The following is a 58,817-nucleotide window of genomic DNA, read 5'->3' as shown; positions in this document are numbered from 1 at the left end:
AACTAACACAACATTGTAAATCAACTATACTTTAAAAAAACAACCAAAAACACCCATCAGAGTCAAATAACTTCAAACTATAAAAAGCAGGGCTTCCCTGGTGGCACAGTGGTTAAGAATCCGCCTGCCAATGCAGGGGACACTGGTTTGAGCCCTGGCCCTGGAAGATCCCACATGACGCGGAGCAACTGAGCCCGCGAGCCACAACTACTGAAACCCGTGCGCCTAGAGCCCGTGCTCCACAACAAGAGAAGCCACTGCAACGAGAAGCCCGCGCACCGCAACAGAGTAGCCCCCACTCACCCCAAGTAGAGAAAGCCCACACACAGCAACAAACACCCAACGCAGCCAAACATAAATTTTAAAAAAAAGCAGCCGGACAAAAAAGACACATTCCTTTGAAGGGGTTAACAGGGCCAGCTCACCTCTTGTCAGGAACAATGGAATAGCATCTCTAAAATGCTGAGGCAAGAAAGTCAAACCCAAACCACCTGCCAACGCAGAATCCCATTCCCACTGAAAATACCTTCTGCTAATGTAGGCGAAATAAAGATATTTTTAGGCCACTAAAAGCTGGGAGAATTTGTTGCCAGTAAACCCGCACCACAAGACGTATTAAAGGGAGCTCTTCAGACCGAAAGGAAAGGATCTCAGATGGAACCTCTGGTGGGTCAGCAGATGAAACAAAGAGCAGTGGGAAGCGTGACCACGTGGGTGTACATACAAAACTTTTTTTTTTTTTTTTTTTTGCGGTACGTGGGCCTCTCACTGTTGTGGCCTCTCCCGTTGCGGAGCACAGGCTCCAGACGCGCAGGCCCAGCGGCCATGGCTCACGGGCCCAGCCGCTCCGTGGCATGTGGGATCCTCCCGGACCGGGGCACGAACCCGCGTCCCCTGCATCGGCAGATGGACTCTCAACCACTGCGCCACCAGGGAAGTCCACAAAACTCTTCTTAAAAATGTATTTGAGGGGCTTCCCTGGTGGCACAGTGGTTAAGAATCCACCTGCCAATGCAAGGGACACGGGATCGAACCCCGGTTGGGGAAGACCCCACATGCCACGGAGCAACTAAGCCCGTGTGCCACAGCTACTGAGCCTGTGCTCTAGAGCCCGCGAGCAGCAACTACTGAGCCCACGCGCCACAACTACTGAAGCCCACGAGCCTAGAGCCCGTGCTCCACAACAAGAGGAGCCACATCAATGAGAAGCCCGCGCACGGCAACGAAGAGTAGCCCCTGCTCACGACAACTAGAGAAAGCCCGCGTGCAGCAACGAAGACCCAACGCAGCCAAAAATCAATAAATTAGGGGTTAAGAACCTGCCTGCCAACGCAGGGGACACGGGTTCGAGCCCTGGTCCGGGAAGATCCCACGTGCCACGGAGCAACTAAGCCCGTGCGCCACAACTACTGAGCCTGTGCTCTAGGGCTCACGAGCCACAACTAGAGAAAGCCCGCGCACAGCAACGAAGACCCAACGCAGCCAAAAATAAAATAAATTTATTAAAAAAATGTATTTGAAAGACTTGACCGTACATAATGGCAGGGAGTTGCGGGCTTATAACGTATGTCAGAAGTAAAATAAACGGCAAAAAATAGCACAAGTGGGGGTAAGTGGGAATAGGCCAATATCACACAGGTGCCCCTCTCTTCTGCGTTCCTTCCCTGTTGATAACGAAAACCGCCACATGAGCCGACCCCTCTGGTTCCGGCACCACCAGAGGGCTGGCCTGGCCTCCTCTCCGCCTGCTCTCCCAGCTGCGCCATTTCCACTTCCCCACAACACAGAGGTGGCCTCTACCCCTCCATCCCGGACCGGGCAGGCAGCACTGGCCTTCCCAGGCCTCGGTGCTGGAGGGACACCCTGGCAGCACGTGGGAGCCTCAGCTCAGGCTCGTTCCACCAGCTTCTGGAAAGGCTGAGGAGCCGAGTTCTCGGGCCTCAGTGCACGATTCTACCTCTCTGCCTGCAGGCCCCAGTCACGGCCCTCCCCGTGCACGTCCTCGTAAGGTCGTCCCGCATCCTTGCGAGGGTGTGCCTTGTGGGCAACTGTCTCTAATTCGTGGTGGAGATTCCAGGTTCTACCTGGAAAGTTCCCCTCAGCAGCAGCAGCTTTATTTTTTATTTTTTGGCTGTGCTGTGTGGCTGGCGGGATCTCGGTTCCCCAACCAGGGATTGAACTCTGGCCACAGCAGTGAAAGCACAGAGTCCTAACCACTAGACCACCAGGGAACTCCCAGCAACCGACACTCACTCGGCCACCATCTCCTGCGTCAGCAACTGCGTCAACTCTTCACCGTCTTGTTCTGCTTCTCAGGCCTTTTCTCAGATCTCCCCTGGAGCCTGGGGCACCTTACAGTTTATCCTTCGTTTCTAAAATCATCTGTTCTTTCATTTTCTTCCAGAATTGGATCAGCCATTTCCAAGTCTGGTTTTTGTCCACGTCTGTCCCTTGTTTTTGAATTTCTGATCCAAGATGGTTTCGTATCTTCTGACGCTGTTGGGACAGTCTGCCCTTCTCCGACCTCATGCTCTCTCCTGGGGACGCTGGGGTTCCTGGCTGGGGCAAGGGACATGTACAGGTTGTGCTGTGAACCTCTGCCTTTTGGCTTCTGCCCACCTCGCTGGCTGCCCCCTGCCGATGCTCCCACACGGCGCAGCAGAGAGAAAGGGCTGGGAGGGAGGCCAGGCTCCCACGGGGGACTTGGCGGTGTTCCTTTGTAAGTGTAGGCAGGATGTTGCATGCGGCAGGCATTCCTCCCAGTGCTTCTGTGTTGTTTGGGACAGACGGTGGGCTGCCATCGTTTTCAACTACCTGGATCCTTGTGAAACTGTTTCAAGAACTGCTGCTGTTGTGTTTTCTTAGCTGACGCTGCCCTAACAGAACAACACAGGCTGAAACCACACATGGCATTTCTCACTGTCCTGGAGTCCGAGATCGGTGTGGCCAGCTCCTGGTGAGGGCCCGCGTCCCAGCCTGCAGACAGCCGCCTTCCCGCTGCATCCTCACCCAGCACAGAGAGCTCTGGGCTCTCCTCCTCTCCTTACCAGGACGCCAGTCCCATCATGAAGGCCCCATGCCTCCTAACACTGTCCCCCACTGCGGGTCTGGCAGCACCATCTGAATGTTGGGGGATATAAACAATTAGTCCATAGCCACCAAAGTCATTTTTCCTCAGCCGCGTCCACAGTGACTGTGACGCTGTCACAGGGCTTCCCACTTTGTGCTGTCGGGTTCACTCAAGACCTAACCATTCACATACAGCTGGTACCTTTTTGCTCCTGGAAGGGAAGCCTTAGGGTTAGGGTTTCAGATGGACTTGTGCAGACAACGGCAAGGAGCCTGTCCTTCAGCTCCCGTGTTTGCTGTTCTCACTGTGATTTACTTCAATGGCTCTTTTTTCCACCAGCCCCAAGTAGACCAAACCTGGTTTTTTTTTTTGGCTGCGTTGGGTCTTTGTTGTGGTGCGTGGGCTTCTCAATGCAGTGGCTTCTCTTGTTGCAGGGCACGGGCTCCAGACGCACAGGCTCAGTAGTTGTGGCATGTGGGCTCAGTAGCTGTGGCTCGCAGGCTCTAGAGCGCAGGCTTGGTAGCTGCGGCTCCTGGGCTTAGTTGCTCCGCGGCATGTGGGACCTTCTGGGACCAGGGCTCGAACCTGTGTCCTCCTGCACTGGCAAGTGGATGCTTAACCACTGCGCCACCAGGGAAGTCCTAAACCTGGTTCTTACATCCACTTCAGTTCTGTTACCTTGTTTCCGACCGTTTATTTCTCCTGAGCAAGGGGGCTGCCACTCCCCGGCTCCTTCCCCAAGTTGTCCTGCCTCCTAGCCTGTCCCTTCCCAGGGATTTGGCTATGTGAGCTGCTGCTGGCCTCAGCCAAGCCCCTTGGAAAGACTGGACACCACGCTCAGAATTGGTTTCATTTTCCTTTATTTTTTAAAAAAAGCCCCTAAGTTCTATGGCTTCCAGGAAGCATCAGAGAAACGGAAGTGCCATTTCTGTACACTTTTTGTAAAGCAAGACCTAGACGCACACGCGGGGCGCCCCCAGCTGCTCTGCCCTCAGCACGCGGGCCCCAGGGGACCACGGGGGCCGCACCGACGGGCTGCCGGCTCCACACGCACCTGCGGGGCTCGGATGGGCTTTAAGGCGCTTGTCTCCACGGCTCGGCCGGCAGCGCAGAGCGACACAAGGAGCCCACGGGCCACGCGGTGGCCACCCCGAGAGTTCCAGGCCGGCGGCTCCACGAGCAGGTGTGCAGACCCCCCGCGGGCTGCGCCCACCGGCCCAGGCTTTGGTGCAGCATTTCAGTTGGGGGCCGCTCTCATCCCGCCTTCCCCTTTGGTCTGGGGAGGCCCAGGGCGGGCTCACCCCTGGCAGCAACGCCCCGCAGCGCCCCCTCGAGAAAACGGCCTTTGGATCGAGGGAGACAAGCTGCACTTTATGACACTAACGGGCGAGCGGCGGGCTGGACGGAGGCGGCCGCGCTACTTACTCAGCAGACGCGCGGGGGCACAAGGCAGGGCGGCCGCTGTGGTTTTCTCTCTTCCTTGTTTTAAATAGTTAATGCTCTCGGAGGGGAGGACTAGACACAGGTGTAGAAATCTCGGCCAAAGTCTTACGTGAAGGAAGTGACCCCACGCGGGGGCTGGCAGCTCTGCCGGGCCTGCAGTCTGCGTCCAGCGGTGGCCACGCGGCCGTGGAAAAGCGGGCCCCGAGGGGCTGCAGCGGGAGGCTTCAGAGGCCACCGCCCCGGGGTCACTTGTGTCGCTGCAGAGATTTTCTCTTCCTCCTCTTGAAGAAACAGCAGCACCTGGAAGGGGCGGGCACAGGCTGGGAGGCGGCGCAGGCTGGAGAAGAGGGGGATGGGGGAACGGGCGCGAGGGGGTGGGCCCAGGGAGTCCCAGCCCCCAGCAACCTCGGGGGCCTTACTTGGTGTCGTCGGCCACCTCCACCTCTGCGGGGGCCGTGATGGGGGCGTTGGAGTGGCCAGCGGTGGGGTCATCGGCATTCAGCTCCCCGTTGGTGGAGTTCAGTGCCTGCAGGGCAAGAGGGGCACGGGAGTCCTGTAGGCCCTGCTCTCCCCACCCCCACGCTGCTGGGGTCCTCGGCCGGCCCCTCACCTGGTTTTTGCTGTATAGCAGGGCTTTTTCCCGAACCTGAGGCTGCGAGGGCAGGTCGGTGTGGACCGTGCCGATGGGCGTGGGCTGCAAGGGGGCAGGATGCGGCTGAGGCCCGGCAGCCACCCCCCGCCCCACGTCACGTGCCAGCCACCCCCGCCCCCGAGCACAGGGGCTTCAGGGTCCTTGCCAGCTGCCCCCACGCGCCAGGGGCCCCCCTCCAGCACCAGCCTCCCCTCCGCCCACGTACCAGGGGCTTCCCGGCCCAGTCGTACTCGTAGTCGAACACGAAGCCGCTGCGGTCAAAGAGGTCGGTGAAGAGCTTGCGCAGGTAGTCGTAGTCCGGCTTCTCGAAGAAGTCCAGGCGTCGCACGTAGCGCAGGTACGTGGCCATCTCCTCTGCGGACAGCGACAGGGCTGGGGGGCGTGGAGGAGCAGGGCGGCGGCACTGGGCAGGGGGTCTGCGGGGAGTGCGGGGGACGGGGGGCAGACCCTCACCTGGGAAGCTCTCACAGAGCACCTCGATGGGCGTGGCCCGCTTAGTGTCCCCGATCTTCTGGTAGCGCTCCTTGAGCGTGTCGGCCTGCAGGAAGAGCGCGGTCGGCACCGAGGCGCTGCCCGCAGGAGACCCCCCAGCCCCGCCCCGGCCCCGGCGCGCCCACCTTGAGCCCCTGCCAGGGCAGGCTGCCGCGCAGGAAATACATGAACATGTGGCCCAGCGCCTCCAGGTCGTCACGGCGGCTCTGCTCTGCGGGGGGGACGGCAGGTCAGCGCAGCCCTCGTGCCCCCCCGCCCACCCCGCACGCCGCTCACCCTTGCCCAGGTGCGTGTTGATGCTCATGTAGCGCGCCGTGCCCGTCAGGCTCTTGTGCTCGCGGTACGGGATGTGCTTCTTGGTCTCGGGGTCGATGTACTCCTTGGCCAGGCCAAAGTCGATGATGTGGATGGCGTGCTGCCGCTTGGTGCCCGGTCGCCCCACCAGGAAGTTCTCGGGCTTCACGTCGCGGTAGATGAGGCTCTTGGTGTGCACGTACTCCATGCGCGTGATCTGCGGGCGGGCGGGCCTCAGCGGGCTCCCTCCGCCCTGCCCACCTTCCCTCTGCCGCCCCACAGCGTCCGGCCCCCTCTCCCTCCCGCGGCCCGCACCAGCTGGATGGCAATCATGAGCACTGTCTTGAGAGTGAACGTGCGGTCGCACAAGTCGAACAGGTCCTCCAGGCTGGGTCCGAGCAGCTCCAGCACCATGGCGTTGTACTTCCCGCACGGGCCGAAGTAGTAGACCTGAGGGACGCCCTCTGCGGGTGGAGGACACACAGACTCACGCGACGCCCGGGCGGGCTCCCCCTGCGCTCCCACACCCGGCCCCGGGGTACCTGCGGCGCTGAGCTGCTTGTAGAAGCGGTACTCCAGGTGCAGCTGCGGCGCCCGGGACTTGATGGGCTCCTGGGAGGGACGAGGGGACAGATGGATGTCACGCAGGGCGCAGTCCTGCCCTCCTCCCGGCCCGTGGGGACAGCCTCTGCTGGGGGCCGGCGAGGGGCCTGCCCAGGCTGGGGACTGGGGAAAGGGGGCAGGGCCCGGACTCACCAATTTGATAGCTACGTATTCATTTGTATAGAGATTCTTTCCTGTGGGAGGAGAGGCACGTCAGGTCAGCAGGACCCCCAGCACACAGGAGACCGCTCACGACCCACCCGTCCAAGGGGCACCTCCTGTTCTGCGGCAGCCCTCCTTGAGCGTGGCCCAATCCCTCCCGGACCTGGAAGGGAAAAGGATGGGCCCATCCCTCCCGGGCCCGCAAGGTACTCCCACCGGCCGTGGGAACCCGCATCTGCCCCCGCACCCTCATCTCCTGGGCCCCCTCCCTGCCGTCCTGCCCTCTCCTCCAGCACCGCCCCAGAGGCCAACCCTGCCTCCGCCCACTCGGGGCTGCTCCCAAGTCCTCTGCGGGATCCTTCCCGCCAGCACGCCAACACGCTCCAACTTCTCCCATCTAAAAAAGTGAAAACACAACAAAGAGTCCTGGTGACCCCAAGGCCTTTCTTCAGCTCCAGCCGCAGGGAACCTGGAGGAGACATCACACCCCTTCCACACACCATCCCCCCACCGTCCCCAGAGGCTCTGTGAGGCCCCCCCCCGCCACCTGACCTATGCTCACCGCTCCAGCCTCTAGGGACCCCGAAGGCACCCCCCATTCCACAATGCCAGGAACTCCGGCCTTGAGCTGTACACGTCCAGAGGACAAGCCCCGCCCCCTCGCTGTGGAGCAGGGGCCCCAGCCAGGAGCCCATCAGGAGGGAGCGTAACCTGCGTCCTCAGCTTAGACAGACATGCCTGGGGCAGGACATCTCACGCGGCCCATCGCTGGCCCACGTGGACCTCCAGGTGCCCACGGAGAACAAGCCATGGCGCTCAACCTCACGAAACTGCAAAAACACGAGCTGTTCACCTGCTACAGTTCCTACCAGTGGCTGAGCCCCTGGGTGGCCGTCTGCATGCACAGTGTGGGCCAGCCCCTGGGTGGCCGTCTGCATGCACGGTGAGCGCTGTGCACACGCTCCACCCTCTGCCCCTCCCGGTGCTGCCGTCCTGCCTTTCCAGCTCCTGAGCTCCGACTCAGCCCCACGGTGCGCTGCTCCTCCAGGTGACCTCACGCCCGAAGTGCCGTGCTGCTGCGTCTTATTTCTGAGAGGATCCAGTGTGGGAAGAGGCCTCAGCTTCCTCTCCATCCCACTGCAGTGGGACAATCTGGGAGACAGCTGCACCAGGCCGTTCTGCCCCACCCGTGGGTGGCCAAGACACCGGTGCGTATGACCCCACAAGCCCAAGTCAGGGGCCCGCATGCCTGTCAGTCGGTCCCCCGGGTCCCTGCCCATCCCGGCTGTCTCATCACTGTGGTGCTTGGCCTGGAGTCTTCAGCTCAGCCTCAGTTCCTCCAGGGCCTTGGTGTCCGTCCCCGTCTATAGAGTCAGCTGGTCCCCAGACAACTGCAGGGGTGGCCCCGAGTCTGCGGAGAACCGTGCCGTCCATGTCTCCAGAGTTAACTTCTCTCAGCGATGTTTTTACTGCTCAGCGTAGAGTGTGCGGCCTTTGAGACTCGGCGATGTTTTTACTGCTCAGCGTGGAGTGTGCGGCCTTTGTGAGATTTGTTCTGGAGGCACCTGATGGGTTTTGGTGCTCTTACACGATCGGGACTATTCTTAAATTTTTGTTTTCCAGTCGTTGCTCCAACAGAGAAATACAGTCGATCTGTGTTGGCACATGCAGCAGCCTTACCAAACTCATTCCTTTCTAATTGTTTACTGAAAGACTACTCCGGCCTCCGCACGTGGGCAATCAAGCCGTCCGAGACAGGTCACAGCTGTATTTCTTCCTCTCCCAGCTTTCTACCTCTCTGTTCTGTTCACTGCCACTGTGCGAAGGGGGTGCCCGCAGGGGCCCCTCCTGCAGATTCCACTCCTTCGGTTACTACGAGTAAAAGGCACCCAGCGGCAGAGAAAGAAAGCGCCCATCTAGTCCTCCTCATTTTCATTAAATAACAGGCATGCCTCTTGTGTTTCCCCGCCACTCTTTATGATGAAAGTTTCACACATTCAGAAAAGCAGGAAGAGCTGGGCGCAGGGAGCCCCACACCCTGGCTGCCTGGGTCACACAATCCGCGATTGCTCTGTTCTGTTTGCCATCACCTGTTCATCTCATTTTCAGATGCGTCTGGAAGTTGCAGACCTCAGCACCCTGCCCCCTAAACACTGCAGCCTGCAGATCAACTTCAATTTGTACTTAGTGCTTGTTTTTCCCTTGGGAGGAGGCATTTACCTGGGAAACGCACAGCATTTGATGAGCTTTGGCAAATGTGTGCTCCTGGGCCACCCCGATCCCGTGAGGACAGACAGCGTCACCGCCACCTCACCTCCTGAGAGGCCACCCCACATGCTCCCTGCTCCTTGGGGTTCCCTGCACACGCATGACGCGGCTCGCTCTGGCTTCCTGCCCGGGCGCGTCCGTCGCAGCACGGACACACCTGGCCCGTCTCCAGTGTCCGTTACTGAACGCTGCGCACGGGCCTTCCTGTCACTTCTTGGGCAGGTTTGCTGGCTTGTGCTGCGCACGGAGCAGAAGTCCTGTCCAGGGCCAACAAGGCGAGGTGCCCTCCACGCCCCCCAGCCGCTTGTCCGTCTGCTTCTGGGTGGTGTCTGTTCAGATCTCTGGCCCAGTTTTAATCGCAGCACCTGTTTTTTTATTGCTGACCAAGCTGTTGTCTTCTCCTGCGTCCCGGGTAACAGCGCTTTGTCCAATGGTGCTCAGCAAATAGCACCTCCCGGTCTGTGGCTCGCCTACTCGTGTTTTTTTTTTTTTTAATTTAATTTTACTTATTTTTGGCTGCTTTGGGTCTTCGTTGCAGTGCACAGGCTTCTCATTGCGGTGACTTCTCTTGTTGCAGAGCTCGGGTTCTAGACGCGCGGGCTTCAGTAGTTGTGGCACGCGGGCTCAGTAGTTGTGGTGCATGAGCTAGTTCCTCCTCGGCATGTGGGATCTTCCCAGACCAGGGATCGAACCCCTGTCCCCTGCATTGGCAGGAGGATTCTTAACCACTGCGCCACCAGGGAAGCCCCCCTACTCGTGCTCTAAACAACATTTCTGGAAATTTAAACTTTGATGATGCCTAACTGATCCTTTCTGGTAATTGGTCATCTTATTCTGTGTCTTGGTCAAGAAACCTCCTGTTTTGACTGTGCACGTGGGGAAGCCAAAGTCCTGGAGTCCAGATGAGTTGAAGGTGAGAGTGTGTGTGCGCGCACGTGCATGCAGGCATCTGAAGTCTGGATTTACAGCTTCCTGGGGACCTCGGGTGCTCCAGGCTCTGAGCCTCACCAACAGCCAGCTCAGCAGTAGGTGTGAAAAGTGGGAGAGTCTGCAAGGCCTGACAGAGAATGCCTCCGGGGGACCATGAGCAGAAGGGAGATGCCGGGGCTGCACAGGGCAGGAGGACGCTGGAGCCTCCACCACCCAGAGCACGGAGGCCACCCTGAACCCCCCGGACATTTGGCTGAGAACCCAGAAAGCCCACACACTGGGAGGGGGCGACCCCAGCCCTTGAGTAATGCCTGCTTGCCACCCACCCTATCAAAGCTGAGAAACAGTCCCTGGTGGGGTCATGATGAGTCGCCAGGATGAAGCATGATCCAGGCCTCACGTGTGGCACCCACATTGTCCAACAGACAATAAAACATCACTAGACATGTGAAAAAAGGAACAGCACTGCAAGAAGGAAAAACAGCGCCAAAGGCACCACAGACACAGCATTTAAAATAGCTACTGCAAAAGGGAACGCTCCTACACTGCTGGTGGGAATGTAAATTGGTGCAGCCACTGTGGAGAACAGTATGCAGGCTCCTCAGAAAACTAAAAAGAGAGCTACCATGTGATCCAGCAATCCCACTCCTGGGCATATATCCAGACAAATCTATAATCCAAAAAGATACATGCACCCCTGTGTTCATTAGCAGCATTATTTACAACAGTCAAGACATGGAAACAACCTAAATGTCCATCAACAGAGGAATGGAGAAAAAAGACGTGTACATACACACACACACACACACAGTGGAATACTACTCAGCCATAAAAAACAATGAAATAATACCATTTGTGGCAACATGGATTGACCTAGAGATTATCATATTAAGTGAAGCAAGTCAGAAAGACAAAGACAAACACCATATGATAGCACTTATATGTGGAGTCTATCTATGAAACAGAATCACAGACATACAGGACAGACTGGTGATTGCCAAGGAGGAGGGGTTGGGGGAGGGATGGAGTGGGAGGCTGGGGTTAGCAGATGTTAGGTAACACGTCAGCAGATACAAGGTCCTACTGTATTGCACAGAGAACTATATTCAGTATCCTATGATAAACCAATATGAAAAAGAATATTTAAAAAAGAATATATGTATAACTGAATCACTTTGCTGTACAGCAGAAATTAATACAACATGGTAAATCAACTATACCTCAATTTAAAAAAAGCTGGGACTTCCCTGGTGGTCCAGTGGTTAAGAATCTGCCTTCCAATGCAGGGGATGCAGGTTTGATCCCTGGTCAGGGAACTAAGATCCCACACGCCGCGAGGCAACTAATCCCACATGCCTCAACTAGAGAGCCCATGCACCACAACTACAGAGCCCATGTGCTCTGGAGCCTGCACGCCACAACTAGAGAGAAGCCCAGGTGCCACAACTAGAGAGAAGCCCGTGCACTGCAACAAAGATCCCACGTGCCGCAACTAAGACCCAATGCAGCCAAAAATAAATAAGTAAAATAAATAAATATATACTTTTAAAAAGCCATTGCAAGTATGTTCGAGGATTTTAAGGAAAAGATGGGCAAAATGAACAAGCAGATGGGAAATCTCAACAGAAAAATAAGGGAATCAAATGGAAGTGAAAATACCGTGTATCAAATGAAAAATTCAGTGGATGTATCAAATAATATATTGGACGCTGCAGAAGAAAAAAAAGGGTGAACTTACCATAAGGCAGTAAAAACTATCCAGGCTGAAGAAAGAAAAAAGACTGAAAAAAAACTTGAGAGGAACCTGAGGGACCTGTGGGACAGCATCAAACACTCCTAATGTGTGACTGGAGTATGAGAACGAGAGGAGACTAAACAAAGGCAGAAAGAACATTTGAGGTAATGATGGCAAAGTTTTTCCAAATTTAACAAAAGAGTGTTAATATACATACCCTAGAAGCGCAATGAACCCAAAGCAGGATAAACAGAAAAAAAAAACCACACCTAAATTAAGGCCGAATCAACATCTGAACCCAGAGATGAAAAAATCTTTGCAGCAGGCACAAGACAAGACACACTATATACAGGAGAACAGTGGTCAACAGTAGTCATCAGGGAAATGCAAATAAAGTCCACAGTGAGGCACCACTTCACACCCGCTAGCACGCTCCAAGTGGAAAAGCCTGACAACTCCAAGTGTTGATGAGGATGTGGGATACTGAGAACCTTCACACGCTGCCCGCGGGAGTTCAAAGGGGTACGACTGCTTTGGAAACCAGCCTGGCAGTTTCTCATAAGCACACGTGACCCAGCACTTTGATGAAAACACTCATACACGAGACTTGAAGAAAGGTGCTCAGGGCAATTTTATTCACAACACCCCAAATCTGGGCACAGCCAAAGGTCCCTGAGCAGGAGAACGCACGAACAAAATGGGGTGCAGTCATACAGATGGACAGAGTAACAAACAGCGACTAACTGCAGGCCCAGAAAACCACAGGCACTGAGCCGGAGGAGCCTGGCAGGAAAGAACACAGTTGCCCCTCAGCCTCCAGGGGAATGCTTCCAGGAGCCCCCGAGGATACCGAAATCTGCAGCTGCTCCAGCCCCTGACATAAAACCCCACAGCACAACCAGCACAGTCAGCCCCTGTACCGCGGGCTCCAGCCCCTGACAGAAAACCCCACAGCACAACCAGCACAGTCAGCCCCTGCACCGCGGGTTTCGCATACTGAGGTGTGGAGCAACAACCAAACCTCGATCCTTAAAGAGCGTTGTAAGCCAAAAGCCACTACCCCCGCAGTCCCCAACGCACGCTCCACCATCTGTTTACCCAGACCTGTGCTGTTTAGGCTGCGGCTCCCAATGCCAAGGCCAGAACCCAGGACAGCCATCTGGGTCCCCAAAGCCACAAGGGGCACCCCCAGGCTGTAGGACAGGACTGGGCCGGGGGACGTGAGTGTGCGTGTGCCAGCCAGTGTGCGTGTGGGCACACATACGTGCACACACTAATGGGGCAGCAGGGTTGGGGCGCAGAAGCCCCGTCGGGGAAGCTGAAGAGTCAGCCACCGTGCAGCACAGATCAGGCTGGGCACGCGGGGCCCCGCACCCGGGGGAGGCGCCTGTCTCTCCCACACCTCCGCCCTTCCCGTGAGCAGTTTGGGCCCCTGCTGCTGGCAGTCCACTGGCTCAGACCCAGAGCCCAGGGCAGTGAGGACCCGCTGCTGATCCCATCCCAGCGCCTCTGGCATGGCCAAGGTTCAGGCTCAGGACATGCCTCTCCCGGCCTCGCAGGCCGCTGGGCATGTCAGACACCAGCAACACCAGCTGACAGACAGACACGGACCACTGGACGGGGGCTGGGGGTCGCCCACCACTAAGCTCCAACCACTAAGTGCTGTGCAGGAGATGCCCCTGGACCCCCACCTCCGCGTCACCAGCCTCCTGAGCTCTGTGGGCCTGGGGCCCCTGGCACAACCGCCCCACAGCTGTCGGGATCCAGCCCTCTGCAGAGCCTCCTCCGGGGGCAGGGAACAGAAACACACACGCGCTTACCTGCGTTCCCAGCCCTCACGTCCACCCCCGCCCCCGCGTCCCCGGAAGTGAACGAGCGGGGCTCACCTAGCCGGAGCTCCCCGAAGTTGCCACAGCCTATCTTCTTCCCGACTCGGAAGTTGGGGCCCACCATCAGGACCCCCGAGCTGGTCCCCGAGCTCCGGACGCCGTGGCTGCTCCGGCCGGCGGCCTTGGACATTCTCCGGCCCTCCTCCGACTCCCCTTTCCCTCCTTTCTTGTCAAAATCCATAAGTTTGTGGTACCCTGGCCTCTCCACGGTGACTCTGCTGCCGTGCAAATCCCGGCTCCACGGAGACCTGTGGTCGCGGCGGCTCTTCAGGGCTAGCACCCCATGGCGCCCGGCGGGCTCCTGCTAGTGAGACGCGGGCGCTCGCGAGGGCCCGGCCGCAGCGCTCTTCTCGGTGGCCTTGGGGTCACGCATGGGGGGAGGACACATGCTGCTGACGGGTCCCGGGAGCTCAAATCTCGTGGCTCTCGGCTGCAGGAGAAACAGAGGCACGGGTTAGAAGGCCGCGATGCGCCCGCCCGCCACGCGCCCCGGGGCCCAGAGCACAGCCTGGCAGGGGACCCGGGACTGGGCGTTAAATGGTGGCGGGACCGTGTTCTGGAAAGATCTCTGATATGCAGGTGCGACCTGTGACCTTCTAGGGGCAGAGGGGAGGGAGGCTCGTGCAACCTGTGACCTTCTGGGGGCAGAGGGGAGGGAGGCTCGGGCCTCCGAGAATTCCACGTGCCGCCTGCCGGCCCACCCCAGGCTAGAGGACGGCTGTGCTGGGAGAGGAGACGCCTAGTTGAGCAACAGAGGCCCCAGCACTGCTCCTCCGAAGAGGACAGGTGCAGAGCAGAAAGTGCCCGAGGCTAGGAGACAGGCCCCTGCCACAGACCTGGGGGGCCTCCGAGCTGCCTCTCCCCCACCCCACCCCTGCCCAATATCCAGGTGACATCAACGTCCCTGGGCCTCGTTCCAGGAGCCCGTGACCCTGTGGACAGATGGGTGACCGGCTGCTGCTGCAGGAGAGTGAGAGGGCAGGAGGGGCTGCAAGGGCCCCGAGTGCGGGCAGATGGGCTGTGAGCCTGACAGGGCTGGCTGGACACGCGCCCCCAAGGCGAGTCCGGCCTGGCCTCTCCAGCAGAAAGCTGGGGCTGTGGAGGGAACGGTGGGCACCCCGATAGTCCTCCAGGTTACAGGGAGGGGCTGGCCACCCGAGCTGGGGGGTGGGGATACACTCCCAAGGTCTGTCTGTGGTGCCGGCTTCTCCCTCCTCCCCCCACCACGTGGACCAGTCACCCTGCAGCTCAGACAGACGGGGCTCTCCCCTGCCAGCTGGCCTAGCCTCTCAAGCCACCTCCTCCTCTCACGAGGGTCACAGGCCCTCGCCTCCTCTTGTCCCCTCTGGCCAATTCTCACGCCAAAGCCACAGGAATCGCTTTAGAAAGAAAACACTAACCTGCTCCTATGACACCTCCCCACGCCCTCTGCCTGCCCAAGCTCCCCTCGGGCCCAGACTGGCCACTGCGAGGCTCACACCTGTGCTCCCCTCCCCACCAAGCACTCAAGGGCTGACACCTGGTGGAGGCCACGCCCCCGAATGCCTGCAGGGGTGGGGGGAGGTGAGGCCAGGTGAGGGCCCTGATGCCAGGTAGGCGGCCCAGCTGTAGCTCATCCACAACCCATGAAGGCACCCGGGGGAGCCCCCGGCGGGCTGTGGCAGGACCAGCACTGAGGCCCGGTGCCCTGGGGGGGGCGATGAGGGGGTCGCCTCCCACCCCCGTGGGTGCCCGAGCCCCCAACTGGCCTCCCACATGGCCCCCAGCGCCCCCACCTACCACCGAGGGCCTGATGCTCGGAAGGGCCAGCCAGCAACCGTGTGTCACCGACGGCACAGGTGCCAAGAGTCGCAGGCCGAGGACAGGCCCAAATGAGGGGGCCTCTGGCCATGCGCCTAGAGGCAGGCCCACAGCCGGCAGGACGGGGTGGGGAGATGCTCACACACGCGTGCACACGCCAGTCCATGCTCGGCACCCACGCAGGTCATCGCTGCCCGGGGGGGCGTGCAGGGCCGGAGCAGCCAGAGCCTGGGAGCCCAGGAGATGCCCAGACAGGCAGGGGCCCAGGCTTCAGGACAAACCTCACCATTTAAGGCCGGCAGCTTCCCAACCACATGGACGGTGTGTGTGGACAATGCGACCCCAACAAGAACCGTGCGCCCAGCTCCGCCACTGCCTGGGGTTCCCACCAGCCGACACCCCGGCACCGCAGCCGCGCCACCTGAGCAAGGGGCCGGCCCGGGGCCGCGCGCCCCCGCCCGAGCAGCGCTGTCCGCGCCTGTGGACGACACACTGGTCGCTGACCAAGCGGTGCCCCTGCTCGGGCGGCCACCCGTCTGTCTCCACCTTCACCGGCTGCACTCGCAGGAGATGGATCTGAGCCAAGGGGACGCCACACGGGCACTGCAGGCCCAAAGGCAGGCAGGGAGGGGCGTGGCCCAGAATCCGGGCCCTTAACAGAGCAGGCCACTCCCCACACCCTCGGCGTCTCAGGGGTTCCGACGCCACGGGCCAGGCCGCTCCCCACCTGTAAGCGGTTAGTTCCCTGTGGGGGGTGGGCGGGCGGACAGCTGTTCACCATCAGGAATTTGGGAGTCAACTGGGAACAGCTGTTACAAACTTACAAGGAAATAACTACATTAAAAACAAAGGAAATAGTGGGACCTCCCCGCTGGTCCAGTAGCTAAGACTCCATGCTCCCCAATGCAGGGGCTCCAGGTTCGATCCCTGGTCAGGGAACTAGATCCCACATGTCGCGCGGCAAGGCCAAAATAAATAAAGTGGACAGTTCAACGGTTCTTACTGAACCACAGCTTATGCTTGCAGAGTTGTGCTACAATCACCTCAAATTCCAGCACATTCCATCACCTCAGCAAGAAGCCCCGTCCCCATCAGCAGTCACCTCCTCCCCCTCCCCAGCCCCTGACAACCACGAACCCACTCTCTGTGTCTGTGGATCTGCCTGTTCTGGACGTTTCCCATCAGTGGAATCGGACACCGTGGGTCCTTCTGTGTCTGGCTTCTCTCACTGAGCATCGTGTTCTCAGGGTCCGTCCACGAGTGTCAGGGCTTCTGTCCTTCTTGTGGCGGAGTGATGCTGCTACGTGTGGAGGGCACGCTCATCCACAGGAGGACACCCGGGCTGTGCCCACCTTTGGGCTGCGGTGAACTGTGCGGCCGGGGCGTTTGTGTACAACCCCCAGGAGGCGAGTGTTGTCTCCCGGCTCGGACCTAGGCTGCAACTGCTGGGTCAGGTGGAAGTTCTATTTTAATTGCCAGAAGAGCTGCCCCCCTCCTGCGCCCGCCCACGCCCTCCGCATCCCCCGGCATTGCTGCCGCCCAGCTTTAGGACAGCTGCCCGGGGCGTGGGGGTCCTGCTTCACCTCCGGGCACGCGTTGCCCCCAGAGCCCATGCCAGCGCCGGACACGCGCTCACCTCACGGGTGCCTGTGGAAAAGGCACCCAGCAGTGGGGGAGGTGCGCACAGGGACCAGGTGGAGCCAGGCTCAGAGCGGCCAGATGCCTGACCACACGGGAGACTGCACACGACTCACTTCTGGAGCCGCTGAGAGGCCAGATGGAGCAGAACCGGGCAGGAGGCAAACACTCCCTGAGATGGGAACCAGCCGGCATGGGATTCCTGCAGAAAACTGAGTCCACCACCCCTGGTGCCCAGCCCCCTGCGTCTGCTGTTTCAAGACCTGCACACACGCAGCGAACCCGTGCCCTGTACACCCTGGGCACCTTGTGCCCGGACCACACGCCTGGACACGCTACCCTCATTCATTCTGCTGAAGTCCTCCCAGATTCCATAGAGAGGGAACACCAAAATCTACAGGCCACCCCGCTGATGGGATACTTAAGGGTGGTTTCCAGCCGGATTTTCTTTCTTGTCAGAAAGAAATTAAAAACACATGCCTGGGGACTTCCCTCGCGGCGCAGCGGTTAAGAATCCTCCTGCCAATGCAGGGGGCACAGGTTCGAGCCCTGGTCTGGGAAGATCCCACATGCCGTGAAGCAAATAAGCCCGTGAAGCAAATAAGCCCGTGTGCCACGACTACTGAGCCTGTGTTCTAGAGCCTGCGAGACACAGCTACTGAGCCTGCGTGCCACAAGTACTGAAGCCCACGCACCTGGAGCCCTTGCTCCGCAACAAGAGAAGCCACCGCAGTGAGAAGGCTGCGCACCACAGTGAAGAGTAGCCCCCACTCGCCGCAACTAGAGAAAGCCCAATGCAGCCAAAAATAAATCAAAAAAACAACAAAAAAAAAAACCACCACATGCCTGTGCACACACACGCAGGCACACCAGAGGTGGATGTAAAACCCACGGGAATTTCAAAGATTAAAAGCTGAGCCCTGCGATCTCCCAACTCCTCGGCTCCACTCCCCGAGGATGCCCCGCGCACTCCCGCCAGGCACTCCCGCCTGCAAGCGGCAGAAGCAGCCAGGGTGCAGGGCAGGCAGACGCCAGCAGCAGGCCACCACGGGGCCGTGAGCTCAGGGGGACGCACACACAAGCGGGAGGGGACGAGCGCCGAGGTTCTTAAGGAACCTCTGAGGATGGTTTCCACGCAGACGAGGCCAGGAGGACTGGGCGCATCTGCGCCAGTGCGGGGCGGGCGCCTCGCCGTCCCGCGTCCCGCCGCCGCGACCCACGCACCCCCGCGGGCAGGGATTCATGTCTGGGTCCCGCTTTGTGCAAGCAGCTTTTATGGGGCGGGGGGCCCTGACACCGCCCAGCCCCACAGCACACACAAGGAACCCCTCCCAGGGCCCCACCCCTCTGTACTCCAAGCCCACCCGCCTGGGAGCCTGTGCCCCGCCACCGGCATCTGGCTCCCTAGCAGGCCTCCTTTCCGGGCCGCGACCCCCGCTTTCAGGCCAGGCGGGAAGTGCTCTCGGCCCCAGCCCAAGATCCACAGAGGCACGGCCTTCGCCTCCGCCTGGCCTCACGTCCCCAGGTGCAAACCCTTCCGAGCTCACAGAACCTCTGACGGCCCCAAAGCCACGAGACACGCCTCCTCGGGCTTGTTCAGAAGCGCCCCTACCCCCAGGTGCTCACTCCCAGGCCCTCACTCCCAGACCCTGCAGGACGCAAGCCTCAGGGTCCGGCGACACTCCCCTCGGCAGACCCTTCTACTCTGCCGCCTCCCAGGATGGCTTGTGTTAGGTGAGCGCTTACTCCGTGCCCAGGGCTCGGGCAGCAGTGGGTTCCCGGCCACAACCCCCAGCAGCAGGCCTGTTCTCCCGGTCACACTGTCCAGCAGGGGGCCCTCCAGCCAGCGCGGAGAGGCACGTTCGCAAGCACACCTGCGGCAGCCGGTGGGCCGAGAGTCCAGGAGGCGCCATGCAGAGACGGGCATGACCGGGCACAGCAGGGAAGGAGCCCTGTGTGAGCCGAGAGCCAGGGCACAGCCCGCGTCGACAGGGGCTGCGGTGCTAGGCGCACCGTGTTGGCCCCCACGCCCCGATGTCCACGGGGCTCCCGGCGGGGAGCCAAGGACAAAATCAGAGACTCTGGCGTGTGTACTCCCCACCCTGGCCCGCAGCCCACACGCGACGCCAGAGGCCCCACCGCAGCTCACCCAGCCGGGCCGACAGCAGCAGGGCAGGCCTACGGCCCCCCCATCCGCCTCCTGACAACAGGCAGGCGTGTGGCCACCACGGGGAGGCGGGGGAGGAGCCCTAGACCCTGAGCCTCCCAGGGACAGGACGCCAGCCCTGCTCACCCCGCAAACGAGAGCAGCCACCCGCAGCGCGCACGGAGGGGTCGCCCCACCATCCACAGGATGGTTATCCTGGGTCCCCTCCTGGGGCCTGAGGGGGGATGGCAAGAGCGAGTCCCCCACTGACCTGGGGGGAGCAGGGGTAACAGAGAGTGGACACAGGGCTAAAACCAGAGCCAAACGTTGCCAGGAGCCTGGGCGTCTGCAGGTGCCCCCCGGCACACCTGGGGGACCAGGAGGCAGGTGTGTGTGATGCCAGCCCCGGTGCAAGCGTCGAAGCTAAAACTCATCATGGGGGCGGTGTACCCAGTCCTTGACCCAACCCTAAAACAAAGCCAGTCTCGATCCAACCAACATGGCCCTCAGGTCCTCCCAGGGGCACCTGGACTCTCCCCCCATGCAGGGAAGGCCCTCCAGGGGTGTGGGCTCTGCTCAGGCCCCCATGGCCAACTTAAATTCCACAGGCCCCGCTGAGCCCCGACGACCCACTCTTGCCCCCCAGGCCAGTCCCCAGGCGGCCCCTGGCCTGCCTTCCAGCTCCGGTGAGTTACCTGCCGTGTTCTCTGGGGGGTCCTCCATCTCGTCAGGGCCTGGGCCAGGTCCCCTTCGTGGAGGCCCCGGGAACCCCCTTGTCTGAGCGCCTCTACCCAGTGATGTCACAGTCCCTGGCCGACATCACAGGCACAGCCCTGGCCCAGAGGCAGGGCCAGTCTGGGGCGGAGATGGGCAGCCTCTCTCCTGGGGGCGGCCCCTCGGAGGCTGCCTGGCTCCACCGCACACGGCAGGCCCTGGTGGGTGCCGCCTGGGAAGTGCCGGGACTCTGGTGGGATCGTGGCTGCGGCCCCCTTTGAGGCACCTCCGGACACGCGTGTCCCTCCATCAGGCTGAGCCCGTTTCCGTCCCATGGGGCCTTGGTGACACGTGTAGGGAGGGCCTCCTCCCCAGGGTCACCCAGAGCCGGGGTTGGCACCCCAGCAGCCGTGAGCACCCCGAGCGTCAGGTCTTGGTGCCTATGCACTGCTCCCCAAGAGGGACCCGGACCCTGGAGACGCGCCGGCCCTGGGGCCGCAGCCTAGAAGCTTGAGGTCACCGCAACGTGGAGTTACAGCACAGAGCTAGGAAGTGGCCCTAAAACAGTGACCAGCCCCCGGGACGAGGTCGACACCTAAATGAATTAGGCAGAAATGGGTCACAACACACTGACTGACAGACAAGGGAACGCGACCTGAGGAGACGGGAGAGGAAGGGGCACCCCACCCGGCGGAGGCTGCAGGTAACCGCCACCAGCAATGCTGGAGCACGCCGAGGCGCAGCCCGGCATCACCTTCTCAGCAGCCACGAGGAAAAGTCCGTGTGCGGCACAAGCCGGCTGCTGCCCAGACGCTGCGCCCCCTGGAGAAAGGGGTGGAAGGGGGCCAGACTTCACGCTCGGGGGCAGCCGCAGGCTCGGGGTCATGAAGAGCAAGTGTGGGCAGAGACACACAGGTGCACAGCCAAGCTACAGGCGAGCCCAGGAGGACTGGGGAACTGACAGCGCTTTCCTTCAAACCTCTCCACAGACTTGAAACGTTCTCACGACAGACCCCACAGCCTCAGCCCAGAAGTCACCGGGCGCTTCTGTGCAGGGGCGACTCGAGAACCTACCGGAGGAGTGCTCGGCAGTGACCCCTGGACACAGCACCTGGAACGAGCTGAGGTGCTACATCGTTCGCAATGCTGGGAACGGGTGGGCCCGGGCCACGGGCTCACTGGCCTGTTCTCGCTGCGTCTGGGCACGTTTAAAAACCTCCCGACAGAGAGCTAAAAGGAGAACAGGCGGGGGTCGGGGAGGGCGGGAAGGGACACAGAAGGAGTCCGATCACGGGGACGGCGGGCGTCCAAACCCCACATGATGCCAGGTGGAACACAAGACAACTGGAGGCGCAGAGACAGGGCCGGGCCGGCCGCACGGGCACAACTGGCCGTCCTGCCCCAGGACACGGGCCACGCATTCACAGAAGGCAAACACACAGAAGCGCGCTCGGTGGCACCAGGCACGTGCCAGGAGCTCAGCACCGCCGGGGCTGCCGCACACTGTCCTGGACGAGCAGGTCTGGAACCTTCCATCACCGCGGAGGCTGGCCTCTCCCTGCAGCCCCTCCGCCAAGGCCTTGTCCACACCTTCGCAGTGAGCTAGCCGCCCGTGGAGGGGGCAGCACCATCCCAGCCCACATGACAGGCCTTGCGTGACCCCTCGTCCTGGGTGCTCAGGTCAGTTGTGCCTGCACTGCAGCCCCATATCGGTCCCAGGAGGGGGCTGAGCTGTGTCCCCCAGAGACACGTCCCACCCCTGGAGTCTGGGACTGTGACCTTATCTGCAAACGAGGGTGGGCCTGAAGCTGTGACGGGTGCCCTGTGAGCAGAGGAGACAGAGACAGGGAGACGGCCATGCCCCCCACCCCAGGAGAGCGGGCGACACCAGCACAGCCCGGGGGCCTGGGGCAGAGAGGACGTGGGGTAGAGAGGACGTGGGGCAGCATGGACTCTGGCTGAGGATGACGTATGAACACGGGCCCATCAGCTGGGTTGCGGGAGGTGCTGAGGGGCTGGTCGTGGGCACACGGGGACCCTCTGAACTGATTCACAGCCTCTCTGTAAATCTAAAACTGTTCTAAAACAAAGTCTGTTTAGGGACGTCCCTGGTGGTCCAGTGGGTAAGAGTCCGCCTTCCGATGCAGGGGACGCGGGTTCGATTCCTACTGAGCCCACACACTCTGGAGCCCATGCGCCACAACTAAGAGAGAAGCCCGCGCCGCAATGAAAGATCCCACGTGCCACAACTAAGGCCCAACGCAGCCAAAATAAATAAATAAATAACTTAAAAAAAAAAAGTCTATTTAAAAAACAACCCCGTGGCTTCCCTGGTGGCGCAGTGGTTGGGAGTCCGCCTGCCGATGCAGGGGACACGGGTTCGTGCCCCGGTCCGGGAAGATCCCACATGCCATGGAGAGGCTGGGCCCGTGAGCCATGGCCGCTGAGCCTGCGCATCCGGAGCCTGTGCTCCGCAACGGGAGAGGCCACAACAGTGAGAGGCCCGCGTACCGCAAAAAAAAAAAAAAAAAAAAAAAACAACCTCCACCTCCTCTAGCAGCTCCCCCAGTACCCACCCAGCACCCACTCCAGTCCTCACTCCAATGTCACCCACCCAGCCCCTCAAAGAGCATCACGGCGCTCACCGCCATCGACGGCAGCCCATCCACCCAACGCACTCCCCAGGGACACAACAGGTCCGGGGGGAACATGGCGGCTACTCGCTGAAAGGGGTCCGAGAGCACGAGGGGCAGAGCAGGGAAGTAACGTGAAGGCCTCTGAGGGCCAGAGCGTGGGGCGGGGACACGTGCGCCGATGGAAACGATGGAAACCTGGGCTCCCAGGCCAGGTGCTGGGAGAGGCACGTCAGGGCCCTCAGAAGCGGCCCCCGCGCTTCCACAGCAAGGAAGCCAGACTGCAGCCCAGGGGCTCCTTTGTGCCTTCCCTGCCCCTGCCAGCAGGTGCAAACTTTCCTGAGCTCAGGAGCAGGGCGGGGGAAAGGGTGGGGAAGAGGGTTCTCAGCACGGAGCCTCACGCGGAGCCCCGGCTGGGCACGGAAGCGGGGTTGCTGGGGTGGAGGGGGACACGCAGACGCAGGGGCCGGAGAGACACACGAGGGAGGACATTAAGGGGCCCCCCAGAGCACCTGCAAACTCGCCAGAAAACCACACCCACCAGCCCACCCGTCCGGCCAGCCCCCCACCGGGTGAGGAGTCAGGGACAAAGACCCGGGCCCTCCCCTCAGGGCCGGGGGCATCACGAGGCAGCTGCCTCTGGGAAGGAGGCCCAGCGCCTGCCCAATGGGCCGGGCTCCTGCATCCAGGCTGGAGCCTGCACGGTCCTCCCTCCCCAACCCCCCACCTGGACCTGGTGCACCAGGAGCTTGCCTGAGGCCCACAGGGCTTCGTTTCCCATGGCGCAGCCTGAGACGGTCTCTCTACCCCACACGGAGGAAACCCGCAGCCAATCCCGACGGGTCCGTCCACAGCGTGTCGCTGGACCCGCTTACAAACACGCCCGTGTTGTTCAGCGGTCTGGAAGGACTTCACCAACGCGTGGCTGGTGCCCACCTCCTAGATTCTGAGCAAGTGCTTAAGACATTCCCACGCTTTGTCGTAACGGCCATTCTCCTCAATGTGCGTGTGGCTTTTGCTACTGAAAACACCAACGAGAGGACAGTGGTTTTGTGGTATCACAACTGGGGGGGCCACCTGGCCCTTTGGGGCCTGCCGGTCACTCCAGGCACTGGACACGCCTGCTCAGAGGAGAGCAGCCGAGGGCGCCAGGACCGAAGTCCACGGGCCAGCCCGTTGTCTGTGATGTCAAAGGGCAGGACCAGCCCCAGCGCCCACATGCTCCAAAGGGCTGGCATTCTGGAAAGTGCAGGGCAGTGGGAGAATGGTCTTCCAAAAACCGGCCAGGGTTCCCAGGCTCTGAGGAGACAGACACCACCACAAAGGACAGACCCCAACCCAGGACAGGAAAGATGCTGGGAGAGGCCAGGACACAGAACCTGGAGAGGAAGCTGGTGGGGACATGGACAAACAGGACCCTCACCCATGGCGGGTGGGGCAGAAGGTGGTGCAGCCGCCATGGAAAACAAGCAGCAGTTCCTCAAAAGTTAAACACGCAGTCCCCACTCGACCTACTCCGTGTCCACCTGAGGCAACTGAGAACACGTCCACGCACACCTGTGTCTGCACATCCACAGCAGCATGACTCATGACGGCCAAGAGGTACACACGACCCACATGTCCATCAATTGAGGAGTGAATAAATAATGTGGTCCCTCCACACACAGGAACATCACTCAGCCACGAAAAGGAGTGAAGCCCTGACACTCGCTACCACGTGGATGGACCGTGAGACCACGATGCTCAGTGAGAGAAGCCAGACACAGGACACACAGGGTGCGACTCCACTGATGGGAAACGTTCAGAACAGGCAGATCCACGGACACAGAGAGTGGTGAGTAGCTGTCATGGGCTGGGGGGGGACTGCTCATGGGGACATGGTTCTTTTGGGGGTGATGGAATGTTCTGGAAATGATTTTAGTGACGGCTGCACAATTTGTGAATACACTAAAACCACCAAGGTGTACTCTCCAGCGAACTGCATGGTCTGGGAGTCGTACCTCAGCTAAAACCGGGGGTGTGTGTGGCATCTCCACAGAGCTGTCTGGAGGGGCACAGGGCGTGAGGCTTGGCAGGCAGCCCAGAGAACAGGGCTTGTCCAGCGCAGATCAAAGTCCGACGCACGTGCAGCTGCCAGAGCCACGCCTCCCCCTCCCACCAGTTGAAGCAGCTTCTGTGACAGACACGCAATAAATCCTTCAGAGGACAAGGGGTTCGTGCCCACAGGAAGTAAGAGACGCAGACACCGGCGAGAAGGTGGGGAGAGGAGGAAGGGCTGACTCACGGCCTCGGTCCTTCCCAGCAGCCCGGGACAAGGCCCCAGGGGCGCAGAGGTGTCCCCACGATGGCCCAGGACGGGCTCACGCTCACCTGGGCACACTCAGGAGCTCCCTTCTCGCCCCAGAACTGCCCCGCTGGCCTCTGGCCCCGCTCAGCGAGCAAGCAGCACCCTGACTTTGGTCCCCCAGACTGGCCGCGAGCTGGAGCGCCTCCACTGCCCAGAGGCTGCATCAGAGTCACCAGATGCCCAGCCCACCCCCAGATGCGGAGGCCGGGGCAGGGCCTGCAGCCGCCTGGGAGCACCACCTCCTCATTGCAAAGGTCCCCCTCCACACCTCAAGGCCGGCCACCGGCCCCAACCCACTGAGGCCAACACAGCCCCGAGCCCCCGATGGAAGGCTGCCACCAGCCCGGGGTGGCCAGACACAGAGAAAAACACAGGGCGCCCAGCTGACACGGAAATTTAGATAAGCAGCTAATAACTTCTACTACAAGTATGTCCAATGCACTATTTGAGGCCTATTTATACTAAGCAATTTTCGGTGGTTTGTCTGAAACTAAAATTTCACTGGGCACCCCACACTGTTATCAGCTACACGTGGCCATGACTGACAGCAGCGCAGACAGCCTCTGCCAGGACTCACATTGCCAAAGGCACTGATGTTTCCTACTCAAGTCCGTGTATTTGTTAAAATCAAGCGTTTCCGATGAAAACTTAGCTTCCAAATGGTGATGAGCCACGAGTATGGATATATACCCAATAGGAAGGACATAAGCCGCCTCAACAGTAACTTCTCACACCAATTAACGTTTCAATGATCATACCTCAGAAAACAAAATTAAATGACGTAAATGGAGCGTCACCTGTTGCTTTCTACTTTTCAACCAGGTACCAGCACACTGTCCACCATCCACACGGCTTACATCCTGTCTGTCTTGCGGACCAGGGCTGGGGAGCCTGATAGACACCTGGGCCTCCAAAATACTCCGCACCGCCCGCAAGCTGGGTACTGTCATGACCATTTCAGACGGGGAAGCCTAGGCTGGGGTGTGAGAGGCGCCGGGCGCGCCCTGCAGCCTGCCTGGGTGAGGGGCACTACCCAGGGGCGCGTGGGGACTGGCCGGGCTGGAGCCCCAGCTTTGGAGGGAAGGCAGTGGAGCGTCCAGGGGAGACGGTCTCCTGATTGGCTCTGCCCCCTTCATCTGGCCACAGAGGAAGCTCCAACTCCCCAGGCAGCAGCCTGGAGGCCAGGGGCGAAACCAGGAGGGAGGATGAGGGTCACCCTTGGACGAGCAGCAGGGCGGCCCGAGGTGAGGGGGCAGACACTGCCCCATGGGGGGACCTTGGCCGGCCACCACGTCCAGTCCACATGAGCCGCATCCCTCCGGGCCTCCCCTCTGCCGGTCCCCTCCCCACCTGCTTCCACAGACTTCCAGCTCCTGGGGGCAAAGGTGGGCCTGTGGAGGCCCAGAGACGCACTCAGGGAGCACCTGAAATGGGCACCCACCGGGCCCTCACAGCAGGCTGTGGAGTGCAGGAAACACCCAGCTGGGGTGCTTGCCGGGCTGATCCTGCCGCCCTAACACCGCGCAGCGCCTGGGATGTTTGCGGCTGTCACGACGGGGCTGCCCTAGAGAATGACCCGGCCCCAACGCCCACAGTGCCGAGGGGAGAGACCTGGTTCTAGAAAGAGTCCCTCATGCAGGTTCCCGCTAGACCCATGGCTGCAGCTTCAGGAAACAAGCAGCTCATGACTGAGGGCCGGCAGTCCGAGGGAGGGCCCAGGCCAGGGCGGGAGCTCCCCAAACTGCCCCCGTGCAAGTGTGAGAGCAAAGGTGGAGGTGGGGCACTGGTGGGGCAAGAGGCGCACAGGGTGGCACGAGGGGTCCTGGGAGCTATCGGCACTGACCTGGGCCCTCCCGGCCCGCTCGGGTTAAGCTACGCGAGCGGCTGGCTTCAAGGCCAGCCCGTCCATGTGGGTGATCCCCGAGACGGTGCGGCCTGGCACACAGCACGGTCAAGTTTCTGTAAAGACACCAGTCTCCCAGCGTGGCCCCCTGAAATGACACCCAAGGCCTGTTCTAGAAGCAACGAGGAAGGGGGCCTGCACGTGTCCCCAGGCACCTCCCCCAACCTCAGCCCTCGCCACCCCACCGTCCCCCCACGAAAGCCCCCAGTCTTTCCGGAATTCTCTGCCTGGGATTCGTAATCTCAGCCTACTCCCCAGCCAGCTGCCCCGCGGCCCCAGCTGGGTCACCCACTGGGCGCCCAGCAGAGCTCTGCCACGTGCCTACCAGCCAAGCTCTGGAACCACAGCGAGCAGAGCCCCCCATGACGGGCACGGCCGCAAGGGGGCACCGCAAACACTCACCAAGGCCCCACAATGAGCGACGTTGCCCTGCAACCCTACGTCCTGCAGGGGGCTGGCGGGGGAGCGGCCTGGCCCCCAACACCAGGCAGGGCTGTCCCCTCATTCAAGAGGGCGGAAGTTCCACTTTTGGCTGCATTAGGCCTTCGTTGTGGTGCGCGGGCTTCTCGTGGCAGTAGCTTCTCTTTGTTGCCGAGCACGGGCTCTAGGCTCACGGGCTTCAGTAGTTGTGGCGCACGCACTTCAGTAGCTGTGGCACACGGGCTCAGTTGCTCCGCGGCTTGTGGGATCTTCCCGGACCAGGACTCGAACCCGTGTCCCCTGCATTGGCAGGTGGATTCTTAACCACTGTGCCACCAGGGAAGTCCCCAAGAACAACTTTTTAAGACTGAGGTGCATCACAGACCAACGTAAAGTTGTGATACATACCGTATATCTATTTCTACCTTTTTTTTTTTTTTTTCCCGGTACGCGGGCCTCTCACTGTTGTGGCCTCTCCCATTGCGGAGCACAGGCTCCGGACACGCAGGCTAAGCGACCATGGTTCACGGGCCTAGCCGCTCCGTGGCATGTGGGATCTTCCCAGGCCGGGGCATGAACCTGTGTCCCCTGCATCGGCAGGCGGACTCTCAACCACTGCACCACCAGAGAAGCCCCTATTTCTACCTTTAAATAGCGATCCTACCATGACCCAGGATGACCCGGGACCAGATCCAGCACCTGGGTGCCCCTGCCCGCCACTGGCAGGAGAGGCTCCGAGCAGCGGGAGGACGGTGGGCAGCTCTCTGTTCTCCAAAGGACGGGCTGCTGGCGGGGGCACCGGGGGAGAGCAGTCCCGCACCAGGGGTGCTCAGGCACTGCAACATCTGCACTTGCTGGGACCTCCTGCCGCCCCGCACGCACTCTGCACGGGCTCTGCAGGCTGGGTCTCCGCGGTGAGGGGAGGGGCTCGCCCTCTGGAATTTAAGCACCGCGGTCTGTTCCGAGCAACCTGGCTTCTGCCACTCACTGAAAGGGGCTTACAGGAAGGGCTGCGTGACAGCAGGGCGGGCGCACATCCGTGGACCGTGCCGGGTACCAGGGGACGCATGGGGTTCGGAGAAGGAAGTGCTGCTACCAGCCACTCTCCCGGAGAGTCCCACCGACCCTCTGCATGGAGCCCCGCGCTACAAAGGCGGGCGTGGGCTCAGCCTGGACCAGAAGCTCCTGTGGAAGACAGGGCAGGAGGGAGGGGCTGAGGCCAGGAGAGGAGATGGGTACTCGCAGCCCCTGTGGGCCAGAGGAGCCCAGGGAGCATAGGTCTTCCTACTGGAGGTCACTCAGGCCTCACCTCCTCATCTGTAGGATGGGCACTTGGGCCATCGCCCAGCACAGGCCCCCCAAAGCTCCCAAACGGGGATGGGCAGACACGGAGCTGCCCGAGGTAGGGCCTTCCGCACCTACCAGGTCTCGGGCCTGGCGGACCCTTCCTCCACGGCGGAAAGATTCCCGACCCAACGGCCAGAGCTCTCCCGAGCACACCCCGCTGCCTAGATCACAACAGCAAGGCCCCCATTGGGCGTGACAGCACCAGCTGGACCCCAGACACTGACCACGACCCCAAGCCGCACGCACCACCCATGCTGACCCACCCAACGCCCCTGGCCATGACACCCCGCTGCCAGCTCCCTCCCCAGGCTGCAGCCTGGTAAGGCCTCCCAGTAAGGCCTCTGGGGGGAGGGGGGGCAGGCAGCAACCCAAACCCACAACAACTGTGAGGAGAAAACCTGCTGCTCTGAGGTGGCCCAGGCAGCACTGGAACAAGGAGTTCCTGGTGCTCCAGGACGTCCAGGGGAGGTGCTACTTCCCCAGGTACAACCTTGCGGGGACTGGGCCCACAATGAGGGCTCGCTCAGACCCACCAGTAAACCCCCAAGGACACAGGTTGCCCCTGCAGCTGTCCGGAACGCCTCTGGGCTGGCTGGCTTCCCCAGAGCTGGGACGAACAGATAGAAAGCTTTCAGTGTAAAAAAAAAAACCAACAAACCTCACCTACTTCCTCTTGCAATCCAGAGGTAATTACTATGTAGCTGAAAGGAGGAGGTTAAGATGGAACCAGCAGCAGCAGTTCAGAGGAGTCTGTGTACACACAGCTCTGCTGTCACATCTCTGAGCCAGGGAATGAGACGCCTGTCCCCAACCCGCTTCAGAAAAATTTAGAGGAACTCGAAATCAGACCAGAAGACCCAACTGGCAACTGCACACGGAAAAACCAGAGCCGGGCTGGATGACCGCTGCAGACCCCAGGGTTTGGCCCACCCCTAGGGTGGGGGTCCAGCCAGCTCCTTCCCGACCTCCCTCCCTCCCTCCACGGGCAAACGCAGCACATACAACTGGCCCCCAGCCTGGGAGCTGCCCCCCACCAGCTGGACCCCCGGCCCACACCCACCACCCCCAAGTGGCCCTCCCATTCCACTCCTCAGAGATAGGGCCACAGACACCACCGCAGCCGGGGAACTGAACACCTGGGGCCGCGGAGACAGTGAGGCGGGCCTGTCCAAGCCTGTGTGCGCTCCTGGGGGCGCTACAGTCAACCCCCCAACCCACCTGGCCACGCGCCTGCGGAGCCACAACTTGGTGGAGACGCAGCAGATAAAAACGAACTCCTGGCGAGGACCACAAACTTCCCCCTTTCAAACCGGCGGCCCAGCTCAGCCGGTTCCCCTCAAGCACAGCCTCCACCTCCTTCCAATCAGAGCCATCCCCCAGCCCCCGGTCTTGCCTCCAGGTCAGAGCCTTTGTGCTCTCCCACGGATCTCTCACATCCCTGAACCACAGGAGCCCGTGGGGGCCCGGAAACGCCAACTGAGCCTGTCCGTGTCCCCTGGGGCAGGGACGGGGGACCCCCAGAAGCCCCTCAGGATGGATGTGTGAACAACCCTGGAGTCCCAGATGCTGGCCTGGCCAGGGTCCCCCTGTGGAAGGGGTTGGGGAGAGAATGCTAGGCTCCACCTATGTGCACAGAGCTCTCCAGGCCGTTTCCTGCAAACAATGCCATCCGGAGGCCAAGGGACTACCCCAGCTGCCCAAAGCCTGCCCAGGACGACGCCTCGGACGTCACAGCAGTGCTCTCAGCCCCCAGCCCGATACTGAACACACTTCCCCTGAGAAAACAGGGGAAGCACAGGGCAGGGAGGGGATGAGTGTGGCTGCTGGGCACGCAGACATCGCACTCCCCTCCCTGATCCGAAGTGTTTCCGGAAAACAAAGCCGGTGGCGAGGGCGGAAGGGGGAGGCGCAGCCAGGCGAGAGCCGGGAGTTCCTGAGCAGCCCACAACAGGTCCCCCAGACCAGACCCCTACTGTTGCTCCCCTTCCCTGCTCCCAGCTCCCCGCTAAAACCTGCAGGGCCACAGAGGGGCGAGTGTATGCGCCAGCGTGGGGAGGAGCGATGGGCCCAGTAGAGAGAGCTGGAGGGGTGGGAGGACGCGGGGAGCGGACCGTGGGCTTGAGCGCTGGGGGATGGTGAAGGGGGGAGGTGGGGTGGGGCTGAGGGACAGTGGGGGACACTGAGGTCTGGAGTGAGGGAACAGTAGGGTCTGGAGTGAGGAATCAGGAAGGACAATGAGGTCTGCAGTATGGGGATTAGTGGGGGTGAGAGGTGACAGGGCCTGAGTTCGGGGGTCGCTGGCGGCGGCAAGATCAGGGGTGCAGGGGAGAAGTGCTAAGCGGTTGGGGTCTAGAGTGTGGGGGTCAGTGAGCTGGAGGGGCAGTGGGGTCGCAGTGCAGGGGGCAGTGGGGTCGCAGTGCAGGGGGCAGTGGGGAAGCAGAGTCGGCAGTGCAGGGGTCCACAGGAAAGGGTCAGGACTGTGAGGTCCGCGGGGTGCGGGACACGGGATGCAGGGGTCTGCGGGGGTCCGAAGTGCGGATGTAGGGGCTGCGAGGTGCCGGAACTGGGAGGTCCTCGGGATATAAGGGCGGCGTGGTCCGGGAGTTCGCGGGGGTGGGGCCGCCGACAAGGGCGTCCGCGTCGTTACCTGACGGCCTCCGCCGTGGTCGTGGCCGTGGCCCCGCGGCCGGGCGGCCGGGCTGGGCGGCCCGGGCTCCCTCAGCAGCGCGGCGCGGGCCCCCGCTCCGGACCCCGTTCGCGCTCCGGCTCCGGCTCTGGCGCCCGCTCGGGCCCCCACTCCGGCGCCGCTGCAGCTGCCGGCCTCCGCATGTTGGGCGCGGGCTGTCCCAGCCGCGCGGGCGCCCGGCTCGCCCCGGTCTCGCAGCGTCGCTCGCGGCCCGCGTTTACGCCGCCAGCGTCGCGGGGGAGGGCCCGGCGCCCACTGCGCAGCGGCCGGCGGCCCTGGGGCGCGCGCGTGACGTCACCGCGCGGGGCGGGGCCCGGAGGCGCGCCCGCCGCTTTGCGGCAGCGGGTGGCGCCGCGCGACGACCGCCGCGCTTTGCGGCCGCTCTAGCGCGGCCGGGCTGCAGCCCCCGGGACCACTGGAGGCGCGCGGCCGCGAGGGCGCGCACGGGCGGGGTGAAGGAACCGGACCCCATCCACCCTCCTGGGAGGCGGGGCTCCCGCCGCCGGCCCTGGCCCACCCTGCCGTTGCCATGGCGACGCGTGGCCGGTCGCCCGGACACCGCCCCACCGCGCTCCTGTGACGTCAAGGTCTCGCCACTTGACGTCACGGCCGGGCGGTGCCGCGGGGCGTGGTCAGCGCGGGGCAGGCCGACTTCCGGAGCGGGCGGCGGGAGTCGGCTGGGTGGGACCGGCAGGGGCGAGGACTTTAGGTCGACGGGCGAGAGGCTTGGCGGCGCTTCTCCGCGTCCTAAGAAACAGTGACGTAAGCGAGGAGCCAAGGAGGGGGTCACCCAAGGCACTGGTCCAGCTGGGCCTTCCGGCCGAGCACGGGCCCTGGCACGCAGCTGGCGCTCAACAAGTGTCGTCTGCAGAGTGCTGGCTCACGCACTGTCAGTCCACCCCGGACCGAGAGGAAGCTTGGGGATGGGGCGACTGGCAAGGGCCCTGCAGTGAGTGTCTGCTCCCCCCGGGACAGGGCCTCCTCCGGCGGGGCATTTTTACCGTTGGAGGAGACTCACTCATTCTCGTCTTTATTAAGTGCCTGCCAGCGGCTCTGAAAATAGAATGGTGAGCTAGGCTCTTGGCATGGATTCCCAGCGAGTCCTAAGTGCTGAGCCGGGGGATGGACAGGACGGTGAATAAATGGACACGACGGTTTCAGATGGTGTTACAAGGTGACTTGGGGCAGAGTGACCAAGGGCCAGGCCCTAAGGGCTAAGAGCTAGATCTAGCAGACGGGAAGAAGATTTCCATGGTCTCAGCAGCCAAAAACGGGGGAGGAGAATTAAACTGGCGGGGGGCGGCGAAATGACAACGGTTTAGGGCTTGTCCTGCCCCAGTCCTCCTCCTTCAGCCCCACTTGCAATGTCACCGCCTCCGGGAAGCCCAAGCCACGTTCCCCTGTTGTCCTTTCTCACTGCATCCTCACCCTCTCCAACCTGAGCCTTAACTTTGTTTCAAATCAAAGGCTTCCACCAGCTGTGCAAAGAACATGGACTGAATCTGTTTTGCTCACTGCTGTGCCTGTAGGCACCTACTCTTGACGTTCAAAAAAAATCTGCCCACAGGTGCTCAACTCCCAGGGGAGCAGGAGGCATGGTGGCCTCTCCTCCAGATGTATTTGAGCCTTAAACCCGAGCTCCAGCCTTGTCCCTGTAAAAGGCAGGGGGGCTTGTGCAAAGGAAAGAATGCAGAAAGGCCACGGGACTGGGGTTGTGCCAGCCAAAGGCTCTGTGACTATGAGTAGGTCACTAACCCCCTCGGGTCCTCTGCATCTTCGTTTGCAAGTTGTAACTAACGATAGCCCCCTCGGGTACATCATGAGAATCCATGAATTAGTGAATAAAAGACCTGCCAGCATAGGACCTTCTGCCTCAAATGGACATATTTCTCTCTAATCACTTGGGATCTTTGAAAAAGCAAACAGCCTTTCATGCTCCCTCTTTTTTAACCCACTTCAAAGGTGCACCACATGTTCCTGCTTCCTTTTGGCTTTGATCATGGGGACACCATTTGGGGAAGCTGGGGTAGGAAACAGCCCATTTGGGGCTCTCGATAAAATAATAAGAACATTGCAAAGAGGATGAGCTAGTCTCCACATTGCCCCCTCCCCCCACCCCTACCCATCTACCAGGGAAAGTCGAACAACATCCCAGCCTCCCAATAAATCCCAAACAGCTGTAGATTTCGGGGAAGAGACAAGCAGGAAGCACCCCTTTCTGTTCCTTTACCCTTGTAAGAGGCAGGTGCATGGAGAGACCCCAGGACAGAATCAGGGCTGCGTCCTGGTGTCCAGCGCCAGCCCACAGACACAAGCGGGTGCCCCGGTTAGCTTTTGTTGAATTGAATGGAATTAGCCCTCCCTGCAGCCAGGCCTCTGCCCCAGTGGGGCAGGAACTTGGACACATACATTTCCATTTTCGAGCTGTGGAAACTGAGGATTACAGAGGCCAAGTGACGTGCCCAGTGTCTCCCAGCTTCAAACCTCCAATGCTGCTGCCTTCCACCAGTGGGTAGAGGGTGGGCCCAGCACCACCCCCCCTCAATCCCAGTGGCTGCAGGCGAGGCCTGGCGCCATAAGCTCACCAGTGATTGGGACAAATCAGATTTCTCTCTTTGGTCATTGTGAGCTATGGAGGGAAAACTGAGGCCAGAAGACACCAGGAAGAAACCAAGGCCTTGAGGATGCAGAAGCACTCCGGAGCAAACTGTTCACCCCAGGGGCCTCCCCATCCTCTGAGAACAGCCCCCAGCAACCAGGTCTGTACCATGTGACTTCTCAGCCATCTCTGATTGGCCCAGCATGAGCCAATCAGATCCTCCTCTAGGACTGCTCAGCGGATGGAGGCCAAGGTACATGACTTGTGTGAGATGTGACCCAGATGGTGACCTTCTGCCATTGTGTGGTTTCTCTGGCATCCACCACCCCCCATTGTTGAGACACAGTGTAGGGTGACCAAGCACCCCAATATACCCGGGTCTCCTGGGACCCGGACCTTTCATTGCTAAAATCCCAAAAATCCCACCAAACCAGGAAGCCTTAGTCACCCGAGCATCGGGCATATAATGTCCTACCTGTCCCCAAGGAGCCCCCATGAGGAGCTCCTTCGCCCCACTACCGGGGGCCAAGGCCTGGGCAAGGTAGAGAGTTGGATAGCATCCGCCCAAATTCACATCCACCTGGAACCTCAGAATGTGACCCTTCTTGGAAATAGGGTGTTTGCTGATGTAATTAGTTAAGATGAGGTCATGCTGAATTAGGGTGGCCCTAAATCCAATGCCTTGCGTCCTTATAAGAAGAGGGACACATAGAGAAAACAGCCACATGAAAACGGAGGCAGAGACTGGAGGGATATGTCCACAAACCAAGGATACCTGGAGCCCCCAGAAGCTGGAAGAGGCAGGAAGGACCCTCAGAGGATAAATAGCTGATTTGAGCCACCCAGTTTGTGGTACTTTGTTACGGCCACCCCAGGAAACGCATACAGACGTGCACCCAGATTTAGCCACTGTTAGGAATTGTGGTCCCCAAAAGGTATGTTGAAGTCCTGAGCCCTGGGACCTGGGATGCAATCTTATTTGGAAATTGGGTCTTTGCAGTCGTGATCAAGTTAAGATGAGATCGCACTGGATTAGGGCGGCCCTGATGCAATGGCTGGTGTCCTTGTAAGAAGAGGGACATTTGGACACAGACACACAGGGAGAGGCCACGTAACCACAGAGGCAAAGATTGGAGTGATGTGTCTACAAACCAAGGAATGACAAGGATTTCTGGACCCACTAGAAGCCGGGAAAGACATGGAAAAGATTCTCCCTGGTGGCTTCAGAAGAAACCAGCCCAGCTGACACCCTGATTTCAGACTTCCAGCCTCCAGAAACAGGAGGGAATACATTTCTGCTCTTTTCTTTTTTCTTTTTTTTTTTTTAGGCCACGCCACATGACTTGCAGGATCTTAGTTCCCCAACCAGGGATCAAACCCAGGCCCCCAGCAGCAGAAGCGCAGAGTCCTAACCACTGGACTGCCAGGGAATCCCCAAATTTCTGCTCTTTAAAAAAAAAAAAATTATTTATGTGGTTGCACTGGGTCTTAGTTGTGGCAGCACATAACTTGCAGCACACAGGCTCAGTTGCTACACAGCATGTGGGATCTTCGCGGACCAGGGATCAAACCCATGTCCCTTGCATTAGGCAGGCAGATTCTTTATCCACTGTGCCACCAGGGAAGCCCAGGTCTGCTCTTTTAAACCACGGTGTTTGTGTTAATTTGTTAAGCAGCCCCAGGAGACTAAAACAGCCACTGAACAGTCCTGTTCTGGATTTGGAGCCTGGAGCCAGCTCCCACCAGCTCACTCCAGGGGCGAGGCCGTCCTCCTACCCTCTCACCACGCAGGATGCTTTAAAAGATGATGTTCTATTAGCATCTCTTGGTCCTCACAGCCACCTTCACTCCTGGTCTGGGGTCTGATTCAGGGTCTCCAGCCTCTCACCAATTCCTTGGGTATCTGCTAAATTCCTATATCAATTTACTCTGAAAAATCAATTCCAATGAATTCCTGGGCCGTCTCGAGACAGCCGGAGGTGGTTTCTGATGCTTGAGGCGAGATGCCCGGCTTACCCGATGGGTGAACAGAAGCCACGAGGCAGTGGGGAGACATTCTGGGTTGTGGGTGAAGGACCTGGTTGGTGACGGCTGGGGTCACAGGAGCAGAGATGAAGACTGGCCAGGCGACAGGACAACCCATCTGTGTGTGTGTCTGGGGACGGCTGTAACAAAGCACCCAGACTGGGTGGCTTCAACAACAGAGATCTATTCTCTCCTGGTTCTGGAGACTGGAAGTCCAAGGCTGAGGTGTCCCCCTGAAGGGGAGAGGGGAGGCCCTTCTCTGAGCTTCTGGTGGTTCCCTGGCTGTGGCAGCATCACTTCAACCACCCCCGGTGTTCTCTCTGCCTGTGTGTCTTGTCTGTGTCCAGACTCCCCCTTGGATAAGGACACCAGCCATACTGGCGTTTGGACCACCCCATTCCACTATAGTCTCATTTTAACTAATCCCACATGCAATGACCCTATTTCCAAATATGCCCCCCGTGAGGTCCTAGGGTTTAGGACTTAAACATACAAATTTGGGGGGGGGGTGACGAGGAGAAACAATTCAACTCATAACAAGACACAAACACATTCCCCACAAACACACACACACACGCACGTCCACACACACAGACGCAGGCACACAGACCAGCACTCTCCACCTGAGGGCAGAGTCAAGGCCCCCCGGCCCCCAGCCCAGGTGTGTGAGCTGGAGGATGAACGCCCCCAGCGCACCCCCCGTGGGCAGACAACCTGAGGCAGGGTCCTTGAGGGACTGAGCCCTCCTGACTGCCCACGGCTGTGACCTGCTCATTTATGCCTTCCGCCTCCCGGGTAAACCTTTCACCCTCAATCTGTGTCTCGGGTCCAAGTCATCCTGCTGCAAAGGAGCCCACGGGCGAATCCAGCTCCTCTTCTCTGAACCCACAAGTCAGAGATTCGAAAAATGAAAGCAATGTCACTCATCCTTTTATTTTTATTTTTGGAAAATGTGGTTTTTAAAAACGTTAAAATGCAGGCATAGAAAACAAACTTATGGTTACCAAAGGGGGAAGGGGGGGACAAATTAGGAATTTGGGATTAACATATACACACTACAGTATATAAAATAAACAACAAGGACCTACTGTATAGCACAGGGAACTATACTCAATACCTTTTAATAACCTATAATGGAAACACCACTGTAAAGCAATTATACTCCAATAAAGATGTTAAAAAAACACCTATAATGGAAAAGAATCTGAACAAGAATAGATATACATGTATGTATACCTGAATCACTTTGCTGTACACCTGAAACTAACGTAACATTGTAAATCAACTATACTTCAAAAAAAAAAGTTCAAATGTAATGAGTTTATTTTTTAAATGACATTAACAAATGTTTCAAAATTTTCTGTCTTCAATCCTGATATAGTAAATAACAGTACTGAGCTGGGAGAGGCAGGAAGGGTCCCCCCAAAGGTCTCAGAGGGAGCAGGGCCCTGTGACACCTCAGCCTTGCGCTCAGGCCTCCAGAACGTGGGCGTCAGTTCCTGCCCGTGTTAAGCCACCCAGTCTGTGGTCGTCTGTTACATGGACCTTTCCACCTGCCCCCTGGCCCCTGGGTCTTTGTTGATGAAAGACAGCATCTAAACCCAGATTCACCGCCCCCCAACTGATGAGTTTCTTTGAGTAGGTTCGGAGTAAACTCTACAAATCAAATGTAATCCTGATCAATCATTCATTTTCTCCATAGCAAAGTTAAATCGCTTCCAGTTACCTTTTTTTTTTGGCCACGCCGTGCAGCATGTGGGATCTAGTTCCCTGACCAGGGATCAAACCTGGGCCCCCTGCATCGGGAGCGCGGAGTCTCAACCACTGGACGCCCAGGCAAGTCCCCTTTTAAAAACTTTCTGTTTTTTTTTGTTTCATGTTCTTACTCCTGGAAGTGACTTCCATCAGCCTCGATGCTTTGGCATGAAACTGAGGGTACTTGATCCCTCAATCAGATTAAAAAAAAAAAAAACCTTCATCAAGTTTTCTAGTTCAGTTGCTGCTCTTGACTTCCACTGAGAACAGATCTGCCAGGTCAAATCTTGCAGCTAAAGCAGGAATCTCACCCGGGTGGTCCTGCCCCCAGGGGACATGGGGCCATGTCTGGCGACGTCTGTGGTCATCACAACTGGGGGGCTACTGGCATCAAGGGGGTGGGGCCAGCAAGGCTGCTCCACACCCCGCAGCACCCCGGAAGGTCCTCAGAAGATGCTCCAACCCCAGTGCTCGCAGTGCCCAGGGGACCCGGAGCTGGAGGACAGCTGGTGAGAAGCTGTCAGCTATCAACTACTCACAATTCGCAGGACCTGCCTGGTCCGCCGGCCTCCTGTCACCAGAGGTGACCTGTCGCTGCTCCCAAGGTCAGCCCCTCCCCTCGGATCCCCCTGAGGATGCTCTCAGCCCAGCCTCCCCTGCAGGAAGGCTCCCACGGGCGTCTGCAGGTGCCATGCCCCCACCCTCACCTGCACCCCTTCCCCCGTGAATGATGCTCTCGTCCATCCCAGGGACCCATCCCCAAAGCCAAGCCCCTCGGTGCAGCCTCGGTTCTCTTTCCCTGGACGGGCTGAGCGGTGGCCCGGAACCTGTGACCTTACTTGGAAACAGGGTCTTTTCAGATGTATGAAAGGTAAGGAACCAGCTGAGATCATGCCGGATGTGGGGTGGGCCCCAAATCCAAGGATGGTTTCCTCATAAGAGACAGAAGAGAAGGCTGTGAGGACAGAGGCAGAGCCTGGAGCGCCCTGAGGGTCGGAGAGGCAGGAAGGACCCTCCCCTGGAGTCTGGAGGGAGTGCAGTCCGGCCACACCTGGATCCAGAACCGGGAGGGATAAATCCTTCGTTTAGGTCCCAGGTCAGTGGTCCCGTCACAGCCGCCCCAGCAGACGGTCCCCTTCTCGACCTGGCCTTGGTCCCCTCACCTCCACCCTGTCCTGTGTCCCCGTCACCTCTGAGCCGAGGACGCAGATGCCCTTCCCCAGACCCACGTCCCCCACACCGACAGGTGAGCCCTACACCGCCTGCGACCCAGCACCGCAGACTGCGCGGCTCACACACGTGTATCCCCTCAGCTCGGCAGGGCAGAGCCCGAGATCCGGGGTCCCAGGCTGGCTCCTGCCCAGGGACCACCTGCCCTCCTCCGCCCCCACTCTCCCCTGGCTTCCGGGGTTCCCCACAACCCTAGGCTCAGAGCGGCCTCACCCCATCTCTGCCTCTGCCTTCACGTGGCCCCTCCCCGTGTGTGTCCAAACGGCCCCCCTCTTAAGGACACCAGTCCTGCTGCGTTAGGACCACCTGCTTCTGTGTGACCTCCCCTTAACTAACTACTCCCGCAAAGACCCCGTTCCCACACAGGTCCCACTCTGAGGTGCTGGGTCAGGACTTCATGTGAACTTGGGGGGACGCGAGGAAACCCACGCCACTTGCTCTGGGTTCCGTCTGCCTCCTCTCTGATGACTTCGTTTCCTTCCCCGGGTGTCCGTGGGGTAACAGACCCGCCGCCGCTCTCCTGTGTCCACGCAGGGTGTCCACTCCACCACCAGGGCCCCCCGTGAGCCGGGCTGGGGCCTCTGCAGACCCACACCGCTCCTATCTCAGCCACTTCAGCCCTCGTGTCTCCTTCCCGGCAAGTGGCGCTGGTGTCTCACTTCCTGCAAATTTTCTTTCTCAGATGAAAGCTGCTGAGCGTGAAGAAAATGTGACTGAAAGCAAGAACACGAAGGGACATGGCTTGCGGGCGAGCTTCCGCGGTGGGTGGGGCAGGGTCCCGGGCAGGGGCGGCCGGCAGCGTGGACGGCACTCGGCCCAGCGCACAGCCTGGTCCTGGTTTATCCCACCGGAGGCCGTGGGCGCTGGGATCCAGGGGAGGAAGGCCCCGGAGGTGATACCACATGGCGCCAAAAACAGCCCCCACGGAGGCTCCTCTGATGCAGAAAGGATGTCTTTATTTCCTGGATATTCTCACGTAACAAAAACCACAACGCACAGCGAGGAGCGGGGTGGGGGTGGGTGCTGTGGGCGATCCCAGGCTGGCTGACGCCTGCTCATCGCCCGTCACTGGTGGCGCCCCGCTCACGCCGAGACTCGGCCCCACGGGGAGAGCGGCACACGCCTCCATCACGGGAGGTGGCCTTGGGGACGCCATCTCAGGGGCCCATTAGGGTCCCAGACCCGGGCGCTTTCTCGCAGCCACCTTCGGGCACCGCGGGGTGGTCAGCACGAGTAGCCAAGCAAGCAGGCAGAGGCGTGGGGGGCGGCCCAGCTGGTGCGACAGGAAGGGCGTCCTGCCCCGAGGGCTGGGCGGCTAGGAGCCGAGGGGCAGCATCCGGGGCGCCCGGGAGCCTGGACGGGGGCCCATCCACTCACACGGGTGCAGGCTGCTTGTCTGGGAAGGAGCTGGAAGGACCGGAGGGCAGAGCGAAGGGGCGGGTTCAGATTCCTAATAAGGCACAGACTTGTCACTCTCCTCTGTCCCCTCAGGGACTCCAACTCCTGGTCCCGCGGCCCCGGCAGGGCTGCGTGGACGGCAGCCCACGAGCCTCGGGCCCAGCGCTCGGCCTGGGGCGTGCGCTCTGCGGAGATGCATCTGGTTTCCCGTCTGCTTCCATCGGGGACAGACCGGCGGCTCCCCTTCCCCGCAGAGCGAGTTGGTCCCAGGTGTCAGATCTGACGAGGTCCCGCCTGAGGGTCCCAGCTCTGAGACCCCTCCGGGGGAGATGAGAGCGTCTCGGAATGAGCGTGGCCATGGGCGGGGGGACTGGAGGTAAGCTGCCAATGGACAGATGGACAGCCAGCCAGACGGGGTGAAGCTCAGATCATGGCACTCAGGCGGCAAGTCCACAAGAGGGGAAACACATGGAGGATCCGGCTACCGTCACGCCCCTCCGTCTCCCACCAGGGACCGGAACCTGGTGCTGGGAAGGCCTCCCTCTTTCCCTCTTACTGGAAGCTGGGCCGAGGGCGACCACCCGGATGGAGGCCGGGAAAGGGTGGACGCAGGACCGGGGCCCTTCTCCGCGTCAGCAGCTCTGGAAAGGGGGCAGCCGGCCCACCTCTGACCTGCGAGGCCCGAGGGGAGAGGGTGTGGCTGCAGCACAGTGGACGTCACGGTGACTAAACGCATTCAGGACCACAGGGGGTGGCCTTCTGCTGGACAGCGGCGGCCGGACAGCTTCTGGGCAGAGCTCGCAGGGAGCCCTGCTCTCGGGAGTGAGGTGAATGCGGGGGCGGGTCCCCGAGAGCCCCGGGGTCTGCCGTCCCGTTTGGCGGTGGGGCCTCACCAAACCCAGGGCAGTGGGAGTGGATGGCGAGGGGCAGGTGGGCCGGTGGAGGGCGGGCAGCGGGGCCGCCGGACTCCCCCTAAGGCCACTGGCTGCCGCTGGCCGGGTAGCTGGGCACGGTGGGGTACTCAGGCAGGCTGTTCCCCGAGAAGTTGTTGTACTGGGCCTCCCGGGATGGCGGATTCCGCCAGGCGCCTGTGCTCCACTCCGTCTGCGCCTTCTGGAAGCTCCCGCCAGCCCCGCGGTAGATGCTGTGCACCTGCGGGGGTGGAGGAAAGGACGGTGGAGAGACCCACTTGGGTTCGAGGCGGGGCTTTTCTTAAACAGATGACAAACTGCAGGAGCTTTAGAAAAAGCGCAGAAGCTGAGACGGGGGTGGGGGGGGCTCTGAAGGCCACGCCTGCGCTGTGACCACTGCCTGCCCGTCCGAGGGTCTCCGCCACCCCAGCGGAAAGGGGCTCGTCCAGGACAGTCCTGCAGCCTGGCGACCACCCGGTGACTCAACTCCCGGGGCACATCAGGCCCCGGGCCCCCGTGTTGCCAAGGGCATCTCTGCAATGACTTCCTCAGCAGAGACCTCTGGGGACGGACCACTGCCTCCTCCCCACCGTGCAGGAAGGCTGGGCCCCTCGGACGCGGGGCTGGGCTATTTCTGGAAGTCCCAGCAAATCCACTAACTGAGAAGATGGCATTTGTTTTAACTTGAGGCTCTTGAGCAGCGAAGCTGACGCTTCTGTCCTTTATCTTTCTCCTGTGCAATGGCCTCCCGGCGAAGCCCCAAACCGGGGCGGTGCTGGGGACCCCGATGGGGCAGCTCTGCTCTGGAGGACTCGCTCAGCTCGGAAGCCCTCCCGTCTGCTGCTGAGATGTTCCTGCTGGAACCGCAGCTGTCCCTGCACCACATTCGTCCCAGCATCTCCCCAGGCTTCCCTTGGTTCCTCCTGCCCGCTTCGGGTCATCCATAGAGCCAGCGGACTTCAGGGGCAAACACGGAGGAGCAGGCACCCCTCTGTCCTTCCAGATGACCCAGGGCTCCGGAACAGTGCAGGCCTCAAAACCTGACAAAACAGTTGAGATCCCACGGCACAGAGGCTGGAAGGGACTCAAAACCCAGCTTTCAGGGACTTCCCCAGCGGTCCAGTGCTCAGGACTCTGCATTTTCACTGCTGAGGGTGCAGGTTCGATCCCCGGTCAGGGAGCTAAGATCCCACAAGCCCCACAGCATGGGGAAAAAAAAAAGAAAAAAAAAAAAGTTGTGGGTAGGGTTGGCTTCCCTGAGCAGCGGAACTGGGCGCACAGGAGGGGCCCGGCCGAGAGGGTCACCTCCGGGAAGGCCAGGTGGACGCACCATAAGCCTCATCACCCGTCAGTTTCCACGTGGCCCCAGGACAACCCTCGTGCAGCCGATGCCCCCAGACTATAGGGCTCACGTTCCCGCTGGAAGCCTCCAAACGCCTGGAGTGGGGCTGTCCAAGGAGAGCCCGTGACAGTGGAGCTGGTCGGCGCCAGACCCTCACGCCTGAGCGCTCGGGAGGAGGTGGGTGCGATGGACGCAAGGAATTTTTAGTTTTAGTTAACTTTACTCAATTTGGATTTAACTGTAAACAGCGATTAGTGGCCGGCGGTGGCTGAACTGGCAGTGTGGACCACCCTCTGGGACACGCGTGCTAGGGGCTCTGGCAGGCAGTGGTCACCATCGGCCACAGGGCACTGTCTCCCCAAGTCCCTCCTCCCTGGAAGGCCATGTGGGCAGGACGGCAGGGCCCTGGCCTGAGCAGTCGAGGGTCCGGACCACGGAGGGTGTGCCCTGCTGACAGCGCTCACTTCACTTCCCGATGCTCGGTCTCCTGCTCCCAAAACAGGGTAAGACGAGCCCCCGGGGATGGGAGGTCAGGACACAGGATGCGAGAGAGGAAGTGGGATGTCTCAGGACCCAGAGGAGTTACCTTCATGATCGTGATAGCCATCATGGCGGCCGACATGGAGAACATGATAGCCGGAAGCAGCATGACCACGGCGGCCCCGACACTGGTCTGGAAGAACCCAATCGCGGCCAGCCAACCACTGCAAGGGGCGAGAGAGCGTGTGGGAGCCAGCATGACCTCCAGACAAGGGCCCACCATCCCTCATATGTAAAGAGCTCCAATAAATCAACAACAAAAAGGTAAATGACCGGCAGAGAAAATGGGCAATTCACAAGGAGCAACAAACTTAGGAAGTGATGCTCGAACGCACCAACAAAGATGTGCAAGTTAGAAAAAGTCTTGTTCTCACACCATCGTCCTTGCAAACATCGTGAGGGAATGGAGAAACAAACACTACTTTGTCAGTGTGGGGTGCACCCTTCCTGGAGGGCAATGGGGTGTGACCTACAACAAGACTTAAGTGCTCATTCCTTTTTCTTTTTTTCTTTTTTTTTTTGCGGTACGTGGACCTCTCACTGTTGTGGCCTCTCCCGTTGCGGAGCACAGGCTCCGGACGTGCAGGCTCAGCAGCCATGGCTCACGGGCCCAGCCGCCCCGCGGCATGTGGGATCTTCCCGGACCGGGGCACGAACCTGTGTCCCCTGCATCGGCAGGCGGACTCTCAACCACTGCGCCACCAGAGAAGCCCCAGCGCTCATTCCTTTTCCCCCAACTATTTCACTTGTAAGAATTTATGCCACGGCCATTGTTTGTAAGAAGGAAAAGCTGAGGGTAACATGTAAACGCCCACTGGCTGGGAATGACTGGAACATCAGTTTGCTAAGGAGACAGCAAAACAAGAGAAAAGCTGGTGGTCACTGGGTGCGTCCCTAGTCCACACGCGGAAGAACACCCATCTGGTCTCTGGGAGGGAGAGGCAGGAAATAGGGTGTTTTTGAGAATGTTTCTTCTTAGCAAGTAATGACACCACACTGTTCAAGATTCAGGAAATTAAAAAAAAAAACACAATAGACAGTCTCTCTCCTGCCGACCCCCTCCCCAGCCCAGAGGGAACTGGTGTAGCTCATCTACTATGTATCCTGAGAGAGTTTATAAGACGTATGCAACCCGCTGCAGGCACACACGAACAGGCCTCGCCCCTCTGTGAAACCAGGAGAGACGTCCTTGTATACAAACAAGGACAGCAGAACACGCTGCTTTGCACTTTGAGGGGTATGAGCACAGCCGGGCGGCTGGGGGGCTCAGGTAGGTAGACAGGCAGATGGGGCTGGGCCAGTGGGGGGCTGGATGCTGTCCTGTGGGCTCCTGGGAGGGGAGGAGGGGCTGGCTCTGCTGGGGGAGGGGCCACTCTGGGGACCAATGATCTCGCATCGGATCTGGGGCCATGGATCTTGGCCACTGGGGAGGGTGGGGCCGTAGGATGCGGACCTGGCTCCACGGCCCAGACTCCCAGAGGGACCGGCAGCCGGAGCTTCCAGAGAGCAGTATCACCAACAGCCCAGGGTGACCCACTCAGGACAGTGGGTGATAAACCGGCCTCGACCAGCTACGGACAGATGTGCAGAGCCTGCTGCACCCACCAGGCGGGTCAGCCAAGGCAAGCGGCAGTGGGGGGAGGGCAGGGAGGATGACAGGCCTGGAGACAAGGCGGCAGGGACACGAGGGTGCCAGGTGCTCCCCCAAGGCCACTTGGCCAGGAGCTCGAGGGGACAGAGCCAGGGATATGGGGACAGGAGGTGCAAAAGGACAGCACAGGGATGCAGCCTGCAAAGGCTATGGGAGGGCCTGGCAGCTCCTCAGACAGCGAAACAGTTACTGTGTTGCCCAGCAATTCCACAACCCCGTGGAAGAGGAATGAGAACACACATTCACACGGATACCTGTAGAAACCGCACAGCAGAACGACAAGCAATAACAGACAGGCACACACAACCCAAGCGTCCACCATGTGTCCGTGAATGGACACACATACCGTGTCCCTCCACACACGGGAGCATCACTCAGCCACGAAAAGGGGTGAAGCCCCGACACTCGCTACCGCGTGGATGGACCCTGAGAACACGACGCTCAGTGAGAGAAGCCAGACGCAGAAGGACACACAAAATGTGATTCCATTGATGGGAAACGTTCAGAATAGGCAAGTCCACAGGCACAGAGAGGGGATGCATGGTTGTCAGGGGCTGGGGAGGGGGTGTGGGTGACTGATGATGGGGACGGGCTTCTTTTTGGGGTGATGGAATGTTCTGGAATTAGATAGAGGTGATGAACCTCTATCCTTGTAAATACACTGAAAACCACTGAATCATGCGCTTAAGAGGCTGCCTTTCTGGCTGTGAAGGCACCTAGATAAAGCCCCTACCATGGAGACTACAGACGGTCGAGCTCCCGGATCAGAGAGGCGTTCACACCTCACCTGGAGTCTGATGTGAACCAACCGCAAAGGCCAAACGTTAACAACCCACAGGGATCCCCGAGGGGAAAGACCTGTCACGGAAACACTGTGGAAACCTGGGACACCTGCAGGTGGGTAAGAGCACTGCACCCGCCATGTGTGGTCGAGGCCAGGACGTCAGATGTGGGCGGGGAGTTGGCCGAGTGGTGGGCGGCGGGCTCTGCCCCGGGTCCGTGAATCTCTAAGGAGCCCCACGTGAGGTCACGAGAGGGCAGGAAGGACACGTCTGAGCACCTGAGGTGCTGGGGTCACTGTTGGTTTCCTGGCGCAAAGCAGCATCGCAGCCTTTTACGTATAAGACGTCTCAGGGGTTTTAAAAGTCCGCCTCCTGCACGGACTCACAGGGAAGCGTCTGGGGTGAGCAGGGAGGGACAGACCTGCGGGCCCGGGACTGGCTGGGAGCCGGTGCCCCCAGAAGGCATCCCCGAGGCTCCACACGCTGACCCCCGAGTGGTCCACTCGCTCCCTGGAGGTGACCTGCGGGACTGCGGCCACCTGGGCAGGAGGGTGAGACCCCGGGAACAGGGACACCCCAGCCAGCCAGGAGGAGACCCCCGGAATGGGCAGACCCCGGGTGGGGAGGCTCAGCAGCAGGGCAGACCCCAGGCGGGGGAAGCCCAGGCTGGCCCGTCAGGGTGAATGCAGACAGGCAGAGCTGCAGCTCCTCGGCCCCAGCCCCAGCACTGAGCCCCGAGGCGGCCCCCGGGCCAGGCGCCATCTATTCCCCCACATCTGCGGAGGCCGGGGGTCCCCATACGGGACCAGAGCCAGGACAGCTGCCCACACCGGCAGGAAGGGGAGGGCCTTGGGTACCAGGTACGGAGCCTAACCCTGACCCTAACCCTTGCCCCCATCCACGCCTGTCCCCCTGTCTGCAGACTAGGAAGTCAGGAGACCCCTTCAAGGGGAGCAAATGAGCCAGCCCTTGGGAGGTGCCCAAGCCCCCCTGCACACCCAGGAGCACTGTCACCGTCACTGTCACCGTTGTTATTACTACCCCCCTCCCCCTCCCCAAACAAGGGCAACATCTCGGGGCAGCCCCTGCACGAGGTGAGGTCACCAGCTGGGGAGGCCCCCACGGGAGGTGGGAAGGTCGGCTCCGATGTTCCCTTTCTGCAGGCTGGGCCCCAAGGAAGGTGTGCACCCTGCCCGTCCGCGCAGAAACCACGGCGATGGGGGGCCAGGCAGAAGGCGGCTGGGTGCCAGCGTGAGGCCGCGTCTGGAACCGGACCTCAGGGGCTCCCCGTCCCAACACCGCCTATGCAAACGTGGAGTCCACCCGGGCACCTACTCTCCCACTGGATCTGGGGTCTCGGCCGTGCCTGGGGGTCGCCCAGTGAATCCCTGCACTTGGGGTGGTCCTGAGGACCCCACACCCGCATCTGGGAAGGCATCGGCCGAGAGGAGGCCCAGCATTCAGGGTCTGCTCACCATGCGGGGAGGGAGCAATGTCAGGAACCCGGAGAGACGCACCCTGGAGATGACCCTGGGTGACAGGCTCCATCCTGGGGAGGGGTGAAGGCCCGGCAGCAAACGGACACCGAGAGGCCGTGCAACCTCAGCGGGGCCTCAAGAAAAAGAGCGCGCACAGCTCACCACTGCCAAGGGCACGTGGCGGCCGTCCCCGCGGACACGGCAGAGTGACGGGGACGGACACCTAGAAGGCAATGGCAACAGGCGCCGCCCACCCAGGAGCCAGAAGATCCACCAGAGGGCGTGACCCAGAAGACCCCCCGCCGCTCACACGGGCAAGGTCCCGACACGCCGAGAGATTCTACCAAGAGACGCCAGGCTCTTGGCATGGGGACACGCCAGGCGGCACATGCGGCAGGAAGAGCAACCGCCCAGCGCCACCTCTGGGCACTGCCTGCCGCAGACGGACCCGCTGCCCCGACACTGCCACGTCCTGCTCCAGGGCCCCGCGGATGTGGCACCTTAGGTGGCAAAAGGGACTTTCCAGGTGAGATTAAGTTAAAGCCCCTGAGACAGGGATGACCCTGGATTCCCCGGGGGGCCTAGCGTCATCCCAGGGTCCCTATAAGAGGGAAGCGGGAGGGTCAGAGGCAGAGAGAGACGGGAGATGCTGCGCTGCTGGCTGTGAGAATGCAGGAGGGGCCGCAAGCCAGGGGTGCGGCGCCTCTAGAAGCTGGAAAAGGCGGGAACCGCTGCTGCCCTGGAGGTTCCGGAAGGATCAGCCCTGCCCACTCACAGGTTAAAGTGAGTTCTGACCTCCAGAATGTGACGTAAGTTTCTTTCATTTCAAGTCCCTAAATCTGGAGTAATTTGTTACAGTAGCCACAGAAACCTCGTATGATACCCCAAAAGCAAACAAGTGGAAAACGGCTCACCCCCTAGATGGCAGGCCTAGGCACAGGTGGCCGCTCAGGGCAGGCCCTCGAGCTGCTCTCCCACCCCCCAGACACACCATGGACCACGCTTCCCAGGTCCTCCTGGGGCCGGGTGACCACGCACGAGGCGGCAGAAGGCGGGCGGATCCGCCGCACCCGGCCCCCGGAGCCGGCAGCTCCCTGGAGGGTTGACGAGAGCAAGGAGCAAACATCAGCCCTGTCCCGGCTGTCGGAGTTTTGGGGTCCTCGTCACAGAGCTCAGCCTGCACTAACGGTACGAGCAAGTGACTCGTGGCCCCAGAGCTGACCCCGCTCGTCGCGGGCTCTCGGGGGCCCTGCTCACCATGCGCCCCATCCCGAGAAGCCAATAGCCTGGATGACGGTCAGGATGAACTGGGCTCCGAAGATGAAGAAAAACGCCATGAAATTGAAGGAGCTGTCAGATCTGGAGGAAAGGAAAACAGCCATTACTGAGGCCGAGGAGGAAGAGGCAGAGGCTGCGGGAGTGGGACGGCCCCTCCCCTGCAGTTCCCATCAGGAGGCGCCCAGCACTGCCCTTCCCAGAGGACGTCACCCAGACACACTCCTCCTGGGAAGTTTAAGAGCCTCCTGTGTCCTAAGGACATGCCCGCACCCGCGTGGCCCAAGGGAGGTTCATCGTGGATTTGAGGTGCTCTGCATGCTGGACCCATGCCTGCTGCCCCGGACAAGGGAGGCTGCACGGGGCTCACCCAGGCCGCTTCCGGCTCATGAAAGGAGGGCAGGCGCCGGGGGACCCACAGCAGAGGAAGGGCGGGGTAGGCAGGGATGCCCGCGTAGCTCAGGGCTGCTCCCAGGCAGTCCCCGAAGCCCTCGGGGGTCCCCGTTCCTGCGCACGGTCACACCAGCCAGCCTGGGGCCTCAAGCAACAGGCCCCTTTTGCTTCAGCACATGTGAGCAGGTTTCTGATTCTTGCCCCCAAGAGGGCACCAGGGGCCCTGTATGACTCCCACTGAGTCCTGGATTCAGGGACCTTCCAGGGGCAAACATGGCACACACCTGAGTAGCAGGGGGCTGGCTGGGGTTGAATTCACAGAGCAAGATTCACAGCACCCAAAAGGTGGCAACAACTCAAACGCCCATCAACAGATGATGGATAAACAGCTGTGGGGGGACTTCCCTGGTGGCGCAGTGGTTAAGAATCCGCCTGCCAATGCAGGGGACGCGGGTTTGAGCCCTGATCCAGGAAGATCCCACATGCCGCGGAGCAACTAAGCCCACGCGCCACAACTACTGAGCCTGCGCTCTGGAGCCTGTGAGCCACAACTACTGAGCCCTTGTGCGGCAACTACTGAAGCCCGTGCACCTAGAGCCCGTGCTCGGCAACAAGAGAAGCCACCGCAATGAGAAGCCCGCGCACCGCAACGAAGAGTAGCCCCTGCTCTCTGCAACTGAGGAAAGCCTGAGCACAGCAACGAAGACCCAACACAGCCAAAAAAAACCCCCACAATATTATTAACAAAAACAAAACAAAACAAAACCTGCTGTCCCTCCACACACGGGGGCACCACCACTCAGCCACGCAAAGGGGTGAAGCCCCGACACTCACTACAACGTGGATGGACCCTGAGAACACGATGCTCAGTGAGAGAAGCCAGACACAGAAGGACATGCAGTGTGTGATTCCACAGACAGGAAACGTCTAGAACAGGCAGATCCACAGACACAGAGAGCAGGTTCATGGTTGTCAGGGGCTGGGGAGCGGGATGGGGGGATGCTAATGGGCACGAGGTTTCTCTTTGGGGTTTTAGACAGTGGTGATGGTTGTCCAACCTTGTGAAGATACTAGACACTGAACGGTTAAGCAGGTGAGCTGGATAACATGTAAAAATATGATCTCAATAAAATTCTTAGAAGTGAACAAAACAGGCAGCAGCTGGTTTTGGCCCGTGGGCCGCTGTCTGCAGACCCGATATTAAGTGCCATCCGAACTAGACAAGAGGAGGGGGTGGAGCTCACGCCTGCGCCCGGCGGCAGATGCAGACCAGGATGCAGCCCATGCGGGGCCGGGCACGGACGGGAGCGCACGCGGTGAGGTAGCCTGTTCCCCTCAGTTTGGGGCTGTCAGCACCAGACACTCCCCGAGGGCCCCTGGAGGGTGCAGGCCACCCGCCCCACTCACCGGAAGGCCTTGTATGCGGGCCGGAACCAGCACACGTAGCCGCAGGGGGAGAAGAGCAGCAGCCAGACCAGGGCCAGACCGAAGTTGGCTCCCGAGCCGCCGGCGATCCACCAGGCCAGGCAGGCGATGAGGTTGACGCCCAGGGTGGCGCAGTAGACTGTGGGGAGGGGGCGAAGGGGGAGAGAGGGGCTGAGCCGGGACACCCCCCACCCCTGGACGGCGGCTCCCATGAGTGCAGGGACCCCAAGGCCAGAGAAGGGTCCAGAGGGCCCGGCCCCGCCCCCTGCTCCATCCACACCGGACAGGAGATCAGCAGAAAGGAGCTTTATCACCAAACCCTCAGGCTCTCACTGCCCGGGTGCAGGGCGGCCTCCTAGCCTGCCTCTGTCCCAGGCCTGGGTCTCTGGGTGGTGCAGGTGGCCCCCCATTCCTGCCCTGTCCACTCACACAGCCACAGGCGGTAGATCCTCTTCACCAGGACCTGGTGCTCGATAGGGATCTCGTCAGAGAAGTTCTGGTAGAAGCAGGGCTTCAGGGGGATGAACTTGGGCAGCGGGGGGAAGTTGTTCTCCTTTTCTGCAGGGACAGAGGAGCCAGAACAAAACCCACACTGCAATCAGCTTGTAGCGGCCCCAAAGATGCGCCCATCTGGTCCCAGGACCTGTGGACATGTCACCTCACGGGGCAGAGGGGACTTTGCAGGTGGGACTAATTAAGGCCCCTGGGATGGGGAGGACACTGGATTCCCCGAGGGGCCCAGCGTCATCACAGGGTCCTTATAAGAGGGAGGCGGGAGGATCAGATGCAGAGAGAGATGGGATATGCTGCACTGTTGGCTGTGAGGATGCTGGAGGGGCCGCGAGCCAGGGACGCGGCACCTCTAGAAGCTGGAAAGGCGGGAACCACTGCTCCCCTGGAGCCTCCGGAAGGACCAGCCCTGCCCACACCTGGATTCAGCCCCAGTCGGACTCCTGACCTCAGGACTGTCAGAGAACAAATTTTATTTTAAATCACTGAGTTTCTGGTGATTTCTCAGAAGTCACAGGAACACACACAGACTCCATGGCAGGGCCCACGTGCCATTCACACCTTTGACTCCAGGGAAGGTTCTGGCACTCGGAACATATGAACTTCCCAGGGCGGCTGTAACAAAACGACCACAGACTGGGGGGCTTAACACAAGAGAGATTTATCCATCTCCATTCTGGACACCAGATGACTGAGATCCAGGTGTGACAGGGCCACGCTCCCTCCACACGCTCCAGGGGAGGGTCCTTCCTGCCCTTTCCAGCTTCTGGGGGCTCCAGGCGTCCTGAGCTTGTGGACCCGTCCCTCCAGTGTCCGCCCCCATCTTCCCTGGCTTCTGTGTGTCTGTGCCCACATTTCCTCCTTCTTAGGACGTCTGCCATGAGACATCAGGGCTACCCTATTCCATTGGGACCTCAAATTAAGTTACATCTGCAATAGGGTCCTGTTCCAGGGTCCCGGGGTCCAGACTTCATGGTTTTCAGCACGAAACTTTTCCGGTCCCGCGTGTCTCCCGGCGCAGGGGCCGTGCTCATCTCTGTATGGCTCCATTTTAGCGCACGCGCTGCCACGGCAGGCACTGCACGGGCCTCAATGGGGACGTGATCCTGCCCGCAGCACAGCGTCCAGCGCCCGAGCGCTTCCCAGAGGAGTGGAGAAGCCGGAACCCTCGCTGTGCGACGCGGCCAGGACTCACCTGACATTTCCGCTGTGAAGACAGGGCAGGGGCAGAAGCCTGCAGCCACCTGGAGGGAGACAGTCACAGTCAGGGGGTCCCCATGTCTGCTGGGTGACCCCAACGCCAACTGCAGTCCCAGAGGGCTACCGCGGGCACCGTCCTAACCACCAAACTGTCCACAGGGGTATCTGGGCTCTTGGCCCAAAGGCTGGCCCAGCCCTGAACATGCGATCCCAGTCATCACCTCACCTCAGAGCCCCCCAGGCAGCCTGGCACTTATGCGAGGGGAGGCATCAGGCCAGAGGATCCCGGCAACCCACCCCCACTGCCCTCCTGCCTCATCTCCCCCACCCCCCGAACTTCCCCTTTATCCACGGATGGCTCTGAGCACCTCCTATGGCCACAAAGAATCTCTGAATCACCGATAAATGGATCCATGCTCATTGCTGTGTGACCTCAGGCAAACCACACAACCTCTCTGGTCTGCGGTTTTTGCCCTTGTGAGTCTTGCAAGGCCAAGGACCCCATTGCAATCCAAGTAAAATGCCAGGGGACAGACCCGGCACCCAGCGGCCCTGCCCAGAAGGAGCCCAGGAGCCCGTGTCACAGAGCAGCCCCTCACAGGAGACACCACCGAGGCGCGTAACTGAGCTGAATTCACCTGTTCCACGAGGGCCCTGTGGGCAGATGGTGTCATCTTCAGGAAACGGGCCAGGCAATGTGGCCACGCCTAGCGCCCACCTGGCCCTCACGGTACAGCTGGCCCTGCACTGCCCCCTGTGCCTGGCACCAGAGTGGGTGGGGGAGCCCGGCCTGGAGGTGGTCCAGGTGGGAAGGATCCAGTGACCGAGAGTTCCCTGGGTCCACCCCCCGGCGCCCTGCTCAGTGAGGGCCCCACTGGGACCCTCAGCCCGGCCTGGCCCTGCCCTCCTGCCTGCAGGCCCCACTGTCTGCCCACTGCTCCGGCTCTGGCCGAGCCCCCCTGACCTGTCCCCACGGGCTGGGAGCATCCCCGAGCTGGGGGCTGGAGCGGGGGCTCAGGGCAGGGATGTCTCAGGGCCCTGTGGCACGGTGTGGTCAGTCAACGTGTATCTGCTGGATGGACAAACAGGCTGCTCCGAGCCCCTCGCACACGGGTCCTAGAGCTAACCCGCCTTGGAAGAGCCCAAGGGCCCCTCTGGGGACCCCGTGGGCACCTGCGAAGGACGGGAAATTGATGTGGTCAGCTGAGTCCAGGCTGGCCAGGCTCCTCCCCAGAGTCCAGCCACAGCCTTCCAGACTCCGGGGGCCCCGCTTTGCCCACACGTGGCTCAGAAGCTCACCGCCCGCGCCCCCTCCAGTACAAGCCCAAGTGTCGGCGGAAGCAGCCACCCCGATCCAGGGACCCTCGTTCCTCTGTCAACAGACAACGACCTGGTTTTTTTTTTCTCTTGGCTGCACCGCTTGATACGTGGGATCTTATCGAACCTGTGCCCCCTGCACTGGAAGCACAGAGCCCTAACTACTGGACCGCCAGGGAAGTCCCAGACACCGACCTGGTTTTCAGTTGTTTATTTTCACACGTCAGAGCTGTTTCCTGACACCTGAGAAAAGGAGACACAATCCTGGTGGCCCCAGAGGCCCAGGTCTGAAGCTGCCCGGCTACTCGGCCTGGCTGGAGCCCCGCTACGCCCACGCCCGGAGAAGAGCTCACCCAGACAGGCATGTACCCCACGCGCCGGCAGCAACAGCGCGAGTGTCCCCAAGCCGAGACGGGCCGGCAGCCCCTGGCAACATGAGGGAGGCTGAGGAAGGTCCGGTCCGGTCCGGGCCGGGCCTATGCGTCGGGGTCCAGCCGGCGGCACTGGGCCTCCAGCACGCCACAGAAGGCCTGGAAGCGGTGGTTGAGGTCCGGCTGGGCGTGGAGGCGGAAGCGGGTGCCCAGCGCGCCGTCGGGCGAGGGCGCCCCGTAGAAGACGCGCCGCACGCGGGAGTGGACCAGGGCCATGGCGCACATGGCGCAGGGCTCGCGGGTGACGTACAGGTCGTAGCCGGTGCACACGTAGGGCAGGCCATTGGCGTCCTCATCCAGCTTGTGCACGGAGCCCGCGCGGACGCCTGGGGGGGCGGCGGCTGGGGCGAAGGAGCAGGCGGGGTGGGGTGCAAGGTCATAGGCACCGCGGCCCTGGCCCCGGGCCACCAGGTCGATGCACACCATGGTGGCGTGCAGCAGGGGTCCGGTCGCGCTGCTGCAGTCGTGGCCTGTGGCCAGCACGCGGCCTGAGGCCGGCTCCACCACCACTGCCCCCACGGCCCGCAGGCCCCGCGAGGCCGCCTGCTGCGCGGCCCACACGGCCCGCTCCATGTGGCCCTGCATCGCCACCCGCTCCTGTGCCGAGAAGAGCTGCCCGGCCAGGGCTCGGGTCACCTGCCGGTCCTCGTGGAAGGTGGTGGGCCAGTGGGCGCGCGCCTCCTCAAACTGGCCCCTGGTCAGGGGCGGCCGCGCGGGCACAGGCACCAGGAAGGGCTGGCCCAGGCCACGGGGGTCCACGGCCGGCGGCGGGAGGAGCTCGGCCAGCGATCGCATGCCCGCGGCCGGACCCGCCAGGCACAGCAGCATCTCCAGCGCGTGTGGGCAGCCGGGGCGGGGGCTGGGTCGCACCCTCTTGAGGTGAGGCTGTGCGGGCAGCGGGTGGACGGCTGACACCTCCTTGAGGAGGCGTGAGGTCTGGCGCTTGTCCAGGACCGGCGCGGCATAGGCCAGCACCAGCTCCACAGCGCCGGACTGCTGCTCAGACAGGATCGGGAGGGCCTGCCACGCCGGCTCTCGCTCGGGGCTCCCGGCCTTCGCGTCTCTGTGTGGCTCCACGTCGCCCGGGGTGGGGTCCATCCTCGGCAGGGCTCCGACTGCGGGGACAGACACCGGAGCAGGGCATCATCCTCAGCTGCGGGAAGCCTGCTGGGCCGGACGAGGGGTCGGTCCCAGGAGCGTGCCGAATCTGGAGGCTCGTCCAACCGAGCGAGACGCATCAGCGGTCGTGCTCTCACTCACGGCCTACTAACGCTTGCTTTGCACAGAGTTTAAACCGCCCTCGTTACGGTGTCTTTTTCCCCCTTTTGCTTTGAGATGTCTCACGTTGGGAGAATGCACACCGGACCTCAGAGACTTAATACAAAAGAAAGAACATACACTGTCTCAGTTTTTTCTGTGTTCCACGGATACCGAGGACCGTCTGCACTACACCGTTTTACATAAGGGCCTTGAGCATCCTCGGATTTTGTTATCCTTGGGGGTCCTGGAACCAGTTCCCCATGGATACCGGGGAGCGACCGTGTCGACTACGTGCTGAAGTGGGAATACCCTGCCTGTCTCAGGTTAAAGAAACGTATTACTAACGTTAAGTTCACCTGTTTCTTCATACTTTTCAAAAACATGGCTTCTAAACGCTTCATCTCACATACATGCCCCACATTATATTCCCACTGGTCAGGGCTGCCTTGGATGACGTTAGAGATGCACTACAGATGACCTTCGCGGGACCCCAGAGGATCTCGGTGCCACGCCCGCAGCACCCTGCACCCTGGCGGCGTCTCGGAGTGGGCCAGCCCCTTCCGCCTCTCCCTCCGGACGAGGCTTTTGCTCCTGTGATGCGCCCCGGCTCACAGGCCCCCCAGAGGACACAGTAGGTCCTCGCCCAGCACCGCCTGTCCGAAGCTCACGATACGAGCTCGGCAAACGCACAGGACCAGGGGTGCAGGTGGCAGCTCTGAGAAGCAGCCAGCATGGACGGGCCCCTCGGGCGCCCATGACGCCCGTGCCAGGCGGGGGCCCTCAGGAGGGTCCAGGGCACTGGCTCTGAATCTGCTCCCGGCACACACCGTGCCCAGGATGCCAGGGCCCGCACAGCCTGCCCCAGGCCACAAAAGCTCCCATTGTCTCCCGGGCAAGATAAAATCGTCTCCTGGGCAAGACAGACACAGTCCCGTTTGTATCTCCAAGAATGCAAGCTCTGTTTGATCAAAATAAAACAAATGACAAATACAGGGGGCTGCCATTGGGACACTGCTGGCCGGGCTGCCGGCTCCCAGGGAGGATGCCTAAATACAGCAGGCCACCATCCGCTCCTAGGTGTGTGTCCAGGAGAACTGGAACACACATCCACACAGGCACCCGCACACGCATGTCTGCAGCGGCAGGATTCCAGCAGCAAAAGGTGGACACAACCCAGATGTCCACAGAAAGATGGACAGATAAACACAACGTGGTCCCTCCACACACAGGGGTATCACTCAGCCACGCAAAGGGGTGAAGCCCCGACACTCGCTACAACGTGGCTGCACCCTGAGAACACGATGCTCAGTGAGAGAAGCCAGACACAGAAGGACACACAGGGTGTGATTCCACTGACGGGAAACATCCAGAACAGGCAGATCCACAGACACAGACAGTGGCTTCGTGGCTGTCAGGGGCTGGTGGAGGGGATGGGGAATGACTGCTGATGGGGACAGAGTTCCTGTTGGGGGGATGGAATTTTCTGGAATTAGACAGATGTGATGATCACACAACATAGTGAATACGCTCATACACTTTAAGTGGGTGAACCACACAGTGTGTGAATCATATCTCAGGAGAGCTGCTGCTCCTTGCGGGTTGTGGGGGACATGTGGTGGTCGCCAGGGCAGCCGGCCCCAAACGAGGCCCAGCACCTCGTGACCACTGCTGGCACTGGAACCACCGCACGTCCTCACACTGCCGTGATCAGGCTCCCTGACTCCTTCCCATGACCCAGGACAGAGACTGTGGGGCTGTTCCCTTTCTAGAGGCCAAGGAACTTGCCTGGGGCCAAGTGGCTGGGAGGACAGAGCCAGGACCTGACGCTGAGGCCAGGTGGCCAGCAGCTCCCCGACTCTGCCTTCTGAGCCCCGGACCATGGGGGTCCTGAGCCCCTTCTACAGATGAGAAACAGGGTCCGCAGAGGGTGACCCACCCAGCGACTTGCTTCATCGTCCGCGGGGACCTAAACGCACGCGCTCGGAGGCTGACCTGGTCCTCTTTTCGTCCTTGAAGCCCCGCATCCACCCCCAGCTCTGGGCGCCCCACTGCGTGCCACCCTCCCCGCTGTGCTCTTTGCTGCTCCCGCCAAGCTCAGGCCCTTCCCTGGGTGTATCCACCTCCCTCTGCCTACAGCGAGGGCACCTCATAAAGGTGCCTGTGCTCCAATGAGGGGGGGGCAGCCCCTTTCACAACTGTTTACATTTACGGTTGTAGCCTCTGTGGCGGGCACCGGCTGCCAGGCTCAGGGAGGGCTCAACTGCGTGGGGCAGGCCCTGGAGGGTCTGCAGAACCAGGGAGTCAGGACACCTAACAGCCAGTCCCCTCACTGGGTGCCCTGGAACTCCTGGGCTGTGGGTCTGGGGTCCGAGGAGGCAACGGGGCTTATTCAGCAAGCTGAGTCAGGCTCTGAAGGTGACACCCAACCAGAGGAAGGGGCCTTATCTCACCCCTGGGTGTGTCCCAGCCCTGCCCGAAGCCCTTACCCAGCCCACGTTTTCCTAGCTGAGACCTGGTGTTACCTGTCCTAACCCCACCCCCAGCTTCCCCCTCTGTGAAATGGGATCCACGGCCACCGCCATGCATGGCTGCCTGGGGCAGAAAGTGACAAAATCCACAGGAGGCTCAGGGGCCCAGTGCCCTGCAACGGGCAGACTCCAGGAGGGCTCCTCAGAGGCGATGACACAGAGCTGGGCCTGGAGGGAGGGTGGGGAGCCCTGGGCAGAAGGAACAGCCAGGGCTGGAGTCTCCAACACTCACACAGTCCGGGTGGGCACTGGTTTCAAATACGGTTTCCAGGACTCGGCCCCATAGAAGGGGGAGGGCCCCAAAATCTGCATTTCTGACAAGCTCCCCAACAAAGTGGGGTCCGCAGATAACATGCAGGACGCTTCGCTAAATTCGAATTCCAGATGATCAGATAAATTTTTAGCATAATCGTTGTGTCCCATGCAATCACTGGGATATACGTATTCTAAAATATGTGTGTGTGTGTTGTTTACACTAAATTCCAATTTAAGGGGGCAACCTGCGTGTTTATCTGCAGAACCTGGCCACCCTATAAGTGGGCCATCGTGCATGAAAATTCGAGAACCTCGTGCATGTGGGGTGTGGGAGAGACCCGAGGTCACAATTTTAAAAGGTCTTGAAAACTCACACTTTCCTTAAGTATCAGAAAAGATTATCAATGTTCAGGACGTACAGAAAGGTTGGGGCATTTCCCCCAAAGCGGGCGGGAAGCTGGTAAGTGGACAGTCCAGTGGACAGCCCGGAGGTAGAGGGTTGGCCGCGATGACCCCTGGGCAAGGCACGCCGGAAACAGCTGGGGCACGGGGTCTCCACCACGGACTGCAGGGGCGCGCGCACGCGCAGAAGGGCGATGGCGCGGAGAGCGGGGTCCCGCGGCCCGGCAGCCCCGCGCGCACGCGCACGCGCACACGCACACGCGCCGCTCCCCGCGCCCGCCCGAGGCGCGCACGAGCCCGGCCCAGGTTGCTCCCTAGCTCCCCGCGCGGCCGGCGTCCACCGCAGCCGCAACCCCGCCCCAGCTCCCGCTCGCCCTCCGCGGGAGCCTGGGACGCAAGAGCCCGAGACCCCGGAGCCGTGCGCTTACCTGACGAGACCGGCGGAAGCGCTGCGCCTCACCAAGTCTTAGCAACCGGCCCGCCTGCCCCGCCTCTTCACCGCCTGGCGCCGCGGGGCACGACGGGAGCGTAGTTCCAGGGGCGGAGTCAGCGCGAGGCGGAGGCGGAGCCTGAACTACAATCCCCACAAGAGCGCGCGCGCGCGCTCCGCCCCTTTCTTGAGCGCTGCTCTCGTGACCGGCAGGAGAGAGGGGGGCGAGCTCTGAGTTGAGGGTTCGAGACCCATCAGGGCGGCGGGAAAAGTCCGACCCTGGGGGCCCTTTGGGAAATCAGCAGAGTGAAGAGACTGAGGCGGAGAGGCACACGCCACCCGTTGCAGTCACTCCCCGAGTCCAGTTTGCTGCTGCCACGTGGCACCGGAGAGCCTGTTCCCAGAGACGAGGATGCGGTCTGGTTCCAGTTCTGCTCTGGGGCCCCAGCCGACTCCGGCCTCACTTTTCCATCTCTACAGTAAGCGAAAGGGACCTCTTGACTCTCCC

At 60.8% G+C, this 58,817-nt stretch overlaps 3 protein-coding genes and 2 long non-coding RNA genes across 17 annotated transcripts; 2 read left to right on the top strand and 3 right to left on the bottom strand.

Annotated features, from left to right (window-relative positions):
• Positions 1–3,913: 3,913 nt before the first annotated feature.
• Positions 3,914–31,371, bottom strand: CSNK1G2 (casein kinase 1 gamma 2). Of its 11 annotated transcripts, none has more exons than XM_073803490.1 (12): positions 31,134–31,363; positions 13,536–13,968; positions 6,708–6,748; positions 6,494–6,563; positions 6,267–6,415; positions 5,934–6,168; positions 5,783–5,868; positions 5,619–5,703; positions 5,371–5,519; positions 5,124–5,207; positions 4,933–5,039; positions 3,914–4,833 (listed from the first exon to the last, which is right to left on the bottom strand). In XM_073803490.1, the coding sequence occupies exons 2-12, from the start codon at positions 13,717–13,719 to the stop codon at positions 4,488–4,490; spliced, it is 1,536 nt and encodes a 511-aa protein (XP_073659591.1). In that variant the 5' UTR covers positions 13,720–13,968; positions 31,134–31,363; the 3' UTR covers positions 3,914–4,487. The 11 variants fall into 11 exon arrangements, 10 of the variants coding, with proteins under 10 accessions (XP_073659591.1, XP_073659597.1, XP_073659594.1 ...); XM_073803496.1 differs by having other exon boundaries at positions 13,733–13,968; positions 31,134–31,360; XM_073803493.1 differs by lacking the exon at positions 31,134–31,363 and adding an exon at positions 7,029–7,113 and having other exon boundaries at positions 13,536–13,674.
• Positions 20,413–22,101, top strand: LOC141278413 (uncharacterized). The gene is made up of 3 exons (XR_012331165.1): positions 20,413–20,539; positions 20,826–20,962; positions 21,937–22,101. It is a non-coding gene; the product is annotated as an uncharacterized lncRNA (long non-coding RNA).
• A 120-nt stretch (positions 31,372–31,491) lies between the features above and the next one.
• LOC141278414 (uncharacterized) lies at positions 31,492–44,005 on the top strand. Its single transcript, XR_012331166.1, has 2 exons — positions 31,492–32,346; positions 33,802–44,005. It is a non-coding gene; the product is annotated as an uncharacterized lncRNA (long non-coding RNA).
• SCAMP4 (secretory carrier membrane protein 4) lies at positions 39,718–58,388 on the bottom strand. Of its 3 annotated transcripts, none has more exons than XM_033854803.2 (7): positions 58,308–58,388; positions 51,682–51,730; positions 50,406–50,534; positions 49,959–50,115; positions 48,141–48,242; positions 43,019–43,136; positions 39,718–41,331 (listed from the first exon to the last, which is right to left on the bottom strand). In XM_033854803.2, exons 2-7 carry the CDS (start codon positions 51,686–51,688, stop codon positions 41,152–41,154), a joined length of 693 nt encoding a protein of 230 aa, XP_033710694.1. In that variant the 5' UTR covers positions 51,689–51,730; positions 58,308–58,388; the 3' UTR covers positions 39,718–41,151. The 3 variants fall into 3 exon arrangements, with proteins under 3 accessions (XP_033710694.1, XP_073659598.1, XP_073659599.1); XM_073803497.1 differs by lacking the exon at positions 58,308–58,388 and adding an exon at positions 53,357–53,440; XM_073803498.1 differs by lacking the exons at positions 48,141–48,242; positions 58,308–58,388 and adding an exon at positions 53,357–53,460.
• On the bottom strand, positions 53,480–58,393 carry ADAT3 (adenosine deaminase tRNA specific 3). The gene is made up of 2 exons (XM_019945995.3): positions 58,308–58,393; positions 53,480–54,808 (listed from the first exon to the last, which is right to left on the bottom strand). The coding sequence occupies exon 2, from the start codon at positions 54,530–54,532 to the stop codon at positions 53,480–53,482; it is 1,053 nt and encodes a 350-aa protein (XP_019801554.2). The 5' UTR covers positions 54,533–54,808; positions 58,308–58,393.
• Between the last annotated feature and the right edge of the window lie 424 nt (positions 58,394–58,817).

Source organism: Tursiops truncatus, chromosome 3 (genome assembly GCF_011762595.2).
Source record: "Tursiops truncatus isolate mTurTru1 chromosome 3, mTurTru1.mat.Y, whole genome shotgun sequence".
NCBI classification, from domain to species: domain Eukaryota; kingdom Metazoa; phylum Chordata; class Mammalia; order Artiodactyla; family Delphinidae; genus Tursiops; species Tursiops truncatus.
This window is presented reverse-complemented; position numbering and strand designations above follow the sequence as displayed.

Excerpts from the sequence above, each read along its gene's own strand:
- CSNK1G2 (XM_073803489.1), bottom strand. The coding sequence starts at position 13,719 with ATGGATTTTGACAAGAAAGGAGGGAAAGGGGAGTCGGAGGAGGGCCGG. Across the intron at positions 5,704-5,782 it reads TGCCCTGGCAGGGGCTCAAG|GCCGACACGCTCAAGGAGCG; the intron begins GTGGGCGCGCCG and ends CTCTTCCTGCAG. Across the intron at positions 4,834-4,932 it reads GAGGTGGCCGACGACACCAA|CCTGTGCCCGCCCCTTCCAG; the intron begins GTAAGGCCCCCG and ends GCCGCCTCCCAG.
- SCAMP4 (XM_073803497.1), bottom strand. Across the intron at positions 50,535-51,681 it reads CTTCACAGCGGAAATGTCAG|AAAAGGAGAACAACTTCCCC; the intron begins GTGAGTCCTGGC and ends CTGTCCCTGCAG. Across the intron at positions 41,332-43,018 it reads TGGCTATCACGATCATGAAG|GTGCACAGCATCTACCGCGG; the intron begins GTAACTCCTCTG and ends CCACCCCCGCAG.
- ADAT3 (XM_019945995.3), bottom strand. The coding sequence starts at position 54,532 with ATGGACCCCACCCCGGGCGACGTGGAGCCACACAGAGACGCGAAGGCC.